This window comes from Melozone crissalis, unplaced genomic scaffold, assembly GCF_028551555.1.
Source record: "Melozone crissalis strain CALT ecotype California unplaced genomic scaffold, PUWL_Pcris_2 ptg000005l_1, whole genome shotgun sequence".
Taxonomy (NCBI): Eukaryota; Metazoa; Chordata; class Aves; order Passeriformes; family Passerellidae; genus Melozone; species Melozone crissalis.
The window spans coordinates 38,682,564-38,754,652 of record NW_026535783.1 but is presented as its reverse complement, the minus strand read 5'-3'; positions in this window follow the sequence as shown (position 1 = coordinate 38,754,652).

The following is a 72,089-nucleotide window of genomic DNA, read 5'->3' as shown; positions in this document are numbered from 1 at the left end:
ATTTGCATAACTCTGACTCTGTCTTTGGCAGAAACACATGCTCTGCTGGGAGTATCCCACTTGCATTTTTATAAAATCTGTTCAGCAGTACAAAAATGCATGGATTCTGTGGATTGAAGGAAACCAGTTTTTTTAATAATGACAGTTTCTTTAGATTGCTGCAGAACATAGAAATAGAAATTACCTGAGAATTTTTCATTAAGTAACAACATTTAAGATTTTCTGGGATATTTTTTGGTTCCACTAGTTTGTTGATGCACTGTTTATCATGATTATTTGCCTGAAAACCGGTAACTATGACATTCACTTGGCTGTTTCCTTTGAACCAAAACACACTACCAGTTTTCTTTCAGCCTTTTCTCTAATAGATTGGAAACAAGACAATGTGACACACTATAAAAAACCCACTCTTTCTGTGTTGACTGTTCATTTTCAAGTGGGTTTTTACCCCAGACATGGACACATTTTTCTATTTTAATTATTTAGAAAGAAAATATCCTAAGCAAATGATTGCATTTTCCTTCTAAAGTCTTGCACCTTGTCTTTTAAGCAAGTGTGTGTGCTTTGACAAATACCATTCCTTCTTTAGGTCATATTATTTTCCTCTTCAGGTCCTTACTTTCCACTCATCTGAAACTTTGACTGCCTGATGATATTGTATTCCCCAAACAGAGGGAAGGTCCTAAACTACCATACTGTTCTCAGTGTGAATGCATACTTCTACATTTTGTTAATGAACAGGAGAGACAAAAGAAATGCTCAACCTTGTTGTGCCACTTCATCTGATGGGAAAAAATATGCAGGAGACTGCAAGAAGGCTCCTCTCCAGTTGTCAGATGCTTTTGTAGCCTAAATTGACATTTATTTAGAAGCACACCCAGAGTGTGCTGAGTAACTGAGGATTCACAACCAGATGCTAGTTTAGTGGGATTGAGTAATGACTGTGTCTCTGTTATTCCTGTCTCTGATGTTTGATATCTAATGTGCATTCGGGTGCTGGCTCTCCTGCTTAGAAATTACTCCTTGCTATAGGATGAATGCCAGCAAGGCAGCCATCAGTTCTGTTCCACAGCAGCCAGAGCTGGCAAACTGTACAATTACAGAATCATATTCAAGAAAAAGGACATAGCAGAAAAGAGAGCTTAGAAAATGAGGAAGTGCACAGTAGGGACAAAAAGATTTTTAAAAGTATGATTTTTCTCAACCACTTCACTAGTAAATAATGACACCAAGTTACACACAGGCCAATACATGTATTTAAGTATTGATACGAATTCTGTATAGTTTCTTCACATTTTTCTGCGCACTACATTTTTGGATGGAAATTTCAGGAGCATTTTAATCTACTTCTTGAACACACTCTCTCTGTGAAATTAGCTACACCTATTCCATGACACATTTTAGACTTGGCCAGAATGATATCCAGAAGGCTGCTTTAAAAGAAACTTTCATCACTTTATGTTCAGAGTAGGCTTTTCTGTCTTTTTACTGCAATGTGTTCTGATATGCATTGCATTTGCCAAAGTGTTACCTCCTCCTGCAGAGGAAAAGGACAAGAAAACTCTTAAAACACTAAAACAGATCTGAAATTATTCCTTATATCTTTAATGTGATGTTAATTGTAGAAAGGTCCTGCATTTAAAAAAAAAATTGGTCCGCAATTTCCAATTTTCTTGTGGTTGCTCATGAAGCCAATACAGCCACTGAGATATCCCAGCCTCCTAAGAATTTAAAACTGCATTTTCACATGCTAGGGCATTGATGCCTCTTTAAAATTGGGCATAAGATGAAGACAGTGAACCTCAGTATATTTTCACAATGGAAATTATCATTATCAGTTTCTTCATTGCTCTGAAGGTTTGATTCCCCACCTTCAAAAAATAAATAAAACAAATAAATCTCCCTTACAGATTTTACAGTGTGCTTTCCAAAACAAACTAAGTGCGAATGCACAGTAATATCATGCAGTTTCATGTGTTCACATAAATATTATTAAAACTCATTTTATGCATTTTTTTCTTTCAAATATCTTTTGCAATAGGATCTTTTGAACCTTAGTCTTCAGTTTTCTTGTTGAATACTGTCCTTAACTTTTGTCAGAATGGTCAATAATTTGTGAAAGTATTTTGATTTACTTATTTGTACTTTACTCTTTATTTGTAACTGTTTAAACTGGACTATTAATACTCTCAAATACCTTGCTCAACTTCAGCCAAACCCCATCTAAAAATTTCCAAATTTTTTGTTAACAGTCATCTTTAAAAATCTGCAACATACTTTTCAGGTTGATAGATTGCATTAAAAGCCATTTTAATATCCATTTTTCAGCTGAAATTCTTTAAAATCTTGGCTCAGAAATTGTATCAGTAACAACACATATCCTGAAGAGTAACATATTTTCCTATGCTTGGTTTCAGAGTAATTTAAAAGGATATACTGATTTATCATGAGATCACTTAATTACTATAAACAAAAAAACCATAGCCTCATATGTAAAATACATCCATGTATTTGAAAATGTATGATGCATTCGTTGACTCAAGATCATCCGAAAGACAAGAACCTTAATGTAGAAGACCTAACTTGTAGCCCTCTGCTGTGCTGTTACCTGCAGATTATATTGTCTAACACCAATTGCAACAATTTTTCCTTCATCGTACTTCTTTTATAGAGATTTTTCTGCTGTCTGGAAAGTTTGCCATGATGCGATCAAACCTTTCTCTAATTCAAAAAAAAAAAAAAAAAAAAAAAAAAAAAAAAACCCTAAAAAAGGGAAAAGAGGGAAACAAATTAACAAAATACAAATTTGATCTAAGTCCTGAGAATCAATCCAAGTATGTCCTGAAATGTGCATTTTTGCTGAAAAGCATGCAGCTTTTTTTCTATCCCTAGAATTCTTTCATCTTGGCAAGACACTGTTTCATTTCTTAGCTAATCTTTGTAAGTTACTCTTCATCTGCTAAACATTGAATCTTCCAAACTATCACAGTTTTACTATGAAGAGACAGCAAGACAGATGGATAAGGTTCAAGAAAGTTGGTTTCCTAGTCAGCATCCATATAGAGTATGACTAAAATATAATATACAAAGTGCAATCTTAATAAAGTTATTTGGTGGTTGATATAGGAGATTTCCAACAGTCAAAGTAGATATACTTCTAATACTTCTAATGGAACTGAAAAGAAAAAACTTTTTCAAATTGGGACCAATAGTTTCAATGAAAACATGACTCAGGAACTGACAATCTACACAGACAAAATTGCTGTATATCCCTCAAATTGTTGCTAGATTTTGATTAAATCCATAATTTAGCTATGTTTTCCATAATATTAAAATATCTATATTTTTTGCAAAATTTTATTTCCCTGATTGTATTTTCTAAGTTTTATTTACACAGTGTCCAATGTAAGCTACTTTTCTTTAGGAAAACAATAATTGAAAATATGCATTCTATTATTTGAACTTGGTATGCTTGGAAAAGGACCAGATTGTGCCATAATGTGGGGAAAAATTCACTGACTATGGGTGATGTTGAACAAATGTTGAAAAATCTTAGGAATGATAAATCCACGAGAAATTGATTGCCAATAGTACCTTTTGTGTCTATACTTGTGAGGTGGGGGAACTGAAAATCAAATAATTATTTGACATTATTTGATTTGAGAGTATGTTAAGTTAGATTTTAGGAAGGAATTCTTTACCGTGAGGATTGTGAGGCACTGAAACAGGTTGCCCAGGGAAGCTGTGGATGTTCAAGTCCAGACTGGATGGGGCTCTGCACAACTTAATCCAGTGAGTGACCTCCCTGCCCATGTCAGGGGGGTTGGGAAAAGATGGTCTTTATGTCCCTTCCAACCAAAGCCATTATATATTTCAACGATTTCTAAAAAGAAAGCCTGCAGCAGAACCCATGAGGGCTGCTTTCGCTCTGTGCAAGGCAATGCACTGTTATTGCAAACCTGCCATCAGGGAAAATCTGATCTGGAAGAGGGTGTTTTCTAGGTTCTATAATTCTGCAGTGATAGTGGAACCCAACACTGATAGTGTAAAATTCTAAGGGAAACTAACAGACAAAACAATGGGTAATTTACCTTTCCTTGCAAAGCAGCTCAAAATTCACCTGGCTTGATAGACTCAGTGCTGATGGTAGAAGTATTGACATCTAGCATGGGACCTTTCGGTGAAATCTAAAGTGTCTGTGCATGCTTAAAAAAGTTTTTCAGATAAAAGAAATTTAAGTTTTCCAGAAGCAAGGGAGTTTTTGGAGGACAGAAGACTCTATGACATAAGAGTAGTCTCTGCCATAATCAGAAGGAAACAGACTACTTTAATGAATATTAAAAAGGATTAAACTATGAGCTTGGAAAGACATACAGCAAAAAAAGACAATTCATCTAGGAATAATAGCAATACAAATGAAATTGTTTTATGTATCCAATAACTAGAATTGGGACTGAAATTCAAATGCTCGGGTGATATGGGAGCAAAGAGGAGAGAAATCAGTAAGGCAATAGAGGTCAGTGTAAATGATCCTACCAAATCTACTAAAATAATAGGTCAGTAGTAAAGAGGTCAATGGAAACGACCTCATGAAATTAAAAACTAAAAACACTTATGAGTGAAAGTTTGAAGACTATCAGAGTTGGCATAGATCATATGAAACTAGAAAGTAAAAAGAGGGAATAGGCAGAGAATACCTCTTTATCAAAGTTCTAAGACAAAAAAGTCTTCCTTCTCTTAGTTCTTTCCACTTCCTCTCTTTCTCTTTCTGTTTTTCTCTCCACTCCTTCCTTCCTTTGCTTCTCCTTTCTTTATGCTTTTTCTGTCTTTTCTTGTCTTCCTCTTCTTCTCCCCGTCCACCTTTCTACTTACTCCAGACTAATTTTCAGCTCTCCAATGGTAAGCTGTGTGTCTAGCTCTTTTACCTACCTATATTCAGTTCTTTACAATTCTTTCTCCTTTTTCCTTTCGGTCTTTTTACTGAGGAAAGTAGTAGCAATGGAGTGCTCAATTTGGACAAAATGTTCTTAGGAGGTGTCTCAGCATGTTGTTCTTCCTACCATGTATGCTTTTATCTCATGTATCTTATTTTGCCACACTAATTATCTGCTATGGAAAGTTGGGGAGTTATCATGTCTTTGAAAAATTTCCACTGTGCTAAGCAAACAGCCTGATAACTGCAATTTATAACATAGAATGCAAAGCTGAAAGTTGAACATGGATGTTGTTGAACCCAATTCAAGCCTGAATTCCTAGATATGTGTATAAAAAGGCTTAAACTTGTGTTTTCATAAATTGTTTGGGAGAGAAATCTTTATTCAGATTAGGGTTTAGAAATAGAGTTGGAGAAACATGGGAAAGCTTGCTTCAGTTTCTGGCAGCAAAGTTTGATAACAATTTCTCTTACAATTGATAACAATTGATAACAATTTCTCTTACAATTCTCTTAGAAAACAGTGTTTGGCAATCTAATTTACAAAAACATAGCAGAAAAACCAGAGGGAAGTCAACTGACATGCTTAGATCTACACCAGTCTTGACCTAGGGAAAGATAAGGAATATCCGGTTCTAAGTGGATTTATGGAATTAACTAGACACTGAAGTATGTTGTGCAAGGACCTTCTTGTCTGTGGATTTTTGAGAGATGTGACTAGACAAAGCCCTAAGCCATGTCTTCTACGTTCAGTGCTGAATTCATTCTGAGAAGAAGGCTGAACTGAAAAAACCTCTAGATACTCTCCAACTTGTGTGTTTCTGAGACTGTAACATAAAGTGAAGACCTTACCGTGAGGGTTGATGTATGAATGATGAATGCCATGATGAATTGCATGAAATTGGTTGTACATTTACCCTCTGTCTATTTTTTTTTTATTATCAGAACAAAAGTGATAAGTGGAATTATAAGTGAATATGAACAGAATATATATCTACATATCTATATCTATGTATACCATGTATATATACCCAAAATAGGCAATACTTTAAAATAAACATCCTTTTAAGTCAAAAAACTCCCTGTTTTTTTGACAACTGAATAACTATATTTTATAATTTGAAAGGATTCCCATTTTCAGTGTGTCCTTTTTCTACAGCAATACAAAATAATAGAAAAATAAGAGCTCTTTTTCATTTCTTTCTATGGCTTGCTGTTGCTGTCAAGCTGTGTAAGGTCAAAGAGTAGATTCTACATCATTGTTGAGCGGTAGGAAAGAGAGCAGTGGTTAGAGAGGTGGTATTACCATCTCTCTAAATTCTGTGGTATTGCTGGCAGCAGAAAACTCCCAAAGCAGAGGATACAAGTGAAGGAATTGTGATTCAGATTAAAGGCTTTAAAGATCTTTACAGTGGAGTTTTCTCTGCAGTGTAGTTGTGTGTCGTGTGTTACCTATCGTTACGTACCATTGCTTACCCAAAGTGAAATGTAGAACCAGGTTCATCACCAGAGACTGTCTGCTTTTCTCTGAGGTACTCAGCTTTGACCATAGTCAGATATACAGCACTTTTCTGGTACAGCACAGTGCTTTCCATGTTCCCAACTGCTGGGATGCAAGAATGTTATTTTCCATTTGCTGGTGGAACTCCTTGGGGTTGTAAAGAAGAAAAAATGTTTTAGAGATCTAAATATAAAAGAATGCAATTTTAACATATTGTGTCATTAAGAAATTTAGAAGCTTTTAGACAGATTGTGAAGGTAGCAGAAAATGAGATGCAGTGTTGCATTAGATATGTTTTTAGTATTTTCTTCTTTTTGTAAAAGCTGTAATTTTCAGAGTTTAGAACCAATTTAATGTCCCTGGAGCTAGAGCTTTTTTGTATCCATTGTCCATTAGGTGAATTGCTAAGCCAAGAATGGAATCCATTTATAATGTATAAAATATAGTAAAATGCTTTAAAAACAGTCTAGATAGGGAAGAAATCAGCAGGAGTCCATTAAATTTGAAGATGGTGAGTCCTGAGGTTCTTCTTATAATCAGATAATGTGTTTTTGTGCTTTGATAAGAGGTATTAGATATAGGAAGATTTATTTAAAAGTTTGAATTCAATAAAAATTTATACAGAACAAATGCAAAATGCATTCTGTTTGACATTTGAGACAGATTTCAAAACAGTATTTTGCTTTAAAGAATACCCTGTGACTTCAGTAATATTTATTATGTTTTAATAAAAATTAATAAATAAAACCTGAAATTATAGTGTCAGTGTTACAGACTTTAAAGAGACGCCTGTCAGAATACCCTACTAAGTTACATTCTTACGGCATCACAACTTGGACATGAAAATGTGGTCTTACCAGGGAAGGTCACAGGCGCTGACATATTGTTAGCAATGAAGAGTAAATCTCTGCAGAGAATTTAAATCGTTAAGAACAATATGAAGGGAACACGAAGGGAATAGGAAGGGAACAAGTGAATCTAAGACTCCCTGCAGAACATCCCAAGTTCCGCAGCGTCTCATTTGTGCCCAGCCTCAGCCCACAGCCCACAGCCCACCCGTGTGAGTGTCCCCCGGCAGCTCACGGGCGACCTGCTCGTGCTGCCAGGGCCAGCGGCTGGCAGGAACTGGCCATCGTAGAAGCCCTCACCTGGAGCCTTGCATTTATTTATTTCTGCCTGTTGAGTAGAAACTCACTGAGATAGCATAAAAAGTTCTTCCTTCACTGTTGAATCTTGATTCCTCTGTGGTTTGGTGCTTTTTATTCTTTTTATTCTGGGAAGTAGATGTATCTCCCAGTAAGAATCTGTTCAATGTACAGGCAAGGAACCAAGGAATATTCTGGATTTGACAATCACAATGTTTTTAAAAATCCTCAAAGTTGTTTTTGGTTGAAGTTAAAAGAGAATTTTCCCAAAGTTTTCAATGTAGCAAAGGTATTTTAAAGCTTAGTCAGCATAGATTAAGTATGCTTCATCCTTTTTTATATTTTATATTTTTTACCAAAGTGTTTTCTTTTTGGAAAGTATTAAATCCATCCAAATACATAATTATTTAGTCTATTTTTGTCCATCATTCTAACACATCTTTGGCTTATTTACATATATTCTTGTAGCTCTTCCTTCGATATCCTCCTATGGCTTCTACTCAGATTGGAGATCTTTATGTGAAGCAACAAGATGAAACCAATGATGATTCCTAGGTTTTATTTTGTACTATTGAGCTGATCATGGGGGATGGAACAGAGCAAATGGCAACTTTTGCAAATCAGATATTTGAAGGGTCAAAATATTCTAGATTGAATGTCCACTGCAAGAGCTGTGTAGGAACAGAGAAAACAACCAAGATGCACTTAGTGGATGATTCCAGGACAGAGAAGACACAGACAAAACAGAATGTTACAATTCTTAGGTTGTGCTTTCTATCTTGCCTCTCCCCTCCTGTTTCTGTGTCAATTTACCTTACATATACATTTAGAGTTTTCTAGTTCCTCCAGAGCTCTCATGATGCTCTAGATAAATTGTAAACATTTCACAGAAAGCATACATAAATGTAAATTCACCCAAGAGGTTTAAATGACTCCTTGGAGTTAAATGAAATGCATGTTAATCACATTCATATAAAGTAAGAAGCACAGATTTTAACAATCTGTCTCTATACACATACAGTATCAAATAGCAGAGCTACCAATTAAACCATAGCATGTGTGCCTCCAATGACACTTGAATTGCAAACAATACTTTGTATGAGAATTTTGCACCTTCAAAAATTCATCTTCCCCTATTTGGAATCAACAGACACTTTGAACAGTACCGGAGAGGTCTCAAGATCCATTATGAAAATGGAAAACACCATGAGTGGAGAGAATAGTGGTGACTCACTGCATGGGTGAGACACAGCAGGATCATCATTTGGGACAGCAGCAAATATGTCAGATGAGATAATTCTATTACAGGAAGAAGGATGTTAGTGACTTCATACAAGGCAATGTGTATACAAAGGGAGCTTGTTTGTATTTTACTTCTTGATGTGACCACCTATGCCCTTAAAATCAAATCAAACTACAACAGCTAGGGAAGAAAGCTATGGCAATGGCTAGTGGAGTGCAAAACATCATTTAGGAAAAGATTAAAAAATATGCTTTCCAGAAGAAAAATGTAGTCAGAGATGTTTTAGCTAGGTATTTTCTGATTTATTGAACACTAGTTTTTAAACTGTGGCTGTTTTACGATGTATTTACATGCTGAAGGTAGTTTGCAGTATTCCAGACAGCAGTAAGAGAGAGGACCCTGAGAAGCTTTAAAATAGATATTTTATAATTTCTGAGAGAGATTAGTTGGTATAATTGCCAGTGGTAGCATGATCCATAAGGGTATTCCAGAAAGGCTTTTCCACTGTCTTGTGTCTGTTTCCAGCACTAGATGTAGAATAAAGTACTGAGTCACAGATCCCCTTTGGTTATCTAGCCAGGACACCAAAGCTGATGTAGGAACATTGGGAGTTACTGCCTACTGCCTCTATGAGTCCCCATGACATTTGGGCACAATGTGAGAGAAAACAGTGTGCGGACCTCCTCCCACTTTCTGCTGGAGACAATGGAACTACTTCGGCCTTATTCACACGTTCTAGGATCTCCCATGCCCAAGAGACAACACCCTCCCCAGTGGGGGGGCTCTTTTCACAGTTTGTACTTCCTTGCTTGAAAATGACATCTGCCTCTTTGAGCATTGCTAATAACAGCTCTGAGGTCCACAGCATTCCTTGTTTTTTGTTCTAGTTTCAATTATATTGGTTGTATTGTGAAGAATAGAAAGCAAAGAAAGGAGAAAACCATGATAATTCAGGCAACACTTGTGAATCCTGGATGACATTTCCTCTGTAAAGCAAGTTAGTGTTTTAGCAGAGCATTTTCTTGGCTTCTGTGATTGGGTTACAGTAATATTATTTGTGTTATGATTTAATACATTCACTGGACTTGCAACACCGTTCCAACCAAGACAAGTGGTAAGTCTTAGAGTACCACAGAACAGAGACAGAGAAGTGGTTGGCTCTGCTTTTGACTCTGTTCAAGTAGCAAGAGTAAAATCCAAAAATTAGAAAATATATGTGAAAATATTTCCTTCTAACTTCTCACAGACACTGTGTAGGTAGCCTCACATCTTGTGTCTGGGTCTGGAGAGCAGGTACCTCTTGGGGAGAGCAGCATGTGACCAGTCCACCACTGGAGAAATAGAAGCTCTAACTGTGCCATTGAGAGCCACAGCCAGCTCTCTCTTCTCCTCCTTCCCAGATTAACACCAGCAGCTTGGTAAGCCACTGCTGCATTCACTCAGTAACAAACTATAACATGTAGAATAGTGATCTCTGAATGTGCAAAAAGCATTACCTGTAATGTAAATCCCTGAAACTTGGCCTTTTGTTTTACTGCTGTGAAGGCATAAATCTCCAGGTCCCAGTCTGTCTTGGACACGGGCAGTGGTGAAGATGAGTCAAAAATATTGGTTGGAGAGGAGATAAGGGTAGGATTTCTACCTCTTAATGTCTAAAATTTAGTTGTACAAGATATTAAACCTAAAAAAAGAAGAAATTACAAGATAATACACATACAATATTTATTCTGAGAAGGAGATAAAAAATAAAAGAACATGCTAGGTGTTCATCATATCATTCAATTTACACTGAGTTAAGATACTGCAGTGCTGAAGTGTTGCTCCAAAGCTAGTTACAACTGAGGAAATCAGGTTGGCTTTTATTTTTTAGTTAGCTATATCAATGTTCTTCAGAATCTCTTCTCTACTTAGTCATCTTTCAAATGAATGCAATTGCTTCACCAGTGTAAGGCAGCTGCCATTGCAGGTTGCCCTGTTAAGGATAGGCTGCTTTTTTGAAAATGAGCCAGAGCACCCAGGAAACATATTTTATGGCCTAAGAGAATTTTTAAAATCCTGGATAAAAAAACGCCATAACTCCATCATCTGAGAAAGTAAATTCCTTTTATGTATTATAATTAAATTGATTAAAACAGTGGAGTAAGGCTTAAATTTCGTGCAGTGGTCTTTTTGTTACAGGTCCCCTTTAAGACAGATCACATCATCCACACCAACAATTAAATAATGATGGTGGGTATTGTTACACTATTGCATGCTGCCAAGTAGAACAATAAAAGGTCACAAGAAGTGACCTTTGCACACAGGGGGTCCAGAGATTAGCTTCAAACTTTACTTCCTTTTGGCAGGGTGTTTGTAGACAGTTTTTTCCAATGGCAAATAAATCATATCTAGGAAAAGTCTGGTGTAGTAACCATTTATTTCCAATGGCAAGTAAATCATATCTAGAAAAGTCTGGATTTAAAGAAGCAATAACAGTTTAGTTTAAAAGTTTAGATGGCATTACTTAACCTCATCACTACATCACTTTTTATTAGTACAATTACCTTTTAAAGATAGTGAAGGACCAAAAATCACATTGACTTGAGGCCTTCAACTTGTCATGAAGAAACCCCTCTCAAACAAGCATTCACATTTGGTCTCTGCAACCATGGGAGAGATTTGATACGCAGATGACATATACCAGGGTTTGTGACATGGAAAGCTGGGAAAGAAACAACTATTAGAACTTTCGGAATGAAAGAAAAGACAAATATTTCAGTTCTGGTAGAGTTGCAGTAATGCTAATGTAATGCATAATCATTCTTTTGCTATATTCTCCATGTATTAATTTTATCAACCTTTATAATAATGTTTATCCTACGGCATTCTTTCAAAAATGCCCCACTTTACCTATTTGATGTCATGGGGATACCTATCTCTCATTATTTTTATGTAATTTTCTACTGTCTACTTTGAAGGAGGACTATAGGACCAGAACCCCTCTACAATAAAAATGTGAACTTGCCAAAGACTTATAAAAATGTTTTCCATTTCATGTTCATGTCTTGATATTCAAAAGTTGTATTTGCTTTTTTGATTGCTGCAGAGCACTGAATTGACATTTGCAGAGAATCACCCAGAATGACACTGAGTACTAACAGTCAATTCAGAGGACATTGTTGTCTGTGAGCTCAACACTGTGCCCATCATTACTTGTTACAAATGGAAATATCTAAAGCAATCAAAATATTTGAAATTTCGTAAACCAATTATTTGATCTCCATTGAAATGAAGGTTATTAGAAAATTAGGATCACAGAATCATTGAATATCTCAAGTTGGAAAGCAACTATAAGGGTCACTGAGTCCAGCTCCCAAGATTCTAAATCAAAATTACTTTTGCTACTAATAACAATTTAAATTATTTTTTCTTGTAGTAATAAAGGTGGATTTAGTTATGCTAAAAAACTAAAGACTAACAAACTTAGAAACCATATTGCACACAGTGTCTTGTGTATTTCATGACAGTGGAAATAAAGTGCTAAATTTGTGTTGATGGTGATAACTGGAGGAAAAAATCTCTATTCACGCATATAAACTTCTATTAATTTGTTCTCAGTAGCTACAACATTTTTGGTTTTGTCTGTGGCAGGATCAATACTAGTGATGAAAACCAACAGGCGCAGCTTGGTAAGGACAGAGTAAAAAACCAGTTTAAGAAAAATCTGTTGCAACATCCTATCCAGTGCACATGACAATGCTGTTGTTCAATCCAGTCCTAAGAAATAATCTGTCATACTGTATCCCTCTGTTTTTCAATCTCACTTCCAGCATGAGGGTCTCTATGACTTCTCTTGTTGTCTACAGTGGTTTTTTAATTAATTTTTTCAAGTAGATGATCAGAAGAAACATGCAAGTGACTACTTTCTTACTGCTCAGTCTTGTTTTGACTGGGAACTTTGAATGCTGCTGTGACAGAAATTCCTAATCTGCCAGAGATTGTAAGTATAATGTAACTAAATTCAGTGGGATAAATCATCAGGATTGAATTTAAGCACAAGTGTAGTATTTTGATTGGACTCAGGCCTGCATACTGAATAATAAGAGATGTTGTGGATTAGAGAACTACAGGTTTTATATGTGAAAATACTCATTTCTCCCCTGACAAAACTGAAATTTGCATTATTCTTTCTACACAGTCTTCTTTTTATCTGTGATCCAAATCTTTGGCCTATGCAGTGCAATACAAACTTCAACACATTTCACTATGCATGTATCCCATGTGTTCAGCCATACTGAGTGAGTCTTTGGCATAAGGCAAGAGCAAAACTAAAACCAAATATTACTATAAGGAGAATATGATATAAATTCAAAGGAGCGTGATGGAGAAATAAATTCAAATTAAACAACAGCTAACATATTTACAACATGAGTGGGGTGGATATAAACTTGCCTTGAAATTACCATTACATGACATTAAAAACAATTTTATGTTTTACTTGACTTCCTATATGTTGGAACATTTCTATACAGTCTTGGAAATTTGGGCAAATTCTTCTAGCATTATGGAAAAATGTTCTCAGAAAGTCGACTATTTGCAAGAATTTGAGGAAAGAAATGAAAATAGGATTGTAAAATGGGGTCACAGATTGTCAAATTTCCCAACCTCAACCTCCAACACAGCTGAAACTTTCAGGAACAGAACTGAACACTGAAAACTGGATGGTCTCTCTGGAGAGTTTTACAGAATTGCAGCATTATCTGTCTTTGTGTTCAGCTTGGTGAATAACAAGTGATAAGAAAGCTTTGTGGACTCAAGTTCAGGGAACTCTCTCCGCACTCCACAATGAAGCATAAATATCTAATACTTTCAGATGCCTCTTAACTTTCAAAGTTTTGGGGCTTGTTTGGTTTCGTTCTGTTTTGTTTTGCTTTTTACTGTAACTCAAGGTTATTTTCTACATGTTTATTCTAAATTTACTTTCATAAGTCTTCTATATAAATTTCAATGCTTTTGCAAGCAGACATAAATTAACCTGAAGTAGAACTTTTGTGACCAACACGGATCGTGAGAAAGAGATGTGGGCCACCATATATTCACAAATCATATATTGAACCACTATTTTCTTCCTTCTATATACTAAACTGTTGGGGCAAATATAATTTTTCAGAAAGAGAAGGAGCATTGGGATTCACCCTATCATTGTTTGTCTCAGTGTCCACTGATAGTACTTTTATAATCTTCTCATCCCTTTCAGATGTACGTCAGCTGAATGAGACACAATGGATTTGGGTTTGGTCTCCTGGAAGTACTGGGAAATGTTACTTTTTATCTATTACTGTGTGTTGAGCTCTCACTCTGTTGCAGTCATTGAAGGTATCACATAAGTGAAGAAATTATTATCATAATGCTCAGCTTGTGATTGGTAACTTCCTAAGACAAAATATCTTGATGGCTCATCTGGACTTAGTAGGCAGAATAATCTACAGTCTTTGGTTTTTTCAGAAATTTAAAAGCATTTAAGCTAATGTTTTTGAAAAAGTACCTAATAGAAATGACAAAATTAATTGGGGTAAGGTATTCAGACTTTGAAATGCATTTAGGCCAACTCTGCATATCTCTCTCATTTAGGGGTTGTACTAAAAGAAGGAAATGAGCATTTGGTAGGATCTTGGCATCTTCCTGCTCTGCCTTTTTCCCACTATGACTACATGATCCAATTGCTTCCAAGTGAGCAGTGAGCCTGTTTAGTTTGATTAAAACTTCGTACTCTTCTTTGACTCTATCAAAGATAAAAAGATAAGATTTTAATCTAGCAGCAGGGAAAGCAGCACTCTGACACTAGGCACCTCTAACAGTTCTTCCAGGGTAATTTTGCCAGATCCCGTCTATTTCTGAACTGTGTGCAGTAACATGATGTGCCCTTCTTCTCTCTCTTCTCTCTCTTTCTCCTCCTCTCTCTTGCTGCCTCTCCCTTTCACTGAAATGGCAGCTAAAGAACAAATTGCCTTCTTTGTCTGAAGCCTGCTTGTTCGCAGTGGGGCTCTTGATCTGAAAAAACCCAGAGATGTCAGGCTGTATAAACTCTCAGGGAAAGATATATTGCATAAAGGTTCCCACTCTGGAAAATTATATGCTACTTTCAAAATGCTTTGCCACTTTTAAAAAGTGTAATTATACCCTTCTCCTTAATGACTGACATAGCATATGTTTACACATGTTTTAGCTGACTTATGACAGTACACAGAAGCACATTGTGCATTTGATTTTAACAGCTAAAAGGAAATGGGACCAACATCCGAACCTGTCTGTTAACATTGCCCAAGTACTTTTGAACACAAAGTACACCTAGTGCCAGTGCTTGTGCCCTTCCTGGCCCTTTCTCTACACGATAAATTATGTTGTCATTTTTTTCCTCTAGTCTGCAATCCATGTCATGTCAGCCCTTTCAATTCAATTTCAGAATTTTTGTTTGGTTGGTTAGTTGTGGTGGGGATTTTTTTTGTTTATTTTGTGGGGAAATTTTCCATTTGTTTGTTTGGGGATTTTATTTATTATTTATTGGTTTTATTTGTTTTATTGGTAATTTTTCCTCAATATTGTCTGAATTCTCACTCAATCATGCAGTTTGTGCCCCTATTATAGGAAGCTTTGAGAATATTTTCATATTTTGGCTTTAAAGAGCTGGATGGAACAGAGAACTAGTTACCATACTGGAGCCTTTCAACTTTTTGCCCTTGGGTGAATATATCCCCAAGGGTGTTGTGGCTGAGAATTATTATGCTTTAGTGTTTCCTACAGGGGGGTTTAAACCCACAAGGTGGTCCCGTCCTGACTATCACCAGACAAGCATTGCTGTCACAGTAATTGCTACCTCCTTGGAAGGCTTTGGGAAGGAACTCAAGACCCAGATATGGAAAGAATGCCTCTTTGTGAACTGCTGAGGAGATAGTGCCAGGTAGCTCAGTGCAGGGAGCGCACAACAGCAAGAGCTTTCATCACTCCAGGAGGGCACACAGGCACAAGGAATTCAGTGTGTTGGTTAAGTCTCTGACCCCAGAAAGCTTTTGAGATGCAGTCATAAGTAAAACCGGGCCCTTGCCTACACTTTGTGAAAAAGACACTAAACAAACCTAGGACCATCTGGTCTCACTCTCTGGGCCTCCAGGGCTGGGAGATCTACTGAGAAAGAGTTCAGTCTCTTGAGGGAGAAATTGCCTTGCTTCACTAAACTAGTGGTAAGAAAGCTGTTCTGGCAATTCTAAAGCATTCACTAGGGAAAGTATTTTTGCACCATTTTTGCACCATTTTGGAATTGCTAACACAACAACAAAAATTACTTAAAACCAAAACCTAAAACTAATAAAGCAATGGGCAAAAAAAAAAATCTGTAGAGAAATGTTCCCTGATCATCTCTACTGCTACCACACACATTCACTAGACTGTCCTCCTCAGCTAACACTCTCCCAACAGAAGCATTTCTTTTAGTTATTAACAACTAAAACACATGGACAGTTGCTTAGAACTAAAGAAGCAAACAATTCCCTAAACTGACAAAGTGCACATCTAAGCAAAACAGGACATTAGTGTAGCAGACTGAATCAATGTGTTTTCCCACTTGTATATTGTTGTGACATTGTCTTCCTCTTTTCAAAATTAACAAAAATTTTTCTAATTTTCTATACACAAACCATGAGCTCCGGCATGCCTTTGTAAAATACTCCCCAGAGAAATGCAAACCTATCATTTTCTTAATGATTCAGATCCATGGTACCTTTTTCAAAACTTAACAACAAAGATATAATAACAGATAATCTGGCATCAACATCTTCAGAATATAAGCATTGTTCAACAAACTTCTGGGAGACTGCCAGGTGATGATTCCCTCTTCATTGGTGTATCTTTCCGTCAATATAAACTATGAACCCAAAAGATCAAATGATGTCTGAGGAAAAGGGCTTGAATTCAGAATTGGTGTGTGGTTATATAGCTCAACAGAAGTCAGTAGGAAGTGTTATACCTTAGTCAAGGTGACTGATTAAAAAAGAGTTTTCCATCTATTATATCATAAGAATAATTAAACATACTTGCTTAATCATTTTAGAACCGGTGAAGTTACCTCTTACACCCTTTGGAAACAGAAAGCCAGTGAACTTGTCTAGAACTAATAGTGATTATGTGTTTGGACAACGCAATCAATCACTGAAATAGATTTAACTTGCTTCTCAGGTAGAAGTGGAAATTTTGCATTCACAGTGGTCAGTGGCTGTGAAGTCTTCCAAAACAGTTTTCTGGGGTGAATCTCATTTTGAGCCATGCAAAAGTCAAACAAAATCAATGCTCTCCACTAACAATCTCCCACTGCTCAGAGAATAACAATTCCCTAAGGTATGTTAATTTATTTACCCCTTTCACTTTCCTTAGCAGTGTTAAAGCTAAATATATTCGAATATCTCTGATCAGTTCAGTCTCTGATTCAGTCCAGTCTCTGTAATTCAATCTCTGTTCAGTGTAATTAAAAATGCCCTTAAGCAAATATCTTTCTCTTTTAAAGCCAGTATACCTCAGAACCTCAAATTGGAAACAAAATCACAAAGAGGGTGAAACTTTGTTAGAAAGAATAAAAGCTTATTTTAATTGTAACTTTTGCCTCTGCACATCCTGTGACAAGACCATGACTTTTAAGAAAGGTGCTTTGTTGTGAGAAATCTTAAATTGTTGATAAGAATTTGGGTTGTTGTACTTTCTATATGCTTGCTATTGCATGTGTAAAACATTTGGTTTTAACTTGATGATGAAACTCTATTAAAACTTTGGCAAACCTCAGGCATCTCATTATTTACATTCGTATTTATAAATCACATATTCAGTAAACTAACGACACTCAAGCGATAAATAGTATGTCAGTGTGGGCTGAGATGACATACTGTCTCTGAAATCCAGGTCACTCACTGAGTTGTCTAAATATTGATTTAGATTCCTCACTTCAGATACTTTAGTCTGACAACTTTGTCCTTAACTGGTACCTTTGTCTCTATCCATCCAATGCTAAAGATGTCAGGAAAAAAAAAATCACTTGATTTTTCTCTCGCTTAACTTTTTCCAAATAGTTTCCAATGTTTTCCTGACATTCTATTTCCTTCCCACTCTCACTTATCAGTTTCCAAACCAAAACATATTGTTGAATATATCAAAAGAAGATTATCCCTAATTTTAGGCTTTTATGGTTCCACAAACCAAATACATTTTCTTACTGGCTTTTATTATTGGTCAAGCTAAAAAAAAAAAAAAAAATTCAATTTACTGGACATTTTCCTGTCTTTATTCCTGTCTCTCCTATCTGCCTATATTGGTTTTTAACTCTGATGACCATATCAAGCTTTTGCAACTGATATCTCCAAACAGTTTGTACTCTACTCGTGTAAACAAGAAAATTAAGTTGTCCATTCTTCTGATATGTATCTTTGTGCACAGATTTCCTCTGTCCTGGACTCACCTCCTTTAGAGAAAGTTGTCTTAATAGTAAATTGGCCAATGTGCACCTTCCCACCTTTCAGGACTATAGTTTCTTAATTAGCAGTAAAAGCTAAGATGATGGAATTATATAAGATAAGACACCAGGTTTTCAGTTGAGGGAAAGTCTGCCTACCCAAACAGTGTGTGATATGAGGTACAGGGACAACTTCTGTCCTTCTGGTACTACAGCCTATTGACCTCAATAATACAACTGGTAGTCCCTAAGTGAGCCCACAGTCAGATGCCAGTCTTCTCCTTTACTGTCCATGCTGGATGGTGTTGTACATGGTACAGACTTAGCAAGGTTTTCATGGACCCCACTGCCTTAATTTCAAATGCATGAGAGGAATAGGTCTTGGCAGTGGTTAGAAGAAGGACAGCTGAAAAGAAAAGAGATTGCCTTGGCATCAAATTGCCGTTCAGTGAGGACAGAGAGAAGTCAAGAAGCAATGAATCCAGGCTGGTGAGGACAAAAACTGAAAAGCATGTGGTTGCTTTTGGTTGTTTCTCTGTAGAACAGTTACAGGTGTATCTCAATCACGTGTGTTCTGAAGATGCTAATACGGCAAAGGCAAGACAGCAAGGATTACCCTAACTTTTATGTGGTGAACTGAAAAATAATGTTCCAAACTTATGACATTTAACTTACTTTAGTACAAAAGAATGAACATCCACTAACCCAAGTGAAAAAAAAAAAAAGCTTGGAGAAAGAGTTCTGCTGCTTTATTCTCAGAGTATTAGGATTCATCTTCTAGTTTGATCGTAATTAAATTATTTAACTGAAATGAATGAGCAACTATCACAACTAATGTATTGGGTTTGCATGGCAACATTTTGGTAGTGGTGGGGCTGCAGGGGCGGCTTCTTTGAGAAGCTGCCAGAAGCTTCCCCCATATCTGACAGAGCCAATCCCAGCCAGCTCCAAGATAGACTTGTGGATAGCCAAAGCTGAGCCTGTCTTTGGCTCTGGGCTAATGTGTCCAAGAAGAGGAAAAAGTTACTGCATAGAAGAAAGTGGCAGGCAGAGAAGAGAGTGAGAGTACAGAAATGGCTCTGCAGACACTGAGGTCACTGAAGAAGGAGGAGGAAGATGTGTTCCAGGCACCAGCACACAGATTATCCTGCAACCCATGGCGAAGATCACAATGAGGCAGGATGTCCCCTGCAGCCCATGGAGGTCCCTGGTGGAGCAGAGATCCACCTGGAGCCCATGGAGGACCCCATACTGGAGCAGATGGATATTTGAAGGAGATTGTGACCCCATGGGGAAGAGCCTGTGATGCATCAGGTTTGCAGGCAGGATTTGGGACCCCACAGGGAGCCACATTGGAGCACTTTGCTCCAAAGGGGCTTCATCCCATGGAAGGAACTCACACTAGAGTAGTTCATGAAGAATTGCAGCCTGTGGGAAGGACTCACATTAGAGTAATTCATGCAAGACTGTTACCTGTGGGCGGAACCCTACACTGGAACAGAGGAAGAGCGTGACTAGTCCTCCTCTTGAGGAAGAAGAAGCAGCAGAGGGAACATGTGATGAACTGTGCCCCTGCACTGCCTGGGGAGGAGCTGAAGAACTGGGAATAAAGTTAAGGCTGGTAGAAGGGCAGGGTGGTGGGAAGGTAGTTTTAAAATTTGGTTTTATTTCTTATCACCCTACTCTCATTTGATTGTAATAAATTCAATTTATTTCCCTAAGCTGAGTCTGTCCTGTCCATGAGTAACAGGTGAGGGATCTCTGCCAACTTTCTTGCTCTTAGGGAATAGATCTGTAAAGCAAAAACAAATAAGAGACTGATGTTAGAAAAAACTCTTTAGTAATTTTACCTTTGTAGTGTAAACATAACAGATATTTGATGCTGTGAGAGTGTTTATGCGGACTCTCATTTTTGTGATATTATTTTTACGTATTCAAAACATATCATTCTTTCAAATTACCTAGGGTACAGTAGATGATGTTCTGAGATTGAACTTCCTAAGTCACACTGTCTACTCTAAAATGACTCCACCTTTCCTTTCTTTGCTCTTTTCTTACTACTTAGATAGGAAGTATCTTTGGAACAGAAACATCAGCAAGAAATGCTTCTACTATGAAATAAATACAAATTGTATTCTTGTGAGGATTTTGTTGGCATCTAATTTGAGAGAAGGAATTTTGAATAAGTAGGAACTTGTAACATTTATGTGAATGTGTGGATTTATTTTGAATGCCACTCTCAAATCTTTAAATGTTTTAAGATTACATATTTCTTAGAACTTTTTTAAAAACAATTGATGCATATATTATTAATATCACAGAAACGATTTTCAGAGAAACACAAAAGAAAAATCTGAAGAAGTCTTGCTCTGTCAAAGAATGGTAATGAAAAGTAGTGTGAAATTTTGAAGTGAAAATATGTAAATATTTCTTTTAAATAGTATACTATTTGGAGAATGGGAGTACTGTTTTTATTTTCATTTATAATCCACTTAGTACTTTTTCTTTACAGTTTAAAGCACTGTGCAGACAAAGATAGCAATTAATACTACTGTGAGATACTCTGCCTTCATCGCACTCCTGCAATTGATGATAAAATTATGGGTCATCTAGAGTACAGAAAACAAAACAAATATTATATTCTTGGTGTGAAGCTTCAAAATACTAACTGCTTTTTCAAATCTTGTTACATTCAGAACTCGCAAACACTCTTAGCTTACAAATATTCAACAAATTTTGAGCCTCTTCCTTATTAAATCCTATTCTGTTTTTCAAAAGTAACCCCATAGACTTAGAACATGAAAATGTATGGCAGTCTTCTGTCAGCATATTCTTCTATCTGTTGTTACAGGGAGATTTTAAATGGCATCAGGGTGGGTTACCTGACAAATTCGTTTTATAATGGCCTTAATTCTGCATCTTCATGCATAAATTTAAAGGGCTATGCTAGTTCATAATTACACAGTATCTACAGTTTGGGTCCCTGAAAACTTAATCTGTATCACAGAATCATGGAATGTTTTGGGTTGGAAATGACTCATAAAAGCCATCTACTCTAGCCCCCCTGCAGGGGGGCTAGATTGCCTTGTATATGAAAGTCAATACCCGCATATCTGTACCAGGCTTACTTGAGTATTTTCCTTCTCCCACTATCACAGCTTCCAGCACACTACATTGACAAATGGTCTAATCTGGTGTAGGCTAAATGACTGTGAAAAAAGTAAAAGACACAAATTATCTGTATTTCAACACAGAAACCTTGCTTGGAGGAGCAGGCATAGCTAAAAAGAGGTGCCTTTGAGCATATGCATGCATTCAAAGGTGATGCTCTGTTTCAGAACACTTGGAGAAGAACAGACAGCGTGGCACATAAGTGACAGTAGACCAGTCTTTAATTACTGTGCAGCCTTCTCTCAACCAAGTATTTTCTTGGCCTGAGGCGGGGAGTGCATGCACACTGAAAAATGTAGGAGGCCTGTACCTGGAGGGTTAAATGCTTTGTACAGAAAAAGAGTACAGGAGAAAGAAGAAAGGGACGCAGGTGAAATAAAACTGCCAGGAGGATAAGGTTCATAAAACTCAGGTTAGTCTTGTCATACTGATAGAGATATTAAGTGTCCCAAACCCACATTTTTCAAAATCAAGCTTTTCATTGCCGCTGCACAAGGCAGAGCCCAAGTTCAGCCCATGCACAGTCCAGCTTGGCACAGCCATACATGGTAAGTATTGAGCAAAGCCGCTATTTCTGCAGACAGATTTCAGATCCAGGGGACAAAGCAAAGGAGAAACCATTGGCAGCAAGCACCTTCCATGACCTGTAATGCCGCTAACATGTGCTGTGCTGTTCTTCGGCATGTGGGAATCCTGGAAATCTGTCTCTATCTCACACATTACTCCCTGCCCACCTGATGTGTCGAGTCCCATTATTCACTCAGGGAGGATGGATGGGCATGATTTAGGAAGCTGAACAGCCTTCAGGAACAACGTATTTCCCATTTACAGGAAAGTATTGTTTTGTAGCCTTGCTAAACATACATCACTACACCACAGGGAGTAGTATGGCCTAAGGACTGAATCAAGGGACAAATTATCTTTACCTAAATTCAGGAGTTAGAAATGAATAATCAGTAAGCTGTCAACTCATATACCTATAGGTAGTCGCTGTACATGACATAGGAAACAGAAATATGTTTTTGACCTGAAAGTCCTGGCACTAACATCACATTTCATGGACAGTCTTAGATGTCTTAGTCACTATGTGTGCCAGCCTATCTCTGTACCCAGCAGAGGCTAATCTCATCCTGGTAAAAATTTGAGCTCTGATTCTGTACAGAAAATGGAAGCAGCTTCCAATGCAGTCCATTATTGAATTTCCAGTTACCCTAATCTCGTCATACTTTGTGGTTTCAAAGTTTGTGGAGGTCTGCTACATTCATCTTCTCTTCCATGAAAATATGACTCACCTGCTACCTGGTGTGTCACTCTTTATCCTTCCATCTCCCCTGCATATGTTTAGCGTCAGGTTTGCTTCATCTCTTGGTCCTGCATATTTCTCCTTCTGTTTCTGTGCTGAACTGAATAGTTCCTGTACTTACAAGTTGTTTACTATGCTATTCTTTTTACAATTCCCCATGTTATAGCCTAGGTCCTACATCAAATTCCACAACTGATGTCACTAATTTTCTACTGTGCCCAGAGCCTGACAGCATTTATATCAAGAATTCCCTTCTTGTATCTACCAATTTAACCAAAAATTGTCAGTCATCTCTGGCCTCCTCCATTCATCTGGATTTCTCTTCTCAGCCATTAGCAGATGATGCCCTCATGAACTCAAAGAAAGGTTTCTTTGAAAAAGTGACCCTGATTTTCTCCAAATTTCTTAGTTTTTTCTTAATCTTTATGCTCTGTGACCTCTGTTACCTGTCAGTGGATGTCACTATTCCACTGACAGGTAACAGAGTGCTGACTTCTTACTTAAGGAAAGTCACTGACCAGAGACAGAAACAGTCAGTTCTTGTGGGATTTCAGTCAACACCAGCTCCTGGAATTACCCCAGTACCAGAGTACTATGCTACTCCTGGGGCAGCTGCAATTAAAAAAAATTGAGATGCTCAGATTCATTCATAAACCCACAAAAGCCCATGCTAAATCTTTAATCCCCTCTAGATGTAAAACTATGGAATAGAAATCAAGCCTTTTCCCTTCATGAATTCAGTAGCAACCATGCAGGGATCAGAAATGTGACCTTCATGCATATGGTTCAGAAATAATTGGTGCAATCTTTGGTAGAAATATGTGGAAACTAACCCATTTGATGCATCTGGCACTGGTGTGTTTGTGGGTGGTCATTTACAAACACTGCAGCATATTTGTCTACCAAAAAAAAAAAAAAAAAAAAAAAAAAGATATCCCTTTCCATGCTTTAACTAAATCAGAAAGATTGGGAAAGAGGGTTTTTTGTTTCCACTAAACACGTCTGTCTACTCATCTATATAGACTCATGAAGAAATTTCCAGTCATTCAAGTCTCCAGGGTGTTTGAAAATGTCTGAAGTCTTTTTAAAGAGCAGATTAGCATGTATCCTAAAAGTTAGACTGTAATACTATTTAACTGCTCTATTTTTCCATTATGGGCCTGTCAGCAGGAATATGTTGCCCTATAGTACATGACAAGTGAAAACGCTAGTAACATTGTTTTTCATAGACAGAAAAAATACCAAAGAAGCAATTTCTTAGCTAAAATGTCACCTGTTAGATGTATGGGGCTCACTATATTTTTGTTGCCCTGGTAACGAATGGTGTAAAATGACTCCTTTGCACAGCTCCATCAGAATGATTGCATCCTGGTTTTTCCATCATTTTACAAGAGGCTGTTTTCATTCTCCCTTCCTGACCATATTAAGTGTAAAGAGATTGAATTACTGTGCCGTACACTCTCCATCCAATGTGGATTTAAGAGTTGATATTGATGTACTGAGAACTGCGTTCTTCTTCAAGAAAAAAAAGCTACAAATTATAATGAATTTGACTTTTATGTATTGACCGCTCCAGTAGTGAAGTAGTGTTTCTGCACCCAGGGGATAGACATGGCATGATCAGCATTTTTCACTTGAGCGAATCCAATTGATAAAGCAATATATTCAGTGTCACTTTGCTTGATCTCCAGGTTTAACAATAGTCATGCTAAAAGTAGATACATTACTCCATAAATTTCACTCATAAAAAATGTGCTAGCCATTGCTTTATACAGTTGCACTCTTTCCAACTTTTCACTGAGCAGGGCAGAAAAAGACGAACAGAAATATTGTGCCAAAAGCATGTAAGAGTGGGCAAGTGGCTGACAAGTATTGGTAGGACTCACGTATTTACAGCTAAAAAACCCAACACAGGACAGTGAGGTGGGTGGTGATTAGCTTAGCGCATGTGCACATTGAGACCAAATGCCATTCTCACACTGATACTGCCCTGCTGGGCAGCTGCAGACATAACCCAGGAGTCATTACTTAACATAAGGGTACACAGGAACATTTGGAATGCTTCTGAAGGTTACAGTACCTAACCCCTTTGGTTATAGAAAAAATTATCGCGCATCTCACTGTAATGCAAATATGATATCACCACACATTTTCTGGAAGGAAATGGTATGTCATTCATCCATGTTGCAGAGGATTAAAGGTACAAAGAAGATGAATAGTACTGTAAGTTTTTATAATTAAATACAAGCTATGGAATACATAATTAAAATTGTAATGAAAAAAATACATGTTAAATTTTTTTCTATAGTACAAGAAATATCTTTAAAAAACCCCTATGTGTGTAATTGAATTTTTTAATGCAGAATACATCTTCTCTGAAAGTAGTATTTTATTTAGAATTACAATCCAAAAAAAGATGAAGGGGAAGGAGGTGAATGTTTAGTGCATGTGTAAAAGTTGCTTGTGACATTAAAATAGTGTGAAATTGAGATGATCTGTTTTCAGCTAGTTTATTGTGTTCATCGGGGGCTCAATCCAGACAGAAATTGCTTGAAATGTATATTTTGAGGCATCCGGTTATTTTTTTAAGAAGTTTTGAAGTGCTTATCCTAAGTTCTAAAAAGTAAGGAGAAGAATACAGAACTTGATATAAAGGATTTCTTGTTTAAGATATATCTAATAATGTAGGTTGCAGATATCTAACCTTGAACTTTATTGGCAGTTTTTTAACTTAGTTGTTCCGCACCTTGGGTTGTGTAATTAGTGAAGTGACCTATTCACTCTCAGGTAGAACTCTGTTTAGACAACAAATCTCACAGTGGGGAGAAAACAAATCACTCAGTTTGACTTGAACTGCAATTCACCAATACTCAATGAATGGTTTGGGAAGTGGGGACCTCAGTGGTTTCTCCAGCTCCAGGTTTTTTTTGCTGTTGCTGCTTGTGATGGCTTTGCTTGGTCACCCACCAGGTGCAGCATTGCTGAGCTGAAATGCTCATGTATAAAAGTGGTAAGAATAGTTTTGTTGGTTTGTTTAGGGGCTCTCTAAATGACATGAGATTTCACCCAATTATCCATAGACAGTCTGTAAATCTTCTTTTTACCACGACAGCCTCTGTAAAATTAGCTAAACTTTGTTAATTTGCATTTTCTTCCGCCTTCTGAATCGCCTGACTTTCTCTGCCATATTTTCCCATCACTTTTGTGATCTGGAACTGGATCATACACAGTATGTTTTGGCACACCTCAGATGTATTTGGCAGGGATAAAATCTCTGCTCAAAGAGAGTATAAGTACATCAGGAGCAGCAAACATCACTTCCTGGTGAAGGCAAGTGGGTTACCAGAGCAGGGCTAGCAGTCAGATCTGCATAGTGCCTGTGGAGCTGAACCCATTGTCTGCCTATGTGATTGATTGTTATCACCTCATGAAGCAGACACTCAAATGCTCAGGAAGTTTTAGATGAAGGACAGATGAAGATTCCCATTTGCTTAGCAAAATTGCTATAGTAGTAGTAGTAGTAAAAATAATTAGCAATAGTTAAAAATAACTTCCTAAGGAATAACAGAAATAATGTCTAGTTTTTGAACTGCTGACAGTATGCACACTGTTACCCTAAAAAAGCTGTATTTGATATAAAGTACTGTTCTGATTTGTTTTGTTTTGTTTTTTACTCTGCTGTAACGATGGCATAGAGGATAATCTTCTCCCTTTGGGGGAACCAGTATAAAGGCTTTTTCATTTTGTGCTCAATCACTGAAACCATTCCTCATCCATATTTTAGGGAAGGTGAAGTCTGCCACGCATTACTGCCCTGTAAAAATATTTCCTTTGCAGGATTATGGCAGCAGGAGGAACTAACAAGCATGGAAAGCCCTTTCTGGAGTGCGTCACACCTAGTGGGCTTGGGCAGTCAGCTGAGAAATTTCAGGGTGGCCAGGAGTTTGGGAGATAGTGCACATATCAAGGAAAGAAATGTGAATGGTTGGAAAAGCAAAAAGAGTGGAGTCATGGCAGCAAAAAATAATCTGTTCTAACCTCCCTCACCTTTGAGATGTTGCTGCTGTTGCCCTCCTTGCTAAAAAAGGCCTCTTCTCTGCCTTCTCGGCAGTATTATGAAGGCAATGATTAATGTTTCCTATTTGTGAACACACTATACTTAGACCAAACTGTACTGCTGCCCTCTCCAGAAGCAAATAGGTTGACAGCTTCCTTTGTGCACCTCTGGGTTAAATTTCTGATTATCATTTTTCCTGAGCTGGTTGAAGAGAAAGAGGTGGGGAGAGGCATGGATGGGAGAAAGATTTTTTCCAAAGTAATTGGACCATCAGCTTACAATCATCTCTGACCTCTGGATAAATGGAGGATTCCACTTTGCTGTGCTTGCACGGTCCTTCAATACTCACAAGCATAAATAAGTCTCATTTTAAAAAAGGTAAATCCCTCTGTAAGGATAATTAAATGGTGATGAGAACCCTGCCATAGTAAAAGCTCTCAATGGAAAATGAACTTTGCCTCCCTTATGTATGTATGTGTTCGTCTGAGTGTGTGTGAGATAATTCATCCTACAAACACATTGACAAATGTAAAACTTCTTCACCTCTATTCACTGCAATATTTTGCAGTAAGGTGGTACAATTGTCTTTCTGAAACCTCAATATCCCTCTCTTCCACCCTTGTCCCCCAGAAGGTAGTTTTAAAATGTCTTTTGACAGGCCTAACTTATCTTATTATAAATCATCCAGCACACACACACACACACACAAAATCACATACACACACACACACACACACACAGAGAGGCACAAACAGGCACAGCACCTAATCAGGATGTTGCTGGCTAATTTAGGACCACTGATTTGATATAACTGGGTAGAGTTTTATTATACCCTGTGATTGTAAATATGTCTGCTATCATTCACAGCCGGGGGAGGCTGGAGGGCCATTACATTTTAATTGAGTAATTTCTTTTTAAATCTCCGCAGGCCAAGTTGCTGCTTCCGCAGTGACCAATCCAGGGCGTTGATCTCAGTCTCTGTCTGGCTCCAGAAAATTCTGCTAATATGACTCCCACCTATTTCTGCAATTTTGGTTTTTAAAGGTCCTAAAAGGCCAGAACTGGTTTTTTTGTATACACAATGAGGAGAGCAACCTGGAAGCAGATAACACATTTGTGTTTAGATAGACAAAGCAGGCAACTACACCTAGCGGGGCCAAGGAATGGAATGGTCTGAGCTGTTTGGTGGAGAAATTAATCAAGAATATCTATAATGGAAGATGATTGGAGTGATCTTCATGTTTTCTCACATCCAGACCTTGAGAGGAAACTGAATTCAGCTTTCTATGTGGAAGGACAATAATTTTGGACTTTCATTCCTCTAAAGTAGCAACATTGCCTTTAGAGAGATATATTTAAAGATATTTAAAATAGGCTGACAACCTATTTTGTAATTATGACAGCCTAATTGTAATTATGTACATGCATCCAAGCACAGGCATGTATAAGCTTTCATATATATATATATTTTCCTCTATTTTTGGATGTGTTTAAGAATTATTTACCCAGAAAAGAACAGAAAATCCAAGGATTTATCACAGTTTTTATGTCTAAAGTCCCTAATACAGAAAATGTTTGACTGATATTTATAGGCTGAACACCAGTCCTGTAAAATAATTTTTTGCTCCAAGTATGTCTGGGCAACGTTAGAAAAGCTACTGATGAACTGTATAGTATTCTTTAAATTCATATACTTGTAGATTAAATTTATGCCAGTTTAAGAGCAGACAGTGTAACTTGTTCCAGTAGGGGTTCTTTTGTGGTCTCAGTCTAATTTCAGCTGGAAAAGGAACTGTTTTCCTCCAAAGCACGGGCATCCCAGTTTGCACTTCAGACTAAAAGGCTAAAGAGCAAGAGGCAGGAGTAGTCTGACCAACACCATTCCCTAATGTGGTGCCTCAGATGGTAAGAGGTATACCTGTCTGTCTGGAGAGGGGAAAACACCATGAATTGATTTTATGGACAAAAAGTCACACCTGGCCCGCTGATACTTGTCTCTACAGCTAAATTTCTTTGTCCTGTTTTACTGCTGATTTGAACAAAAAAAAAGGTCACACCCCCATTCCAACAACGCCAAATATATGATTTCTAACTATTTTAGATTATGTGACAAAATCTAGCCTTTTGAATGCTTCAGGCTGCATGGTAACACTGCCGAAAGATAAGCAGGATAGCGCATGCACTGTTTTTGTAAGAAAAAAGACCAGGGAGTAGGAAATCATGGGGTGTGATTCCCACAACCTCTGAATCTGCTCAGGTTGGTTTTTTTTTCTTTAAAAAGAGGTAGCAATCAGCGCTGATTGAAATACCTTTGAATGCAGTTATAATGAAATTCCATTTCTCGTCCATGCCAGAGTTGCAGCCATTGTTGGTAATGGTCTCCTTCAGAGCAATACAGTCACTGCTGCCTTGTGAGGTACCATGTGAAGTAGAGGCAGGCAATCCCTGAATACAATTTAACAAGAAGAGTTTGCTGTAGAGTTTTAACCAGGGCTCATCTGTCTGCTTTCTCTATATGTCCTGAGAAAAGAATAAACTGTGCATATTCCGTGGGAGCAAAGAAGAAGACCTGATAAAATATATTTTTATTTCCAAACTGGCAATTTAGGTAATTTTAATTTCCTGTGCAGGTCTCTATGATGGTATTGTGTATATACAATGATCCATTGTTTGAGATATTGATTATGCTGGACTGTAACTTGGTTTGTAACAGGCCAGTTGAAACCTACTTTAGTTTGACATAACACAGCCCTGTGGAGGAATCAGAAAAACTGCTGCTTTAAAGGGGCCCTGAGTGAGAAGCGCACACACTACTTGAATAACTCAAAATAATTTCTTTGCATTCAGTCTTGTTATTGACACTGTAGTGAGTAACAGCTGATTTTTTTGTTGTTATTGGATATGATGCAGAAATTAAGGACCTTTTCTTATTTAGCTCCAGTTTAAGGATTATTACTTTCCAGTAGTGTTTCTTATTTTCCCAAGTTAGTGAACACACAAAAGAGCTTCGGTGACAGATAGTGAAAGAGTTGTCTGGAGTGCTTCCTGCATCAGCTTCAAGATCCAATCCTCTCTGTTAGTTTTAGAAACAGGTTTATGTGATCCAGTGTTCCTTCATCTCCCTCTAAATCCAGTTCCTAAAGAATGAAATTTTCCTGAAAAATAGATCTCTTTGCCTAGTAGTTTTTCTCAGAGCGGAATGCACTTTGTCCTTGTAAAACATTCTTCACAATCTTCCTCTTTGCCTTAAAATGAGGGTCTTTGATGGACTCTGATACCACTGATGCACCCCACTCAGTGTCACAAACTTGGCACCCTTAGTGGACTAGTTTGAATTTGGATGAGCTGCAGCAGAAGTGCAGATGATGGAAAAACTTGTGATTTTGAAAAATTCAACATCTATGTTTCAGCCACATGACACTTCATGAAACAAAGAAGATTTTACCAGTCATTGATCCCTGAATTCTTTGCCTGATCCAGTGGCCTAAAAGGGTTGGATTAGTCTAGTAAGGCTATTGCAGTTTGTAAGTAATTCTAAGTGGGATGGAAGCAGCAACACCATCTAACCTTTGGCAGCCATAGGGTGGGTGCCCTCTGTCCAGAGAGTCATCATTGTGCAGTGAGTGGGAAGAAGGATGAATGCATTTGAGTCCATCTCGATTTAGTGAAGGCTTAAGTAGGTCAGAAAGACTGCTCCTTATATGTATCACATTCTCTATGGGTACTGCAAAAGGAGAGTACACACTCTGTACAGCCTGGTGTACACACACACACATACACACACATTTTGTGAACATCTAGAGCTACTGAGATGTGTCCACCAAGGTTTTTGCTGCATGGCTCCAGCTAAAATCAACAGAAGTGACATGGCAGAAACTTAGCTTGAGAATGTCTAGCTCAAAGAGCTGTCAGAGTAAATTAGCAGAAGGAGAAAATATTTTCATAGCAGTAGTGTCGTCTCTAAAATATTGGAAGCCTTTAAAAGCCACCATCCAGAACAATAAATGCCAAATAAGAACTCTTGTACTGCCATATGAATATTTTAAAATAGTGCTTCTGGAGGATGATTTGACTGTACAAGTTTAAGTTATTCTTAGGGAAAAGCCAACCAAATGAAGAGTTTTCTGACCAACTTCAGGAAATTACTCGTCAAAAGTTTACAGCAGTTTTAAGTGGGTGACAATTATTTTCCATGTTGTTCCTTCAAGGATGCTGCCACATATTAGCAGGATAGCCCTATTTGACAATCATGCCAAATTGCCCGTTTTAAGTTGACTTTCACAATACTGAATCGGAGCTTCCAGAAGCAGTGCATTGTCTATCAGCATGCATCATTTTCTGAGACAATAAGCAAAAAAAGTTTAGGACATTAGTGCATAGAAACCTATTGGCTGCTCCCCAGTATGATGACTGAGATCCTTGTACCTTGGTACCTTGCAGTGTTCAGTTTGTTTTCAAACATAAGTGATCCAGAATTCAGGTGCCAAGAGTCAATTTCCTACAAAAGAAAAGAGAATAATTGAGCTGCATAATGATTTGAATTATTTGTACTAGATGAGGAAAATAGCAGTTGGAATTTATCTCCTTATTTAAAAAGTTTCTGTAAAGTTCATTTACTGATAAAAAAATCACAGAGGCATGACAATCATGAAAATGTGGGACTCTGTTTACCTGGTGCTCTTAGGCTCAAACAGAGAGATCACAAGAACAACACTGAGAGATAGAATGGAGAAACAACAGTGGAAAGTGAGAAATTCTTAGAGAAATGTTGATTAATTTTCTGGTTCAGCTGTGTTATGTCTTCAAAGCCATCTTCCTCAGTTTGTATATTTGAAGGAGATGCATAGAGCTATTTGATTTATACTTGGCCTTAATGAAGATTAGACCATACCTTTCCACAAAAATCAAGAAATGAGGAAAAGCCTGTGAGGTATGCTTTCTGGAGTAATGTCTTCCACCAAGACAGCTGGATTTGTGTTTGCATAACAGGTAGGATTCATATTTAATGTATTGTCAAAAGAAGAAGACTGTAACCATAAAGAATTTTTTCTTCTGTAATGAATTTTTGGGGTTTTTTTTCTCAGTTCTTCACACAGAGAAAATATCTTCCACATGTACCTTTTCCCTGATACCTTCTTGAAACTGCTCAAGGCAAAAAAGGAAATCACAGCTCCCAATTTCTCATGGAGTCCTTCCATGACTCCAGCCGAATGAAAACATTGCAGGAAGGTGTGTGCTAGATGTCATGGTTCTGGCTGTTTTGTTTGCCAGGAGCTAACTCTCTGTTTCTATAGGGTCCCTCACTGTGCAGATCTAAAGATACAATCTGGCCTTGAATCTTTAGCTAGTCAGAATACAATTCTTCAAATTAATTGATCTCATTTCCTGCCAGGCTTCTGTGCTTATTAGCCAATGTGATGCCAGCTGTAGTTCCTTAAGTACACCAGAAACAAAGGGCTATTATTTCTGGCTAAATTCCAGTAGGCTCATTACCTTCTGCTTCTTTTAAAATTCCCTCTGCAATTATACTACATAAGATTTTATTTATTTATTTATTATTCTTTATACTGCTTTTTGTATAGCTGTGCTCTGTGTGTTATCTTCCACACCAGAAGAGGCTGCATTTAAACAACAAAGAAAGTAATATCTCAGAATACCGTAATCTGACATATTGTGGGGTTCATTAATTTTGAATTTTACCATTAATACTATCCAGGATTATTATTATTTATGTGTATAATCAGGTCTGCCCTGCATTTTGGACTGCTTAAATAAATGCTGTATAAATTTCATAAGATGCAAAAAGGTGCTTTTGGAGGTGGATGTGTAAGATGTCTAGAAAAGTAAGACTTTCAGATCAGAGTTGCAGGCGATTTCTTAGCTGACAAATTAACTTCTTTTACAAGGGTTGGTGGTCAGCACAGCCTGTTCCAAGAGAAAATTTCCCTCCTTTTCAACAGATGAATTCATTTCCCCCTATTAAAAGACATTTTAAAGCAGAATATTACATAATTCCTGAATTAGATTTAACAGAAAGCAAGGCACACCAAAGTTATCAGATTGCCTCAGGCATGACGGGTGATGCTTTGTGTGACATTATTTTTTCGAGCTTTATGGATTATGTACAGGCACATGATGCAATCTATTATTGAACTAACCGGCCGAAGGAGTTTGTTACAAGGCTAGTATGGTAATAAGTATAATCTAGGAGTCTGCTGCGGTAAAAACCCCAAGAAGCCAAACATGGGCGCAGAAATAGATCTGCTGCATTTCTGGTGACCGGAGAACGAAAAAGGGCGGGCAGGAATCCTGGGTAAATGAGGTTTTCGAGACGAGCGATGCTCCCCAGGCGGGGCTCGGTGCCCGAGGCCGGGCAGGCCGCAGCCGGGGAGGCAGCAGAGGGCAGTGCAGAGCCGAGGCTGAGCCGCAGCCCTGGCACAGCACCTTACTCCTTATTAAATAAATTCATAGGGCTAATTTAGCCTCTGAGGAAATTAAACTGCTAATTACATGTATATAAACCACTGAAAATGGGTCTGGTTTTTGCATCCAAACGGAAAAAAATAAAAAAGAAGAAAAATCTAAATTACCTAGCTTTGTCTCTCATATTTAAAATATGGTATTTTGGTAACGGAGAATGGAGATGACTTCGAGGAGATTTTGTTATGATTTGAGGCATGTGCTTGCCTGTGTATGTGTACTGTGTCTCTTTCTCTGTGTGTGTGTCTGTGTGTCTGTGTGTGTGCGCGTGTGCCTGCGCGCATGTGTTTATAAGATTGTGTGTCTGTACAAGAGGGTAATCTAACCATTTCCACAGTCCATCTCCTGCTGAGTAAACAATAGTGCTTTTTTCCTCATTCATTTATCCAAGCCAATGTCTTTATAAATGCTGGATAATATGCCCTTGGGTAACATAAGGGCAAAGCTCTAATTGAATCAGGTCAAGACTCCACACATTATCTCTGATAGCACTTTTAAAATGTAGCTTCCTCTGTCAGATCATCTGCCTCTGAATCACTGCATTGGAGATAATTCTAACATTAAGATATTAGTATTGCAGAGCTTATAAATATACAGTTGCAAGAATTATTGTCTGGTGATGTCAAGCTTTCTCTGAACTGTTAATAATCCTGATAGTTTTTAAAAACCATCTAAGCAAGATCAATGGATGTCTTATGACTTAGAAATGCATGTAATCCATAAAGAAGGATAAACATCTAGTGTTTTACATCACTTGAAAAACTTCAGTATCATGAAATGGCTATTCCCTTCAAATGTCTGTTCCTTTAAAACATTTAAGATCAGAGCCCAAAGCACAGTCCTAAGGAACAAACCAGATATTTTTACTCCATGCCAGGATTTAGCAGCCTGCATGGCTGAAAGATTAGACATTAAAACATAACTGGGTACTCACCCTTGCATCACTGTCATAAAACTTGTCTCATTGACACCAGCTTCCAAAAAAAAATTATTTGGGAATATCCTGTCCTTACAGTGACAGAGGCCTTCTGGCACTAAAGTTCTCACTTTCCTGGATGTCCCCATTAATAGCTCTGACAGTTTCATGTCTGAAAGATCTCTGGTTTGTATCTACATGCAGAACTGAAGAGGCAACTAAGAATGTTCAAAAGCATGGAAACATATTGTGTTTTGGTACACTAACTGGGGCACTCCCAGGGCATCCCACCTCATGTAATGCAGTCATACTAGAAGCAAGACATTAATTGTACCAACACTGTAAGATTGTCAGGGCTATCTCTTAGGTGAAAAGATTAACATATAACACTCTTTTACTCTCAAGATGAGAAATTTTGTCATCTGAGAAGGCAAAAACCTGATGTATGCCCAGATTGAATACTGGAGGATATATCTCACTTACATATATTTTTCAGTTTGTTCTTCTAAGTCTTTTAAAGGTTGCTTGAAAAGATAATAATGACCCATTTTACTTATCCATCAAGAGTTTTGAACTGAAGGCTTTTTTCCTGAGAATATAGTTAGAGCATTAAGGGCAGTATGGGTAGAACAGCCAATCAGAGTAATGAGTCTCCACTGCTTGAGAAATCCAGATTAATCTAAATCAAATACTTCCCACTATGGCAATTTTAACTAATTCCCTCATGAAAGTATAAGAGATATATGAAACCCCTACAGTCAGCATAAACCTCCTGGTAGGGCTAGACAGGTAATACCTTTTAAGCTTGTTAATGTCTTATCCTGCTGGTTTCTACAGCTGACTCAAAGAACAACTGTGTGCTTCTCAACCCGTCATTACAGAGGAAAGCAACTTTCAGCATGGGGATGGAAAGGGTGATGCTGTGTTTTGTATATCATGGTTTCATAATGCTAGTATGGCTGGATCTCTCTGGACTGATGTAATTAATGCCTCTATTAGTTTATTAGTCTCAATGTGTTTGTACAATGTAGACAGAAATATTCAGGGTTGAAATTCTTTCAAAAGGAGAGGCTTATTTATGTATTCATCTGTTGCTTCAATGTTAGTGTTGAACCCACAAATTTGTGGGTGTATTCACAAAGGGGACCATAGGCACACCAAACTCAGGTGTAACAGGTGCTGCATATGAAGAAGTTATGAAGTGTCACCACACAAGGTGGGCTAGTTTAGCTGCAGTTCCTTCTATTTTCGATGCAACTGCAATTTCATTTTGGTTATTTAAATCCTTTTCAGTACTAAAACCCCATGGTTTGGCATTGTTTTTACAAACACAGTGTTTTATGAGCTCTGTGCCCCAAAGTGTCAGCAATTGTACAACAGTAACAGCAGAGCTATGCTGATTTACATAATCTGAGAATCTGTCTTTTTCCCCTCTGAGGTTCCTCTGATCAGTGTTAAATGAAGATTAACACGCTGAAAAGTCTTCGCAAATCAGAACATTATAAATGAGGGAACAGGAGGGAGAAAAGGTTAAGAAATATATTCAGAGCCACTCAGGAAAATTCAGTGTGAATTTCCCTATTTGTGATTTTCTCTGTTCTTAAAAAAACTAGTCAGAATGTCTGTCCAGAATAAAAAGGAAGCACAGGGCATTGTACAAGTGTGGAAACGGCTGCTTTCACTGAAGTAGAAATTTCTTCTATTTCCCTTCTGACTTTCAGTCACTTCCCGAGTTTGACTCCAGTCCTGCCACAATAGAACAACTCCCTGGTGACAATGGTCCTTCTGATGCTGCCACTGAACCCTTCTGCAATAAGAGCTGTTGGGGTAATATATAAAGCCATGAAGAAAGTGCGAAAATGCTTCTCACATTTATTGCTTCTATTTTAATACAGGAAAAAATTCGTACCAACAACTGAAATATTTGCTCCCATTAGCAATGAATGCTATCCCCAGATTTTCTAGTTATGGAGACGTGGGTTGTGTTGGTTTTGTTTCCTGGGAGGATTCTTTTGGGGAGTTTTTTGGATTCAGAGGTAATTGAAGAGCATTATTGAATTGTTGTTTTTCTTACTGCTTCTGTTAGATACAATATCTCATGCTCTGAAGAAACTCTTCTACAGACATTTTGATAATAATAGGACAGAATTCCTCTACTAAAAAAAAAAAAGGTGTTATCAGGCACCTAGCAGTTTAGCGCACTAAACTTTCAGATACTGGATACAGTCTCAGAGTTCTTGCAGAAGAGAGTATTTAGCCATCAAATTTTAAGATTATGTTGTCTCTATCAATCAGCTTGGTTCTTGCAAATGTGTAAAACAAATAGCTCTTTACTCATGGAGGCCATGATTAGAGAGTATGTACAGTCAGAATAATTTTAACCTATTGATACATATACATATATATTCCAGCTCTAGTACAAACTCATCCCTTTTCTTCCCCCTTATTGAGGGAAAAATTATTCATAAATCCCTGTGAACAAATAAGTTCTATTTAAGTAGTACATGTGCACCACAAGTTTCTCTTTTTTTGCCTTATGATACATCCAAGGTGTAATTTGCTTAAGATGCAGCCATGTAGCAGTTTAGAAACTGGTAAAATCTATAAACAAACTGCTTTTCTTTGACAACAAAAATATGAATTACATAGGAAAAGAAAGGTATAGATGACTGGGTACTGAAAATATTCATAGTAGTATTTCTCAGTTACTTCCCTAGACAACCTGTGTTCTTTGATAAATTCCTTGGACTCCGCATATTCATTTTGGTAAATATCGTGAGTTCCGGTCTCAGAGGTCGTTCAAGAGAGACCTAATTCTTTCATCCAGCCTTTGGGTCACATTCTGCTGTGAAATAATGTGAAGAGCCATCAGGAACAAGTTCCTCCTCTCAGCACCCTGGCGGTCCTGCCCTGCCTTAGCCTAGAAAGAGCTGAGTCAGATGGAGCTGCTGCTGAACTTCAGACGCCTCATCTGCCTCCTGGTATCAACCTCCTTTGTTCCTCTCAGGCTAAATTAAGTGAACTATTATTTAGGAGTCAATAACACCTTAGAAATGGTCTATCTGAAATATGCTTTTCCAAACAGCTATGTGCAAATCACTATACTGTAGAGAAGGACTGGGACAAATTCACAGGCACTTCATTTCAGTTAGAAAAGCAGTAAGAAAAATAAGGTGAATTGAAGTGGGAAAGATAATTTAATATAGAGGATATGTCCTTCTACGTGTCAGACAATATTGCAGGGTAAAAGAAACAAAGGCCATTAAATATATTTGGTTGTGATTTTTAATGTAGGCATTGCTTATTTATGCCATTAGATTTCAAGTAACTGCTAATGGAGAGAACTAGCTGAGGCAACTGGTTCATTGCAGAGGCTACAGAAAATAATGCACATAAGGTGTGTTGCTGAGAAAATACTTTTCATTTTTTGATCACAGAAATCTGTATAAATCAAATCAATGTACATAATGTAAAAGGCTACTGAAAATAATAGTTTAATAGAAGTATTTTGGGATATATGTCAGCAATCTTTGGAAAAGTCTAAACCTAAGGACAAAATCTCCTGATACAACTGATATATTGCAAACAGTTCTGCCAAAATGATTTTACCAGTTACTAAAGAAAGTTTTATTGCTTGCAACAATAGACTTACAATAAATTTTTTTTGAAACAGCATATTCCTAGTGTATCTGTAACAGTAATTACTGTTTTACTTTTAACAGCTACCTCTATTTGTAGCATTACCTACAAAGGAGATATGGGTTTACTCCTGGTTTCTCTCTCAATTCCTCAGACAGTGTGTAAACTCCTCTCTTGGGACATGTGTCCTCAGATTACCAAAACTGTATGAAAACTCTGAAGCTCAGATTTTGACATTAAGACCATGTGAAACAGACTGTAAAATTCAAGTCCTTTAGAGTTAGTATAGGTCTTCAATGAAATAAGCATTTTTTTCCCTTCTATTTCTTGCATCTGCTGAGAAGCTACTTCATACTCAAGATTAGGTCTTTGCCAATTTGAAAACCAAAAAAAGAAGGTTTCATTTTCTTTCTGCATCTGTTCAAACTCCCAAACCTTTTTGGGTCTGTTATTTTTCTGAGGTTTTATTATGCCAAAGATGATGGGGTACTGATGACCTGTAAATTCATTGCTCATTAGACACCCAATGTGAAATCTGCATCTCACTCTCTCTGCCTGAGCTGCTACGATAATTTCTGAGGATTGTTCCTGACTAGTGAACCCCAGGCAGACATGCAGATACTGTAGCATTTTTCTTTTTATTTTCTATGACAAAACCTCTTTCTTTAACTGTGCCTTTTACAACTTTCCCCATTTCTTATTTGTCTGCATAGTTTCCTAAACACAAAAAGTAGAGTTTTGTCCTTAGGTTTTAAGTTACAGAAAATTTGTAGCTAATTTTTTATTGCCAGAGCTGTGGCCAGGAGAAATTGATCACTTTTGCTAAAGTTACAAGAGAAACCTTTGCCAAAACCAGAAGCATAAATGACAACTCTTCAGTTCAGTTCAACATCTCAACCACAATGCAATAGTTCCTGCCTCATATAGAGTCTGCTAAATAGCTTTAATTAATTGCTGCTGTAGTTCCCAGTTTATCAAAAGCAATAAATAAATAAGTAAATAAATAAATAAATAAATAAATAAAATGTACATTTCCTTAGTGATTCAAATTCCATCTTTCAGTCTCAGTGGGTAAATATGATGCACATCATCTTACTGTGAGAAGTGTTATCAGGCATGATTGATTTGATAATAGGTGGGTTTCATTTTAATATCAGTGACAATGGAGGGAGAGTGGAATAAGAGAATGATACAGTATATCAGGCATTTAACAAAGACAGCCTGAAAATCAATAATAATCCTTCACTGGTGGCTCAAATTTTCAGACAAGTTAAGCAGATGAATGGCTCATAATGTCACTCAGTAGTGTTAGTCTGTTCATAGGCTCACTCTTCCAGTAAATGAGAATTGTTGATTAAAAATCCATTCTAAGGATGCCCACAAACATATTAAGTAGTTCTCATCTTCCCAGTGGAGTGAAAGTATTCATCCTGGTTTTTTTTTTTTAGCCTTCATCCAACACAGCTGATCTCTCAACACAACCTGCTTTGTCTATCTAATCTCCGTGAGTTACCCAGTGTGATGTTCTGCAGGCCATGTCCCACTGTTCCCATGTGCCCAGGAGTGTACACAGGAGGACTTCTCTGGTACAGCCATACTCACATCACAGAGGCCACAACTCTGAGACACTCTTTAAGGTACAATGGTGGTCTCTGTGATAGCATTTCATGTTACTGAATGAAATTCTTACCTCTAAGTCCTAAAAAACTGAGGGGGGTGGCTGCTACACCTGAAGGTGGTGCTGCCATTCAGCAGGGCCTTGTTAAGTTGGAGAGTTGGGTGAAGGGTCCACAAGGGCAAGTGCCAGGTCCTGCACCTGGGCAGGAACAGCCCCAAGTGCCAGCACAGCCAGGGGCTGACCTCCTACAGAGCAGCTCTGTGGACAAGGACCTGGGACTCCTGGTGCACCACAAGTTGTCCATGAGCCACCAGTGCCCCTGTGGCCAGGAGGGCCAATGTCATCCTGGGCTGCATTGGCAAGAGTGTGGCCAGCAGGTCAGGGAGGTGATCCTCCCCCTCCACTCAGCCCTGGTGAGGCCATTGCTGGAGTGCTGTGTCCAGTTCTGGGCTCCTCAGCACAAGGGAGACAAGGAGCTACTGGAGAGGGTCCAGTGGAGAGCCACAAGGATGATCAGGGGTCTGGAGCTTCTCTCTCATGAGGAGACTCTCTGGGAGCTGGGATTGTCTGGTCTGGAGAAGAGAAGGCTGAGAGGGGATCTCACCAATACACAGAAACATCTCAAAGGTGGGTGTCAGGAGGACGGTGCCAGACTCTTTCCAGTGGTGCCCAGAAACAAGAGAAGGAGCAATGGCCATAAACTGAAACACAGGAAGTTTCACCTCAACAAGAGGAATAATTTCTTTACACTGAGGGTGGTAGAGCACTGAACAGCTGCTGGGGAGGCTGTGGAGTCTCCCTACCCGGAGACATTCAAAATCCCCCGTGTGTGTTCCTGTGTCACCTCCTCTCTCACCTTGGCATGGTGGTTGGACTGGATGATCTCCAGAGGTCCTTTCCAACTCTAACAATACTGTGAAATTCAGAGATCCACTGAGAATTGGAAAAGAAAGAATGGGGTGAGGGGCCAAGGGAAGGTGGTGAAAGAATTAAGAAAAAATAAAAAATACAAATGGCTAGCAAGACCAAAATATAAAATGTTCAGAGTAATTGGAACAAGCTATTATGTTGCATTAAAAAACAAGCCTTGACAAAAACATGTTAAAACTGAAATGTGTACTCCATTTGACTACCACAGTACATTTGGAAATTGTAAATAAAATGGCATATGAAAAATGGAAGTTTACCAACACAGCTTTTGGGAAACGGTTTCTTTAGCATGGGAAGTTTCAAAACAAAATGAAGTTATTTAAAAACAATATTTGTTTTCCAAGTTGAATTAAAGAAAAAATGAGAAAACAGAAACTCAAATTATTTTCTTTCAAATGGAATATATATGCCTTATTCCTAGGGGAAACATCTGTCTTAAATTTAAATTGAAAATATCACCACTTAATCTGTTTTTCTTTTTTTAATAATAATCCCAGGTGCTTGCATTTTTTAAGGAGTTTTTTTTGTTTGGGTGTTTTTTGTTTGTTTGTTTGTTTTTTATTTGTAGTATTCTTTATAAATTGGATGTGAACCTACCTGCACTTCATGGAGGGAATTGCCAAATATTGATCAGCCTTATCAATTATGAACAACTTCCTCGCAAGGTTCATGTTATCCTGGAATTGTGTGAGCCATGAGCATTTTAAAAGATGAAATCCACTCTTGAAGAGATCATTAAGTCCTTAGTCTCTCATGGGTTCATAAACCATGCGTATTTTCATTAGCCGCATATAGTCCTTTTGATTTCGGTTGGATTGCTTGCATAAATGAAGTTACACAGACCTGTGAGTTTTTGAAGATCAGAGCCACTAGGGAAAAGATGCAGCATATAAAATGCAACAGGAAATTTAAAATGAGGTGGAGGTGAGGATGGCAATGACGATAGATGGTTATGTGCTCCAGCTATGGACATGTAGGTTGCAAGTTTCATTTTTCCTCCAATACATAAGTAGCCATAGACAATTTCATTCCTGACAGTCTGATTTTTATCATTCAGGGACTCACTGAATTCAGTGGGCATCCTCCAGGGCAGGTTCTTGAGAGCTCCTGAATGAGTGAAGGATAAAACCCTGTAAAAATAGATAAAGAGACAGGAGAACAAAGTATTATATATGATACTGTGAACTGAAGTGAAAGCAGGCATTGGTTAATGTAATTTTGATTGTTTCATATTTAATTAACTAAGAGTTGATTGAAAAATTCTGCCTGAAGTAAAATAGTACCGGGTATTCAAAATCTCCAGTAGTGTGAGTGCTTCTAACATGTCTTAATCTGTCTAAAATCAGAAAAAAAAAGCAATATTTTTTCCTGACAATGCTAGTTATTGATCCCACTTCATTTTGAATTTTCCTATTGTGCACAATTGCTTGTCCACCTCCAATGTCAGTTTGCCAGTTTCTCTCGTGATTTATCAATAGCAGTTCCCAGCCAGGATGTTATTATAGTTCAAGCGGAATTAATGTGGCAAAGGAAGTCTATGGGCTCAATGAACAGAAAGATAGGATTGAATTATTACCCAGGAGATGGTGGTTCTCACCCCCTCGCAATGAATTCAGAATCAAGTTGCTCTGACAGCCAAAGGCCAGATTAGTGCTACCTCTATTTTTGCTATCAGCTCTAAACCTTTCACAAACAATACATTCATTATTACTGACTCAGGGGGAAAACAAAAAAGAGGCTTCAGCTGTTCCTTGACCTGACCTCATCGTGTATAGAACAGGGTAGGAAAAAGACACTTACAATGGCAGTATATTAAAAATGAAGTGTGCTAAAAGAAGTGTTGAAACAAGTTAGGTGTTTAGTGAACTGTCAGCTTATAATTTTTTAGCTATATTGAGAAGGAGGGAGTAAAATCCAGGCTGGTCATTACAAGATTTTTTAAGTAAACACACCATGTTGACCCCACACGGGTCAAGCTCTTGTAAATTAGAATTCTAACTGGAAGCAGAATCAGCTGTGGTTTAACTCAAGATAATAATGGTTACAAGTGATTTCCAAATTTGAAATGTGATAAATAATCAGGGCTGATTTTCTGATAAGAACTAAAGAACACATATTAAATGAAGACAAGAAACTACAGAACAAAAGATCAGCAGTTTTTGGCTTTTGAAAATTGCATGGGATCCAGGGCTCTTAATAGGTTTAAACATGGGATTTGCTGACATGGGGCAAGCTGTATTCTCACCTCTTGTTTTGGTGGGGTAATTTGCTGTAGAACCTGTACGCCTGCCTCTTCTGTGTTTTAGAGAGCAATGAGTCTTTTTGTCAGAACCTCAGCAACATCTTGCATCTGTGTCTCTGAGGGAATCAGCTCCACACAATGCAGGGAAGTTGAGAGTCAGGAGGTACGGTAGTTAGATTTCTACCAGCTCCTGCAATGTGGTCAAGCACAGTACTTGGCAAAGGCAGCACATACCATGACTTTTTAGGCTCTGTGCATGCTGACTGGCTTACAAAATGGAAAAAATTTTGCCTGTGTGTCATCCTTCACCTCTTTCTCTGTTCACATGCCAATTTTCATGACATCTGTGGGAACCTAAGTGCCTTCAGACTCAATCCTGTTGATCAGATTCAATTATATTTGACAGAAGGGTATAAAAATTGTTAGGAGAGGGCAACTAGGCAGTGGGACAGAGACAACAACTCAAAAACGTGGCATCCTAAAGGATAAAGGATAAATGCCTATTGTAAGTATATGTGAATTTTCAGATAAAATAAGAATGAAAGCAAAGGTAGAAACTAAGATTGATGAGAAGTACTGTGGTGGGTCTTTTTCTCTGGAAAATAACGAATTGATGATGTAGTGTGAAAAATCCTATAGCAACCAAGCCACCTCTTTTTTTGCTGGATCTTTTTATTGTGATGGCAGCACAAATGACAAGGCACATCATGATGAGATATAAAAGAGCTCTTATCTGCAAAATCCTTGCAAGAGGTGCTGTATCAGAGTAAAATGGTATTATTGGATTAAGACTAAATAGTCTATAATATAAAAACAAAAAGAGGGGTAAGTGCATAGCAGATTTTCTAATGTGTCGATTCAGATAAATGTTACTTCCAGTGGCAGTAAATTAATTGTTATAGAAAAGTTTAGATTACAGACTTCAGGACTTGCACATCTCATAAGCAGTACATTGTCCTTCTTCTCAACAAGGGCAAAAAAATAAGTCCAAGATAGTGCGGACTTTTAACCCACTGTTCTCATAATGATTAATTTATCATAACTGGATTTCTCCTACCATAAGTTCCCCAGCTGACATGCTGTTCACTAAATTCAGAAATATCTTATCTCGTAATTCTCCAGTCTTCATGTGTAAACCTCTCCTCAACTCAAATATTTTCTCATTGTATTGGAAGTTATCACATGCTATAGACTGTAAGTGCACACAGGTAATTTTTGCAATTAACAGATTATTTGATTTAATTGTGGATGGAGATAAAGGTGTGTGAGGTTTTGTCATTCTTATTAGGATGGGGTTTTCCTCCTACTACCATTATTTGGAATAATTCTACACATGATTATGATAATTTTATCATTTTCATCTGTATTCATATTCATCTGACTGGGCATTTGAATGGGTTGCTCAGGGAGATGGTGCAGTCACTGTCCTTGGAAGTGTGGAAAGACTAGATGGGACACTCAGTGCCATGGTCTGGTTAAGAAAGTGGTATTTGGTCACAGGTTGGACTTGATGACCTTAGAGGTTTTTTCCATATTAATTGACTCTGTGATTCTGAGATTCTATATTTTAAGATGCTTTATTGGCTTTCCTTAGGGTTAAGTTTCTTTAAATATGTATTTTCATTTTGGAATGCCTCATGTTTCTTGGACATCTGAATTGCTAAGGACTGTGTTTTCTCTATTAGAATTCAATGGAAGATCTTAACTAAGTTTCTAATGCTTTGAAACACAGTTGTTCCTTGTTTTTATCGTTATCTTAAAGCAACTGATTGGCTATGCTCTGTTTACCTGTTGTTATAATCTTCACTTCTTACTTGGGTTAATGCTTCCTACAGATATATGTTCATAGTTTGTTACAGAAAGAACTATTCAGCTTAGAATATCACATGTCTATTGCCTGCTGCAAATCCCAGTTCAACAAGCAATTATGCATTAATTGATGGGAAAAATAGTGAGACAGGTCCTGAAATGTCTTTTGTTTTACTTGTATACAAAAAGGGGGGGGAAAAAATGGTATTATTTACATTTGTATTTTGACTCTCCAGAAAATGCTATCTCATGCAGTTGAAAACAGCTACTGTTGTGGTTTAGGAATTGTAGTCTCCAATTTAGTACTCCCACAGAAAAAACACACACTGCTTTCCCTCTCCTGCCCCACTCCTGCTGAAGCCACAAAGAACAAAAATCACAGGTTGGGATTAGAACAATTTACTGGAAATAGCAGTGAGATATGAAAATGAACAGTAACAGCAACAATATAATAACTAAAGGTGTAAGAAGAGGAATTTTCTGATTCCCACAGAAAAAGCACACAATAATAGAGAGCGGCTCCTTCCATTTTCTCAACGGAAGGAACCCCTTCTCCCTGCCCTCTGGCAATGACAAGAGGTGGTATAGAATAACCTCTGTGTCCTAGCCATGCCCCCTCCTGGCTACTTGAAAAAATAACCCTTTCCTGGCCAGAACCAACACAGCCACATTCTGTGAGGGTTCACATACCTGATGTCCTTCCCCCACCACCCCTCCTCCCCCTTTTTTTTCTGAAACAGATAATATTTGGAGCTTCCCATAAACTCATTATTTCAGATGTGAAATGTTAAGAAAATCATCAGGTGTTACAAGACAGATGCCATAATTGCAAAAAGTGGAAAAACTGTGGAAATGTAAAAGGAGTGAAATTTCCATGCTCAATCATCATGTATATGTTCTGCACAGCTGCTTACTTGTAGACAGACAAAATACCTTTTCTGTTCACATAGATAGGCCCATTCTGATGTCTGAAGGAAAGGCAGAGTTAACACCACCTCTATCATGTATTTATAAATAAAGTCTTCTGGCCATTATTTACATCCTTTCAGTCTTTGCAGTGTTCATATGACATGGCAAATTCAAAAGAAGATCTATGCTTAACTACTGCAATATGAGTTTTGAGAGTGCCACAAGAGAATAAATCACATCAGAATAGATTGATTTTCTTTGGAAATATGCCTACAGAACATCAGGATGGGCCATAACACCGCTTGAATTCAAGTAATTTGACGTCAGTGTGGAAAGGATCTTGTTCAAGGGGTTTTAAATATAATGATCATATTGTCAACCTTTATAATGTAAATTTCATGACAATTTGAGCTTTGCAGCAAATGCTGTCTTGTCAAATCCATTTTTTGAAATACATATTAAGGAAATGCATTTTTATGTTGAAGGAACATTAAAGGAATTAATGAGACTCTTCTTTGTTGTTTCTGATTTAAGGCACTGGCCTTTGCTGCTGCTGTAGTGGTAACTGAAGAGCCTGCTGCTGGTAATGGGTCACAACACAAGCTGGTGCATCTTGAAAAAGTTTGAACAGTGTGAAATTTGACTCAGGAAGGCAAAGCACTGACCTCACAACCTCATCCATCTTCAATAAGAGAAATGCACAAATTCCTTTTGCTTTGTAGCATATACTAATCTTTTTCTAGATCTTGACCCAGCTGCCAAAATGGAAATCCATGACTTGCCATAGGGTAAGGAACTTCTCGTATTTTTTTTTACTTATTTTGGTCACTTGACTACCAAACTGTGATTGGTCTCACGTGAAAGTATTTCCTCTTATGAGAGTGGAGTGGTCTTCAGTGACTTTCATTTTTATACATGTGTTTTCCTTGGCTCATTCCTTTGGCTCTATATTTGCTCGAGAGATATTGGTTGTTATTGTACATTTCCTCCCCAAAGAAGATGATTTTCATCTCTCTGAAAAGCATGAAAGGCATACAGTGGTCTAAGCTTTGATTTTCCCATATTCACTTTTGGTCTGCTGGTCATGTTGCACATCTTCTTGCCTTTGGAGGTGGACACTCTTACCTCATCAGAGAAATAATTAGCTCAAGGTTCATGGCCTCCATAACATCTGTATGTTGTTAAACCTGAAAACTTTCTTTCATGTTCTTTAATAAAAATACTCCCACATGTAACGGATTATTCAAATTAGTTACTGTTTTAGGTCTCAAACATGTAGAGAAGTAAGAGTAAAAAATATATTGACTTCTGAGGAAAATCAGGCCTTTAATAATGATTGTGTGGCTGGGTAGGTTCTGCCAAGGGGTTAAGTAATTCAGAATTAACAGATGAGCAAATATGGAATGGAGGAGTAGCATTCAAGTGCCCACAAGCTGTAGCCTCAGCCTTGTGGGCTGTGAAACTAACACCTATTCCACTGTTATGCACAGTAGGTGACATATGCTATATTCATATGTTGGTGCTTTAATTTATGTGGCTCACTTCCCATACATTCCAGTTTTATTTTATTTTAAGATTGTTATTTAATAGTCTACAGTTCTATATTTTTTAGATCTTATAATACATTTAGAAGGCTAAGATAAAATTTCATATGAATAAAAGTGCATTTTCTATAACTCCATGTCAAACAATAATTAACATAATAAATACTGATTAAGTAATTAACAGAATTTAATTAAATTAATAATTTAACAGAATTGAATACTGATTAAGCAAAGCACAGAAAACAGACCTGTGTGTGGTTCTATTTCCTAAAAAATAGTGATGTCTAAAGTTAAGTGTTTGGTGAAGAGTTTCATAGGACTTTGTACCTTAACAGTCACCTCTCCTTTCAGCCCATTTAAAATTTCTTCCATAATATAATAATAATAACAATAACAATATAATACTAATACTAATACTAATACGAATAATAACAACAACAACAACAACAGCAACAACAACAATAATAATACCACCACTACCTTATACACTCACACCTTATATAATCACTGAAGCATGAAACCATAAAATATTTACCACGAAAATGTCAAAATGCTGCTGAACTAGAAGTAGGTAATTGACTTCACAGGCCAGTCAAAAATTTTATGATCCATGTCATTCATGATCAGTATTTTCTTTATTCCAGTGAGAAGTCCTTTTGAACAAACTCTCTTCTTCCTGAAGAAATTAAGTGTTCAATATATTGATATAAAAACAATAAGTCAAGTACATTAAATTTAAATGAAGTACTGAACTTGTAAATATCAATGTGAGACCTAAAACATAATGTCGTATTTAGATAAATTATTTTAGCCCTTGTAGAAGCCTGATTTTTAAACAAACTGCAGTGTTTTAAATATTCTGCAAGAAATTTATTGTTATAAATGTTAGCTGTTCTTGTAACTCATTTTAAAACCAAGTGTAATTTTCATGTGAGACTGATTAAAATACGATCTTAGAAATTCAAAGCATGGAGTGCACGGTATGAATATAGAACAAGACATGAGTAGTCTGTGTCTTCTGGTGCTGACAAAAAAGTAAATAGTGGAGAAACATCACAGTCTGGCAATTCATGCCAGCTGATCCATGAGGTAATAGCAAATACCTACTAATCACTAACTCATTCTTTGTTCTAAGTTAGATTAGAAGCAAATAAACTGAATGATAAAATGTGGAATTATATATAAACCTTGAGATTATTTTGTTCATAAATTTCTCAGATGGAGAAGCAACTCATGCCACAATAAAATGAGATATCGTGCTTATGGAGGAGTGGAACTTACTAAAATATGAGAATAATATTTTGCAGTAATTTTATACATCTTCTTTATGAAAGTCAGCATTAATCTCCAAATCCTGAAAATAGAGGGTGCTTTTTCAATTGGTTTTAAATATCCTGAGTTTGTTCTAGCTGTTAAACTCAATTTTTGTCCAGATTAGATTAGATTAGATCCACAGTAACCATTCTCTACCATTTTAGCACAAGTATGTCCTTGCCAATAGCACCAGAATAAGACCTATGGTATTTCAGAGTCTATATTTCACACCATTGTTAGTAAATGTAAGAAGAGAGGAATGAAAGAGTGAACAAAGCATTCAGAGACCACTAACAAAGGTACTGACATATAGTATTTACTGACTTAAGTGTAGGAATTGAGTCAGTAATGCCTGTAATGGAGGAGAAGACATTATCAAGCGTATTTTTTGTATTGGTTCACCCACATCAGAATGTGCTGCCAAGACCTTTTTAGCTAATTTATTGTACTGCTCACAACATAGATGAATATCTTCATTAGTGATGAGTATAATATATTAACAAAGCTACCCCCAACATTTTTATGACTGTTTGCCAAGTGTTCTCATGCTCATTATGAAATGAGTACCAGTAAGATCAACTTCAATGAACTTTGAAGTTTCAATGAACTATTACCAAAAGCAGGAAATGTGTGAGATCTTCACAAACCGTTGTTAAGAGCTACCTGTCTAAAAGCATTTGTTCTTTCTATGTTCATTTGACAAATATGAAGAAATTACAACATATCTAACGGTTTAATATCTTATCTGGAAGCAAATCACAATTAAATAATTAAGGGTTGTGTTCGTAATACAATGATATGAAATAGTCTCGAAATATTTATGCAGGCCTTCCTGTAAGAGAAAAATATTCTAATTCCAAGTTGGGGCACTATGATTCTTCTCTTTTGCCAAAACAAAGAGTCCTTCTCTGTTTACCCAAAATGCCATAATGTCTACAGCAGTACATGTACAAAGGGCAAATAATAATGGTGGCAACCTTATCAATAGTGGAGATATTTTAATATTTGAATAAAGTTAGATTAAGTCATTAAAAATCTGATTATGTTCTGTATAGGTGAATCCTGGAATCATAGAATTAGTAAGGTTTGGGTTGGAAGGGACATTTAAGACCACCTGGTTCCAATGTCCCTGTCACAGGCATGGATACCTGCCACCAGATCAGGTTGCTCAGAGCCCCATCCAGCTGGCTCTTGAACACATCCAGAGATGGGGCACCCACAACTTCCCTGACAACCTGTTCCAGTGACTCACCACCCCCATGATAAAGGACTTCTTCCCAATATCTAGCCTAAACATACCCTCTTTCTGTTTGAAGACATTCCCCTTTGACCTGTTACTACATGCTCTTGCATGAAGTCTCTCTCCATTTTATATGCTCCTCTCAGAGCCTGAAAGGGCGACAGTCAGGTCACCCCAAAGCTTTCTCTTCTCCCATTCCAATTCTCTCAGCCTCTTCTCATATGAGAGGTTCTCCATTCCTCTAACTATTTTTGTGGCCTTCTTTGGACTCACTCCATCAGTTCCATGTCTTTGCTGTGCTGGGATCCCAGAGCTGGATGCAGCCCTGCAGGTAGGCTCTCACCAGAGCAGAGGGGTGGAATCCCCTCCATAACCTGCTGCCCACATTGCTTTGGATGCAGCCCAGGATAAAATTGACTTTCTGGGCTGCAAGTGCTCATGGTTGGGTCATGTCCAGCTTTTTGTCCACCCCCAAGTCCTTCTTGGTAGGGCTTCTCTGGATCTGTTCATCCCCAGCTCGTGTTGGAACCAGTGGTTGCCCTGACCCAGGTGCAGCACCTTGATCTCATTACTTTAGTGAGATTCCCACAGCTCAAGCTTGTTCAAGTCCCTCTGGATGCCATCCTATCCTTCAAGTGTATCAACTGCATCACTCAGGTTGGTGTAAAATTTGCTGAGGGTGCACTTGTTCCCTTTGTCACAGTCATTGATGAAGATATTAAATAACACTCGTTACCATTTGGACCCTGAGGGACACCATTTGTCATTGATGTCCATCAGAATTCTGAGGCATTGACCACTACCCTCTGGATACAACTGTCCAACCCATTCCTTATCTGCCCAACAGTCCACTCATCAAATCCTTCTTCTCTCTCTAATTCAGAGAGAGTGGAGTGGGAGTGTGGGAGTGTGTCCCCGCATCCAGAGAACTCCAGAGAAAGAAAAGCACACAGTCAGATCCTTGTTATCTAACCTGCAGACAGCACTGCAAAGAGATGACATGCTGCACAGAAGGTGACTGGCTTGTGGCAAAGGGCCTTGAACAGATCCTGCCACTCCATGCTTCACATCCTTCAATGGTCTCTTCTGACTGACTGCACAGCCCTTTATACCAACAGAGCAGAGCAACAGAATTGGACTCTGCTTCAGCAGTGACACACAGCAAACAGAGACAATGAAAGGAGAAGAGCAAAGTCCATCCCTTGTTTCAGGGTCTCAAGGAAAATGAGGGTAGATATCAATTTTACTTTTTCCATGATGGTTCTTGCCATGAGAATCACACATCTACAGGGCAGGAGACACCAGCAGCTGAACCTTCATCAACTTTACCATTAACAGCACAAGAAAATATCTTGGACAACTTTAAGACAGAGGCCGACAGGATGTGAAGAATTACGTTTTTATACAGCTTACAAGACGTGTTAAGAATATGCCCTCAGGGCAGGGAAGTAAGCAACAGGATGCAGATATAGTCATAACTTGTGTTTTAAGGAAAGGGTGGGATAGCCCCAGAGTTACAGCAGGTTCATGTGGGTATTCACATGCCCTCCGAACAGAGAGATTTAGCTTTCTCAGGTTCTCCTGAGAAAAGTTGTGAGAGAAGCAGACAAAAGAATGATCAAAACAATTCTTATCTCATTTGCTGCTCCTGTGTTTGTGCCCATGTGGAATGTGTTGGAAGATTGTTTATCTGAAGGGATTTGGTAATTGGATTCTGGTGGAGATTGTTTATGTTAATTAGCCTATCAGGTCCAAGCTGTGTGGACTGTTGGTCTGCAGATAGTCACGATTTTTTAGTTAGCAGTAAGTATAATTTAGTATTCTTTCTAGTATAGTTATACTATAGTATAATGTAATATAACATAGTTTTAAGAAAGTGAGTGTTCAGCTTTCCGAAGACTTGGAGTCAGATGCCATCATTTCCTATGCTGGGAATCCTGATTTTACTATAGGTTCATGCTCATATGAAACTCAGTTTTGTAATCTTTGCAAAGTTTTGCCTAGGGCCACACTAATTTGAAATCTAGAGATGCCACTTCTACTCATGTGCCCTCCTTCCTGAGACTGCATAGCAAATATTTATTTTAATTCTGGCAATTGGGATGGAAATTTCTAAATTATTACAGCACACCCTATTACCCAGTGAGAGATCTACCCAGAAAACCTATAGCGTTTTGTCTGAGGTGCTAGCACAGCAATTTTAGTTAATTTTAGCATCATCTGTAAAAAGAAACTGGAACTTTAATGTCCAAAATATACCCTAGCCATGTAGGTAAGATCTAGAGATGCATCAGCTGAAGCGAGACTGAAAATCTAATGCTTTATAAATTGCACCCAAAATTTGAGTTTTTAACCATTTCTATCAAAACCAGTTTCTCTATTTTACTGTTTCATTGCAAAATATAAATTTTCATTTTTTAAGCTTTTAGATCCTTTTCTAGAAGAGTGAAAGTATACCTCATGAAATCTCAATACACATTACACTGTCTCCATGAAAATTGCAAATAATTTGCATTCAGAAATAGTTATACACCATCAATTTTCTTAGTGATTTCTCTAGGACCTAGGACTTTTGAATATGAAAGGAACTACTGAGTGCTCACACTAAAGTTGTGAATTCTTGCTATCTGGTATCCAGTTTTTAAAACCTTGGTCAGAGCTGTTAAACTGATATGCAATTACATTATTAATTATGTTTAGCCATTTCTGAGACTTCACTGTAAAATTCAGAACAGTGAACTTACTAAAATCAGGAAGCTAAAAATTTTTGGTGAGAAACAGAAACTAAAAAGCTATTGCATGGGTGAAAGAATAAATACCAAAAGATGTCAGTCAATGTTACAGCTGCGTGCAGGACAGCCTTAGCTGAAATAATGAGGTTTAGACTGTTTAAGTAATTTTTAAACATCAAACCCAGTTCCTTCAATCTGCATGTTGTGAATAAATGGCCAACTGAAATCAAGTTGTAACTTCTCAGATGCATTGATCAAGCTAAGCTGATGCTTCCTCCTCTGAAATTCCATCTTCGTGCTCACCTCAACTGCTTACTCACGCCTTGAATGTTAACAGATATTTGTAAAAACAAATCCCTACTTTTAAACCAGTGATCCGATTTGCTACCTAGGAAGACAGGTATAAGCAGCCAAGAAAAGAAAGTGTTTGGTCCACTTTCACCAGTAGTGACAACTTGTCTTATTCGTCAAATTATAGCCTCAGCAAATTTTGGGACAGTCACAGCTGACTCTGAAGTGATGCAGAGCTGAAGTGTATTATTAGGGATTTGACCATTTCTCTGCTTCAGTAAAAGAGCTCTGTATCCAAATGCTCATCCACTTCTCTCAGTGATATTAACTGCTCTCAGGCCACCACAATTTTTGCTTGCCACAGGTAGAAAATGTAGAAAGGGTTTCAAACTTCAGAGATCTAAACTCTGTATTTTTGTTTCATATTAAAAAACCATCATGATTTTAAATAAGAATGTGAATTATTATTTTTCAAACACATTTAACTAAAAAAAATATCTGCAGGGACTCTAAAACGCACTTACTTTCAAGCAGAGGTAAGAACTGCAAAAAAACTGCTGGTCCCAAAAATGAATGGTCCAGGAAGTCATGAGTCTGCAAAGACAAGTATAATACAACCTATTTTGCAATGTTATATGTTGCAGGTGCTACCCAGAACATTTCTACAGTAATATAAAACCATTTGTACACAAAGGAGAAAAGCATGTCATCAGAGGTTTTTGAAAAGATTGAGGTTGACAATATTTGTAAAGAAAATTTCTGCAATACTCAGATTTGTAGTGCTGTTGAATACTCATTCAAGTTTACCTAAGCAACTACTGTCAGTTCTCTGCTTTAACATTTGTCAGCTTGATAGTTTTGTGGAAGATATTTTATTACCTTTCCTCTCTCCACCCTTTACACTTATTTTGTATGTGGTGGCTTCCAAACATTTATTTTCCTTTTTAATCTCCCAATATGAAAACAGATAATTTAATAAGTTAAAAAAACCACCAGATTTTCTTTCTGCCCAAGAAATTTGGGGAAGTATAAAGTGATTTTTTTTCTTTAAATCTTTTTTTATATGAGAATGAGTGAATTGGTTGAGCTGAAGAATTGCTCTAGGAGAATTCTTTTCCCTACAGAGGTAGTGTTGGTCCAGTGCAGAGGTGGCACTATGTCTCTTCTCCCAGGAAATTACTGCCAGAGGGGGCCAGGGGAGTAGCAGTCCCTGGTCTAAGTAAATATTGTTAGGTGAATAACAATAACAGCATATACAATAACAAATATTGAGCAGGTGTTAGCAAGGCACAATCAGAAACCTGGGAAGGACTTCATGTAGAAGAAGGTCAAATTTTTGGCTCCTTGGGGAGAGAAAAATCGGTTGGTATAGAAACAGAAGAGGTGAACTACTCATATTATATATCTGAAAGAGGTATAGGACTGTTACTTCCTGCTACCTGACAGTAGCAGGTGTCTCAGTGCTTTCTCTGAATGTGCCTGAATGTCCTCTAAAAGCAAACCAATGAAGAGACTTCCATAGAGAGGCTGCTCTGCAGAAATGGACAGTCGTTTGAGAGGCTTCATTAAAAAGGGATTTTGGCACTAGCATCTTTTTGATGACAAACCAAAATTAATCTCTCATCCCCTTTGTGTGTGCTGTTCAAACTTTCCTCTGAGCCATCTAAAGCTGAACTCTTCTCTGGCTTCAGGTCTTCTGATCTCTTACAACTACTGCAGCTGCTAGTGCATCCATTTGTGAATTTGTTGGTGCACAGGACATCAGAAGGCCTGAAGTGGGTATTGGTAGATATAGAAGAAAGACACCTACCCTTTTCTTTCATATCTTAAGTGATTGAGAGACAATTACTTGACATACATAAAATATATTTGAGAGTCCAAGCCTATACACTTTCTATGTAATGGTACAGTAACTTATTAAATAGTTACATCAAAAAAGGGCATCAATAGTTATTGCCACATTTCTCTTCACAGAGAAAAGCAAGGCACCATTCTTCCCAAGGATTTCTGAGATTCACATTCTCTGAACCTCAGAGAAAGGGAAAACACAATTCTTATCACTTGCTGTGCCCGTGTTGTGCCAAAGCAGAATGCACTATGGAGATTGTTTATCCAAAATGATGATGTTTTGTTTCCTTGGCCTATCAGGGCCAATTGTGTGTGTGTCTTGGGATTGTCAGTGGACAGCCACGATATCCAGTGCAAAGTGTGGGCAGGTGTGTGCAGAGCGAGTGCTTGGCAGATTCAGTTTAGATGACATGTATATAGTATAGTATAATAAAGTAATTCATTAGCCTTCTGATATCCATGGAGTCCTCCTCGTCATTCTCTCCCCTTTGTCAGTCACCTTTGTTTTACAATAAATAGTGATTTCCTTTTAAAAAAATTAAAGAGACAAACCCAGATGATAACAAAAATTATAACAAAAAATTATTATATTCTTTACTTTGCATGTCACCCCCTGTCTCTGCAGTAAACATGGAGATGAAGTTTTGTTCTTCTTCTGAGTCTGGCCTAGATTCTGTGCTTGAGTGCAGGTGGCTATCAGTGCACTGTAGGAGGCTGCTTCATGCTGATTTAGATGATTCAAGCTGAGTTTCTGATCCCCAAGAATTGACAGTGGCTTAGACCTCACCTGGAACAGGATCATGTGAGATATTAATGATTTAGTACCTACCAAAATTCTAGCAATCAATGGCTTTGTCAAAGCCTTTGCATGATTACTGCACTCTGAACATGGGTGTCATTTGAGGAATGGTGTAACTGAAAGGCAAGTGTGGTATGGAGAATGTACTGCATTAATCTTTTTATTTTCTTCCCTTGTTTGCTGAAACAAGTTTTCCAGCGGAGGTATTTCCTTATAATAAGAAGAACCCTGAACATATGGACCATATGGTAAATCTACAGGATACTATTTGGGATTTTATTTCTAATTAAATTTTAGCAGTGTTTGAGCCTAAATCTCATTATTAGTTAACAGGATTTGTCAATTAAACTTATGTACCTTGGAAATATTTTCTCCATTATAGTCTTTATACATTCCTAATTTATTAATGCATCTTGAATTTTTTTAGGGGTGTGCCTAACCAACCATATTTTTAGCAGCATTGTAAATTCATACATTAAATTTATTCAATTAAGGGCAGTTTTAATGTGTTCGGCCATCCTATCACTGATCTAAGTTTCCATTTGGTTTTGGTTCTGTCCCTTCATTAAACATTCTTTAAGAGGATTTCACTTTAGTTAGAGTATTTAAATTACTGTGCAATAAATCTATTCTTTTAATGAGTTTATTCCTGTTTTAAGGTATTAATTAAAGTAGGTTGTGGAAGAAGTAGATACAGTAAATGGATAAAGTAGTGTCCAGGCAAAAGGTTAAGGATTTGCTGTCATTCTACAGAATGAAAATCTTTCTGGAGACACCTCATTAATGGAAAAACCTTTCTCTCTTACATGCAGCAACAAGAAGTTCATTACTCGGTGAACTTCTGCTTATCAGAGATTATTAGGTCTTTTTTTCTTTTAGAGCGACTTTATCCTCTAGTAACTAACACATCCACGTCTGTGTTATGCCTTGGCTTAACTGTGTGAAATAGTAATGGATTCAGACAGTTTAGCCCATGAATTTCCTTACTGGACAGAGTGGGAAGCTGGAAAAGTAAAGGACAACATCAGTGGAGTATTCCACATTCAAAGTGAAAAAAATCTTGCATATTTAATTCACAGACTGGGAATGGAAATGTCATTGCCTCGCTTAGAGGGTTAATCACTTTCTAATTTAAACTGGCAAATTTTTTAATGACACTGTGAAATTAACAGCATTTTATTGTGTTAATTATCTGCAGGACACTACATCATTACTTCTAATAAATGTAAATGTGATTGCCTCTCCTAGGACAATATAGAGACAAGGTGAGTTTTTATTGGCTATTTACTCAATTTCAGACAAATTATTCCCCCCCACCCTACTGCCATGTAATGCATATTCAATATGGTTTAGTGCACTACCTTGTCTTCTGTGAATTCTAGTCAATAAAGTATATACGGGTATTTTAAAGGTCATTACAGCTCCTTGCTCACTCAAGATAATTTTCACTTAAGGCAAGGCTTATGCTAAAAGTCACATCAACTGTATTAGAACTAGTATTTAGGACTGTAGAGTTTAAGTATGTCAATAATTAGATATTCAGCTTTTTTTTGACAGGCTCGAAATGCATACTAGCATGTACCTTTGTCAAAACAGACAGGAGAGTGCTTTTCCAGTAGGTGTGTCACTCAGCATACTTGATGCTGCAATATAAGGCAATGAAACAAATTACATAAAGAGGGATTTACAAAGCTTTACAGAGAAGCAAAAACATAAGAGTGTTCTCCTTTGGCAGAAACTCTTTTCAATCAAAGATATAAGAAATTCTCAGACAAGAAAAAAGGCAGGTTTCACACTCATAATGCCCAAAATTTAGAATTCACTAGTGCAAAATTACAGTCAGAGTTCTTTCCTGGTGTACTGGTTTGGCATGCCCTGGTTCTTGGCAGCAGGGCAGCCACAAAGGTGGATCCCGTGAAAGAAAAGCTCCTAGAAGCTTCCACCATGTCCAGTAGACCCAATGGCTGATGGCTCTGAAGATGGACATGCTGCTGGCCAAAACTGGGCCAATGAGAGAGGTTGGTAGTGTCTCTGTCATGACACATTTAAGAAGAAAATCAAAACAAAGCCACAGGGTTTTGCTCCTAGTCAGAGAAGAGAATATGTGAGGGAAACAACATGGAGACACCAACCAGTGGAGAAGGAGGGAAGGAGGTGCTCCAGGCACCGGAGCCAAGATTCCTCTGAAGTGAGGAATCTTTGTGTAATGAGACCATGGGGAAGCAGCTGTGTCCCTGTAGCCCTTGGGGATCCATGGAGATGCAGAGATCCACCCACAGCCCATGAGGGATGCAGAGATCCACCCGCAGCCTGTGGGGGATGAAGAGATCCACCCACAGCCCACAGGGAATGCAGAGATCCACCCGCAGTCCATGGGGATCCGTGGGGGATGCAGAGATCTACCCACAGCCCATGGGGATCCATGGGGGATGCAGAGATCCACCCGCAGCCCATGGGGATCCATGGCCAATGCAGAGATCCACCCATGGCACACAGGGATCCATGGGGGGTGCAGAGATCCACCCACAGCCCATGGGGGATGCAGAGATCCACCCGCAGCCCATGGGGATCCATGGGGGATGCAGAGATCCACCCACAGCCCATGGGGGTCCATGGGGGATGCAGAGATCCACCCACAGCCCATGGGGATCCATGGGGGATGCAGAGATCCACCCATGGCACACAGGGATCCATGGGGGATGCAGAGATCCACCCACAGCCCATGGGGGAGGTGTTCAGGCTGAAGTGGGTGGATGCCTGGAGGAGGCTGTGATCCAGTGGGAGACCTGGAGAAGAGAGAGAGCCCTGCTTCCAGGCTGGAGCAGCCTGTCCTTGGAGAGCTGCACCCCATGGAAAGAGAGGCCCGTGTCACAGCAGTTTTGAACAAAATCCCCATGCCCTGTCTCCCTGTGTTGCCAGTAAGAAGAGGGAAGGAGCTGGGGAGAAAAAGGTGCTTTAAGGGCTTATTTTACTTCTCATTATCCTTCTCTGATTTTTTTAGTAGTAAATTTTACTTTACAACTTGAGTTGAGCTTGTTTTGCCCTTGAAGTGTTTCTCCCAGTCCTTAACTCAACTCATGAAGCCTTCATTAACTTTTGTTTCCTCTCTTCCCTGCTCAGCTGTGGCAGGGGATGGTGAGTGAGCGATGGCAAATGAGTGAGTGGATGCCTGGTGTTGGGCTGGTGTCAAATCACAACACCTGCATATATGCTTTTCTTTACCTTATCTATCTATCTATCTATCTATCTATCTATCTATCTATCTAATCTCATTACATACCTATCCATCCAGCTACCTATCTAACCATCTGTCTGTTACAGTATGTAGGTGTTCCAATTTTTAAGTGTATCTTTGCCATTACATCAAGATCCACGTTCCTAATCTCTTTATGTAAGGACGGGACATTTCAAAGGGAAGGCCAGTATTTCCATGGCAGGATTTCAAGATTTTTTAAGATGTTTCTGAACTTTTTAATATTTACCTGATTATTCTCGCAACTGTTACTTTCAATTTCTGTGGAGAATAGCTGGGGAAGAGAAATCAAGTCAGAAACATGAAATCTATCAATCGTAGAATAAGAGAGTGCATTGATAGCATAGACCCTAAAAGAGCATGGTGGTTTTCTGAACCATAGTCACTTCCCTCAAAATTTTAATCTTTAGTGACGTCCCTGAAAAATTACTCCATAATTTGGTCTTCACACTTGCTACATTGTGTGCAAAGACACCTCTGAACACAAATCCTAACCAGCCTAAGACTTGAATCTGCTGTCTACTAATGATACTCATGATGGCTTTATTGATTGCCTGTGATAATAGTGGCTGGTCATGAATCTTTGGTGATCTCATTTTTTTCAGATGTCATTACATAGGCAAGTATTTCCCAAGTTGCCAAGCTGTTTAGGAGGCATGCGTCCAGATGGCTTCTGGCTCACCATCACCAGTTCTTCAGAAATAACCTCCTTAAGCCTTTTCCCCTTGAACACAACTTTAAGTGGTTGAAGGTCATGATTGTTCACTCCCAGATCGATATACCATTAAATTGTGACAGAAAGCACTACCACACTATTAAGTCTCCAGTCATACCCCCAATAATCCTGATAAAATGATGAACTATTTTAACCTCACAATGTCTGTGAACAGTATCTTGAAAACAGTAAAACAGCACTTAGATAAAACCTATGGAAATCCTATCTTTCAGGTATTATTAACCTAAGTGATACAGCTTGTTTGCTTTGCACCCTTGTCTGTATTAAATCAGAGCCACACACTACCACTCGAAATCAGCTTGTGCAGAAGACTCAGCAGAGGCTGTTTTGCTAAGGTCTCCCAGTCCTAGCAGAAATTCCTGTTAGTCTGAGGCTTCCTGTAACTGAACAACCCTCTTCTAAGTAAAACAGAAGAGGGTTGTTCAGTTTTACTTTAACAGCTCAGAGCATCTTGGAGTAAAGGGGGATTTTCAGTGAACAAGACACCCCTAAGTGGAAAAATGCCATAACTTCACTCACATGACAAAACCTATTGTGATGGACACAAAAGAAAATGTAAATTGGTTGCATTCATTATCTCTCCCTTTCACCCCCATACTAAAATGCAGCATATTGGACAAGATATTGCAGCATATTGGACAGCCCACTGTAAATGCAGTTTTATTAAAAAATTTCCCTGGAAGAGAACACAAACACTTGGCTGAAAACTTCTGATATTCTAGCAGATGACTAATAGCCCACACCTTATCTGTTTTAGCCATCAGCCCTCCCTAGCTAGATCCCCCTTGATATGTTACTGGCCTAAATGTGCGAAAAGATAGGAGACAACAAAGCTTCAGGTCAATTAAGGCTTCCACTGATCTAGTAGTGTATCATATGTAATGAAGGAACCTAAACTCTCTTGGCTGTATCCTAGATACCATCCTAGATACTTTAATTAGGAAAAGAAACCCTGTTTTAATGGTACTAATAACCTCATCTAATTTATCTTCAGGGGTTTTTTAGACTATAGGAAGAGGCAGTATTTAATTTCATTTGCACTTCTTTGACATTTCTAGTATTTCAGGTCATCAGTCTTTTATAACACTACAATGATGAGATTTTCTAGAGCATTCAGCCCTCCTGTTAGGTAAGGTACAGTTCCTCAGGAAGAGGTGAGAAGAAAGAAATCTAAAATAGCTTTGTGCAGTTCATAAAGCAGCAATAGAACACTGAATTGAGAGATGGGATAAATGCACTTTCCACTAACATGGAAGACAGTGTCAGAAAAGGCACCAGAGCTGACCACAAGCAGAAGTTCTGCACCTCTGTGGACATACCTTAGTGAAGAGATTGATAGAATTTGTTAATCTGGTCTCTAATCAACATTTCAGTTCAAGGCTTTCCCTTTTTTTGAAATATACAATGGCTTATTTAGCACACAAATTGACAAATGGACCCAGAATGAAGCTTCTCACTTGGCAAAAAGTTAAAATATTTATGATGATTATTATGCACCATTATAGGGTTGAAATGCCTAATGCAAATGCTGGGCTTTGAATCCTCTGTACAAACCTTGCATTTAAAACTATTTAAATGAATAAAAATACTGGTCCCAAGAATGCTTTGTGCCTGCCTGTATAGTAGCCTCTATACTACTTTCTGGTATTCTAAATTAATTTCTGTTTTGCAAAGTCCTCTTGAAATCTCTCAGCAGGATGTCAAGTCAAGTATCTGGCATTGGACTGTTTCTACAAGGAAAGCTTTGTCGACAATATTAGCAACCAAATCGCATAGTAGCTTGCAGCATTAGCTAATACTTCTCCAATGCATGCATTAAGCAGTTTTTAAAAGACTTGTTTAGTTGTCCTTTCTTTCAATCAGCATAAGCAGCTGATGGTGAATGAGAACCTAAAAGAGTAAGTTCATGCTACTATTTATTTATATGAACAAGAATATGTTAAACGTACCTAAAAAGAGAAATATACTTATGCCTGAGAACTGTCATACCAATTAAGCTAAATCAGTTTTTTTTTTCAATAAGGAAACTAAATAAACAAACCCTAAGCTCTGTCCTTACAGCATATTTCTAAAGGTTTCAATTAATGGAAATTGGTGTTTAAAAACTTCAGTGGAATCTTAATATAAGTGGTTTCCATTGGATAATACTGGAAAAAAATTATTGCTTTCAATTCCTCAAAATTCCTGTTTATTTTACAGGAAGCTTATTTCACTATTACTTGTTAGTTGGGAAATTAAAATGCCTCATTGTACCAGAAGTACTACTTTGTACCGTGCATTCAAACTGTAGCACAATAGACTCAGTACATATAAAGCAATTGTGTCAGCACTCTCTCTTCTGCAGTCATGAGTCCTCCCTCTACTTGTGTCCATGCTTTATTGTAGATTTCTACATTGACTCTTAGTCTCAAACAGATGTCACTTTCCATAAGGAAACTAAAAATAAAGAAAATAAATGGGCAATGGTGACATACCATTTCATTGATGAACAAAGTCCTCCTTTGCTCAGAAGACACTATGAGTTCAAACATGGTTTTTATGATACACATACACTTTTGGTGCAAGGAGCCCACCTGGAGTACTGTATTTTGCTCTGGAGCCCTCAGCATAAGAAAGACACGGAACTATTGGAGGTGCTCCAGAGAGGGCCATAGAAAAGATCAAAGTGATAGAACAACTGAGAGAGTTGGGGTTATTCAGACTGAGGAACAGAAGGCTCTTGAAAGACAATATTGCAGCCCTTCAGTACTTCAAGGGCTTGAGAGATGGGGACATCCATCCTTCTTTCAGCAGGACCTGTAGTAAATAGGAAAAAGGTAGAGTGGTTTTAAAGTAAAAGAGGCTAGATTCAGACTAGACATAACAAAGGAATTTTTTTACAACACAGTGGTGAAACAGTGAAACAGGTTGTCCAAAAAGGTGGTGGACATTTCCCACCCCTGGAAAATTTTATGGTCAGGTTGGATGGGACTGAGCAAACTTGACCTAGTTGAAGGTGTCCCTGCTGTTCACAATGGGGTTTGAATAAGATGACCTTATAAGTTCCCTTCTAACCCAAACTGTTCTATCATTCTACATAGAGCCTGCTACAGCAGAACCAAGTAATGATTGGACTACATAATTTGTTAGCTCCTTATATCAAAGGACTATGTGTATAGCTATGCAAAATAACCTCCCTTTCCTCAAAAATATGAGAAAGTTGTTTGCATTATTTTTACTGGTTAGACCAAGAATTACATTTGAGTTCTAGCATAAAAAGGTTGCTAGATCTGTATTATTTTCTTGTGTCTCTGAACTGTGGTAAAGTCAACCATCTCACAAAATGCAAAGCTCTGTCATGTCCAGTTGTAAGCTCTTTGCAGAGAGACCCCAACATCTTCTTCTTCTTTTTCTTTTTTCAGTTTTTCTGGATTGCAAGATCACAGTCGGGAAGGAAGACTATTTGCTTTTCCTGGCAGAAGATCACAGGTCACCAGCTTTGCTCCTGCTGCTCTGCAATGAGCTAGCAAGGATCAGGCAAAGATGCCTACTACGCAAAGATCCTCTTCTATGTCCTTAACCTCTCCTACTGGAATATGATGATGGACAGCTGAACATCATCAAAAAGAAGCACAACAAACATCTCTCATTTTTTGTCAAAAAAAAGAAAATAGAATGACAGCCAGCTAGGAAGATGATATTATATCACTTATGCATAACTGAATGGAAATGGGGAGAAGGGGGTTTTAGGTTTTCGAACTATTTCTTTTAAACATGGTTTTATTCAATGATACTGCTTTTCAGCTGAGTGAATTCTCATTGAACACCTCATTAACAGTAGGCAAACCTCAGTCTTTGCAATTTTGCTGTACTTCTGAAAACATTTGATGTATAAAAAAGCAGAGTTGGAGAAAACACTATACTTTTATTGGGGGGGGGGGGGGGGTAAGATAGAAGCTTCCATATGCTATCCTTCCAAAATTCAAAGTTCTATTAATTCTATTCAGTCTATTGTAATTGCAATGCCACCCTGCATCTGTGTCCATAGAAAAAAAAATCTTAAAAAAGCAAGAATATAATGCATTTATTTTTTATTCAAATTTTCCCGAGTTTCATTTTCTTTTCATCAGCTATAGCTTGATTTTTTATGTCTTTTTTCTTTTTGCATAAGAAGTGGTGCATGGAAAAAAAAATTATACTGTCCTCAGCTAAATATGAAAAAAGGTCTACTTTTTATCTTGAGGCTAAAAAAAATCCTTTTTAAAATTATTTTTGAGATAAAAATAATTAACATTTCGTCTAGCATTCTTCTGCATTCAGAAGTACAGACTGTTGAAGATGTTTTGTTTAACAGTCTCATCTGCATTGCTAAACAATATTTGAAACAGAGCATAGTTCCCTTGATATACAGTAACAATAACACCCCCTCTCCAAACTGTGAGTAGCTTCTTGTTTCTGAAAGATTAAAATAGTTATTGCGGTTACCTAAAAATCTGCTGAGTCAATACTTGATTTGAATGCTGATTGGATCTCTAATGAGCTAAAAGCACATTTTGAAAATTGGATATCTCTGAGGAAAGTAATTAACAAAAAATACATAGCTGTACATACATTAGCTAAGTGCAGAACCCTAAATGGATCGATGCTGCAGCTGGGGATATCTGCAGTGTGATAATATCACCATGCCACTCTCTTTATTAGAAGTGAAAAGCCTGAGAAGAAAAGTAGGTAGATGTCTTTTACAAGTCACTGTGGTCTAACTCCTAGGGCACTTTTCCTAGCCCATCAAAAACCTAGTGTTATTTGGAAAAAATGGACATGATTAGAAATCTCAGCAGAGTGCCAGCTTGGAACTATAGTGATACAGTAGAAGTTAGGTCCAAAATTCAGTTTCCAAACTGTGAAGGAAGGATAGCCTGATGTCTGTGCTACCTGGTGTCATATATGGGTGAGTTCACTTAAGAAATTATCCAAATAATCACCCTTTCCCTCATGCGAAACAAAAACCATCCTCGCTTTTAAAAGAACAATCAGTTCCTAACTTGCATGCTGTGGATGAACAGAAGAGCAGCTGGGTATGGAACCCAATTATTTTGTTTAATAATGGACATAGTAGCACACACCTAGTCTACCATCTTTCAGCTTATGCGTTTTATGTAGGAACAGTGTCACTTCTCTAAAATGCAGCTCTCTGGAGGCTTGAATGCAGTCCAAATGCTATAGTCTGTTAAATTATCTATTAAAACTTCTTTTTGCTCTAGTCAGATTTGTTGCACTTCTCTGCTTTTTTAGTCTTTCTGCTACTTCCTGTTGGAAGAAGGGGAACCAGACAGAACACCCTCTTGTCACTTAGTATAGTCATAATATTCTGCCTTTTTCTTTTCTTTACACCTTTTTCAATGCAGCCAAAAAAGTTTGTTGACACTTTTAAAATATTTTTCTAATTATCTACATGCAGTGTAAAAATGTTTGATATTTATTGGCTCAGAACTTTTCCCTTTCACTATGTGCTGCCTTATGAGGTTCTGTACTTGCTATTGTATTGACTAAACACACATGTCTAATCTAAAAAGAAGATAGAAAACTTCAAATGTCTTCTTCAAGTTAGGCAGATGTGTTAAGCAAATGTTTAGGGAATGACTGTTAATCATTTGAATAAGAAAATACGCGTGCATGAATGAAAATGCTAATTATTTGTTGTTCACTGTTTTACTGTTTACTCTACTGAGGCAGTACAAAAAATATTATAATCTTTAAACAACTAGAAATATCACAACTTAGAATTAGTCATATTAGAGTGTTCCCTTGAAACACTTAACAAACTGAAAATTATTCATGTGAATTTTGTAGAAATATAAATATTTATCACAGCAGGCAAAACAAGGATCTGATTGCAAGTAATTCATTAACTGGGTCTTTTCTAAAATACTAAAGTCCTTCTCAAACAGATTGATGAGTTCTACTTTTACCTTTTTTCTTATTTACTTCTTTTTTTTCCTCCATTTGAAATTTTAGTCTCAAATTTAAGCATTAGAAGGATAACAGATTAACGTTTACAGTGAGATGTGGATGCAAGTTGTGGAAACAGGATGTAAGATGAAACACATAGGGTAAAAGGAGCAGGATGTGTTAGCAGATGACCAGTGCAGAGTTAAGCAAACAGTAACTCAGGTAAAGGAAAGGTAGGGATGTCCATATATGGTGACCTGTGGTGTTATTGACTCAGCAAGAAGAATAGCATGTTACCATATAAGGCAATGTTTAATTGGATGACTGTAGTGTTAAGAGGTCCTATATAAATGCCATGTTGGGCTCAATAAATCGGCTTCCAATCATCAATCAGTTGCCTCTGCTTTTTGAATCCCATGTTTCAAAAACAGATATTGCATAAACTTCTCCTACTTCAGTATAACCATCCGTGATCTTCAAGTAATGAGGATTTACAAGAATCACACAAGCATTACAAAACCTTGTGCCATTTAACTTTGTGACCTCAACAATAAAAGACATCTGGCAGAATTTAATGAGATAAGGGTTAATGGAAAACGCAGGTACTAAAGAAAATATTTGTTCTATATGTTCCACTGATGAAAATATTCCAATGCCTGTTTCTCTGAAATGGCTGAGGAAGGTGGATATTCAGACCGCGTCAGATGGAAGAGGGTGTGTGAAAATCAAATTATGAGAACACTTCTTATTTTTCTGTTTTAATCATAGGAAACCCCAAAGATAGATGTGAAATAAAAATGCAAACTAGAGTGAAGCAAAACTAAATCTACAACCTGAATGTAAAATTGCAACAAATCAGCACATGTTGGAAGGCTCTTGGCAGTCAGATACATTAGATGTCACCCAGAAATGTACAAAGGTGAATAAAGTTCTGCACAGACAGGAATTATATGTATATCAGGGTTAATAGGGAAAAGCAAGCAACACTGAAGCAAGCTAAGTCACTCTAAAACAGCGCTATAGAGTTCTGTAAAGGTAGTAAAAGATATACAGAGAGATCTGTGTGGTGACATCAGCAGAGAGGAACTTCAAAAGACACAACATGGTAAAGGAATTGACTGGAAAAAACCAAACTAAACAAAACCTACCCAGGATAAAATTAAAAGATTACCTTACAGAATGAAAAAGAAGACATGTTTAGTGAAAAAACAATAGAGTTTAAAAAGTGTATAAGGGATGTCAGGTAAAGAAAAAAGCTAAGGTATCTATATTTGGGTTTGAGAAACATGGAAAAGAAAATAACTGTTGCTAGAATAACTTATTCAAAGAATGCTGGAAAATATTCAAAATACATTAGATAAAGTTTTATAGGGACAGAAACGAGGCAGTGTCAAGTAAGTACAGTGCTCTATTTATACAGCAACCTGCATTGCAATTGCAGCTAAAGCATTCTTGATTTCCTTTTCCAAATCAGTCTGTGTACGTGCACATGAACGTGTGACTGCACAAATCGCTTAAATGCAGAAGGCAGTGGAGCAGAACAGAGCAGCTGTTTAGAACTGCACAGCAACAAGACATGGCGCTTTAGAACAGGAAGTAAAGGAGAATATGGTATCCAACTGAAGCTGCAGAAGGGATTTTATGTCAACAGAATGCAATTACTAAAACTGGAATATTTCCAGAACAATAGAACTAGCATAAGGGAATAATCATTATTGCCTGAAATTGAATATAGTAAAGGAGTTAGTTAGGCAGAGATAACTTGTTAAGAAAAGGGAACAAGATGAGATGGCAGGAGAAATTGGAAAGGGTTGTAAAAGGCATGGTCTCCTAATAATGAGTAATTTCAGTTATAAACTAGGTCATACTGAGTGATGGATATGAATCAAGCAGTTTTACAGACGTTAAAATGATTTGATCTTTCATATTCTAAAGAAAGGTAAGAATTTGGGCCAAACATTTCTCTGCTTGTTCCGTCAATGAACTATGGGTGCACGAGAGAGAAAAACAGCATCTGGCTTGTGAAATAGATCTGAATCTTGCTGTAGCTATGAGTAATGCATGGATATGTGACAGTAGAGTCAGAGGCAGCATCTCTGCCAAACAACCACAAGCTGTTAAAGTTTGTCATTAGATTTGGAGATTATCCCTGCTCACCTTCTGAATTTCTCTGTGTATGTTTCAAAGAAGCAATACACAGAAAAAACAGAAAGGTTGAAGATCTGAAAGTTTTAAAGATTATGACTTGCTGCTTTTCTTTGCAACAAAGAAGCTAAGGCTGACTACTATAAAAACTAGAACAAAACTCGAGATGTACAGTTACTTCATGTATCCCACGATTTACTTTCAATAGCTTTATTAATGAGTAAAGCACAGGCCAAACTTGTCAGCTGCTGGGAATCTGAAACATCTGTGTTAATTTAATCCAGTTGAGGGCCTAAGCAGAACATCTAGCTATGTGTTTCATTCCACCTGTGCAGACAGCACTGTAAATGCACCTTTCAATGGAGTGTGTGATTAAAATGGATTGATAATACATGCACAGTGTTACCCTACAATACCAGAGAATAAATGTGATAATATTTGCTAAAGTTGATAAGCTGTGATCTTTCTGAGTCATAAGTCACCCTTTCCTACAATATATTTATTGTTTTTGTATGTTTTAATTATTTGAAATCTTAAGTAACTTTTATGTAAGCCATCAAAAAAAAAAGGAGAGAGAGAAAAGAAGTCATGAGGAAGGCAACAGAGGACTCCATATGAAATATTCGACTTCATTAAACATAAATCAGCTTGAGCTCACACAATGTGGTCATGCTTAACATATCTAAAAGAACTGTTAGAGTTATCTGAAAGGCTTCTCAGGGAAAAAGCTATGGACATATTTTACCTGGATTTTAGCAAAAGCTTTTAATTCAATTCTATATATGAATCTAATCCGCCAGCTAATCACTAAATTTATTATGAGGTGAGCTACTTGACTGGATTAAACTCTGGTGTGTGAGTTGATTTGGTTTAGGCTAGAAAGACTGCAGGAATTTAGTTAGAGAAACAAGTGATGGCATCTTGGTGATGGCTGTTGCTCACTGTTCTTGCCGAGAATGAGAATATTTTCCTGTGAGCAAAATTAATGAACAATTAATGAACAAGTCTTGATTTTTGAGAAGCCATCTTTTTGTATGTTTTCATAGCAAAATCTACTTGGATTGAAACAGCTGGTACCTGCCTACAGAGTAATGATTTTAGGGGGGATAAAGAAGAAAAAAAGATACTAGAAAGATAAAAATTAAATAGGTTTATGATTATTGCTATTCTGATTCCTCTATTTTATTTTTTGTGTTGCAAAATTTCACTTTTCTTAATGGATCTCTCATATGCACGTTTAGTAGTCACAGCTACTGTAAGTGTAGCAGAAAAACATTAATAAAACTAAGCTTACTTCCAAACTTCTTCCAAGACTCTTGGACGATTTATGGCTTCATTAATCCAGCGAATGTTCAAGGTAGGACACTGTGGTTTTGTAAGCGTCTGTGGTCCTTTCAAGCTCACAGAGATTCCGATTGTATTATTTCTGCTCTTCTCCCATGTTTTCAAAAACTCCAAAGGTCAACACATTTTCATAGATTCATAATTTCCTCATGTCACTAGGCTTTACCTTTCTTGATGATATTTGGAGATAGAAATGGCAAACCTGTCTGTAAGCTAGATGAATTTCCATGGATTGTTACATGGAAACATTAGTGGTTTGCTAAACTATTTCCATTCCTATTTCCCCTAGAATTCCTCGCTTTTTGGCTGACCTGGCAATGTTTTCCTACAGCATGGCTCTTATGAAGGCTGACTGCTAATTGATCTCTTCTTTCAGATCAGACATGAGACAATTTCAATTTTCTATCTCTATAATTCTCAGAAGTCAATGGTAAAAATCATGACCATTTGAGCAGGAGTAAGGTTTGTTTCTTCGTATATTGAACATATATTCCATGTTCCTTCGGGTTCATATTCTACACAGTTTACCTATCAAAAGTGTATCTCAGCCATAGCTCTATGCTTACTACAAATTTCCAGCAATATACAGTAATTAATTATGTCATGTTATGTCTGTTCCTTATTATGATAGATTTCAAAAGTGGTAAATTATCTAAATTATCAGTGCAATTTTTTTTTGTATTAAGGAATGATATATGGAAATAAAATAGACTAAAGAGTTCTACAGACTTGTGCATTTGCACATAAGGTACTTAAGGATGTATGGTCTCAGGTTTTCAGAATGTGTTTGAAGACAGTAATTAGATTGGAGAAAAAATGGAAATAAATTTGGCTCCCATTTCTGACAGCCAATTCCTCCCCTAATATATTTGTTTTCAGTAATATGGTAGGGATTCTTTTCAGTTTCAGGGTATGGTTACCACTGAGAGAAATTTTTTCCTTAAAACACTTACATGTGCTTGAACCCTTTTGACACCAAAGCATGTATTTGCTAATGTTCAGTTGTCTTTGTATTGATAGGTCAAGAAAAACCCCAACAGAACATGCAAAATCTGGGGTAAGAAAAGTGTGGATTACATCATACTTCGCAACCTGCTGAAGATGAGCACCAACATTAAGATTAAAGGGATCAGGCACTACATAGGTACTCACTGCCCTGTACAACCTCCTATTATGATCCTTCTTATGCAATGGGATTTATTCTGAGTTTATGTGTTGGGAGCATAATCCTTGCAGGAGAAACACTTTCTGATAGCAAGACTTGGCAGAAAAATCACCACTCACTCACCTGTAGAATTATTACAAAAGTCCTCAGACTTATTTATTGCTGTCACCACACTTCTCTTTCTTCCTGTTTTTCAACTGGCAAATAGACCTTTCTACAGAACATGAGCCTTGCAATTCTTTTTAGTGTGGAAGCACAAATGTTTTATTCAGTTCTTATATCTTTGCCCAGAGCACAAAGCAAGTCCTTAATAATTTAGTCTTACAGATGACTCAGAATCATCATATCCTGGGCTTAGTCTTAAACCATAGCTATTCATGGACTGAACTTAGTATTATAGCTTTTAAATTCATGACTTTGGGAGCAGACAGTACTTATAAAAGCACATCGTATATATTTTTTGTACTAAATGTCAAACTATTAAGGTTTATATTTCCTAACTTTTCCAAAGATTAGGGAAAATACAACTTAGTTGCTGTACTTCATAGAGCTGAAAAAGCTTTTGTGATTTCAGCCTCTCTGCTGCCGTCTTCATAATGCTGCAAGAAAATTACTTCAAAGTACTTTTTAACAGACATTCCTGGATACATAGCAATTATTGTTATGCATTTTATGTAACCCTCCTATAGCACTTCAGTCTGTCCCTGCTGTGGGGTTTGGGAGTCAATTTCATAGCTTCATCAGAAAGGATCACACTTCAACAACTGCTTTGCCAGATAGATTTTTTAACAGATAATGCATTCTTTTCTAGCATAAATCTCTCACCATAATCCAGTCTGGAGGCACTTGGGAAACACATAAAAACACAGGGCTCAAAATATGCAACTTTTTATCCTGAATCACACATCTCTCAATTGAGTGATATATATATATATTTCACCTGATCTCAGGCTGTGATTTGTTTAGGCAGAGAAGTCTGAAGAATGTTTTCTTTTTCTTGCCCCGTGTCCATGCAGATGTTACCCCCATCATATGTCTTCTGAAACATTTTTTGAAATATCCTGAAGTGTTCACTTAATCTCATTGGATTAATAAAAATAAATAATTTTAATTATTAGAAATTAGTCTCTTTGGAGGTGTTAAGAAGTGAATGAATTCTAGAGGTCAATAATATGTCAGATCTGAAAGTGGCAAAAATCCTATTAAAGAATATGTAGTCAGTTTGATGGCAAATTCCTGGAGGATTACGGGTGTTGTCTCTGATTTGTTCTTTATCTTGACATGGCTTGTAGATGAACTGTAGCAAGATTACAATCATGATCATTCATCAGAGCCTAAATCTTTGGTGAACAGCAAACTTTAACATCATGTATTCACATCCTGCAGAAATCAATCCTGTTTAATCCTTCTATTGCATACTTACAAACCTTAGGATAACCTATGTGTTGTAATACCACTGCAAGCTCACAAAATCAAAACCAAATGAATTAAGAAAAGCTGTTTAAAAATTAAACTCCTGTTTAGCTTGTCACCCTGCAAACTAAGGTGGATGTTTATAAGCATGGCGTAGGAAGTCTAATGTAAATGTAATGAAGTAAAGAAGAAATACAAAGATAGAGGTTACTTTAGTCAAGCGATCTTTTGCTGTTTGTGTAGGTGTGAAATAACCATTTACAAAGAGAAGCAACTAATGTAAGCCTCTTAGTAGGTAGGACAGCATTCATAAAGCATCTGATGGAAGATTGAGAGAGTATAGGCAGGCGCTGATTATAGCTGTGCATGTGACTGACACAACTCAAAAACCTGGGGTTAGAGCAAGCCTGGATATTTTTTTTCCTTGACATTTGATGGCTGATTTCTGTTTTTTCAGTACACTTCTGCTTAGAGTCTGGCAAAAAGAGTGCTCATAATATGACAATGTCTTTTGACCACCAGAAGTTTGACTTTCTAAAATTTTATATAACTAAATGACAAAAGGAATGATTTTGTTTTAAAATCAAGAAACCACTTATTAGCTGAGTTTTGCACAGGATTTTGATTTGTAGCACAGGCTTAGATCGTGCTTCAGTGGACACCAAAATTAATTAAAATTTTTGTTTGAAAAGAAGAAAACTAGCAAACCAATAAGCCTACCTTCCTGATCAGGTCAGGCTGAGAGGCAAAGGAAAACTGAATTGGAATTCTCCAATCTGTCCTTCTCCTTCTCCTTCTCCTTCTCCTTCTCCTTCTCCTTCTCCTTCTCCTTCTCCTTCTCCTCCTTCAATGAGGAAGTCAAAGAAATGTCACAGGATATGGCTTGCACTCAACAGTGATTCTAAAGATTCTAAAGAACAAAGCAAGTAAATATCCACTACTTAAGCTAGCCAGGTTCTGCAGGTCTAAGAT